The sequence below is a fragment of the Dama dama genome, chromosome 23, assembly GCF_033118175.1.
Source record: "Dama dama isolate Ldn47 chromosome 23, ASM3311817v1, whole genome shotgun sequence".
NCBI lineage: Eukaryota > Metazoa > Chordata > Mammalia > Artiodactyla > Cervidae > Dama > Dama dama.
Window position 1 is genome coordinate 48,595,133 of NC_083703.1, and position 60,948 is coordinate 48,656,080.

General features: G+C 42.5%; 2 protein-coding genes across 2 annotated transcripts; one reads left to right on the forward strand and one right to left on the reverse strand.

The window, feature by feature from the left end:
• The first annotated feature begins 11,494 nt into the window (after positions 1-11,494).
• Positions 11,495-34,121, forward strand: CRLS1 (cardiolipin synthase 1). Its single transcript, XM_061126658.1, has 7 exons — positions 11,495-11,934; positions 14,506-14,643; positions 19,134-19,263; positions 28,462-28,547; positions 29,475-29,543; positions 31,116-31,207; positions 33,126-34,121. The coding sequence occupies exons 1-7, from the start codon at positions 11,629-11,631 to the stop codon at positions 33,211-33,213; spliced, it is 909 nt and encodes a 302-aa protein (XP_060982641.1). The 5' UTR covers positions 11,495-11,628; the 3' UTR covers positions 33,214-34,121.
• A 3,302-nt stretch (positions 34,122-37,423) lies between these two features.
• On the reverse strand, positions 37,424-53,513 carry LRRN4 (leucine rich repeat neuronal 4). The gene is made up of 5 exons (XM_061125667.1): positions 53,390-53,513; positions 51,620-52,295; positions 50,241-50,445; positions 40,035-40,172; positions 37,424-38,660 (listed from the first exon to the last, which is right to left on the reverse strand). Exons 2-5 carry the CDS (start codon positions 52,284-52,286, stop codon positions 37,424-37,426), a joined length of 2,247 nt encoding a protein of 748 aa, XP_060981650.1. The 5' UTR covers positions 52,287-52,295; positions 53,390-53,513.
• Positions 53,514-60,948: the final 7,435 nt, after the last annotated feature.

A 60,948-nucleotide genomic window follows, 5' to 3' on the forward strand; every position in this document is an offset into this window, starting at 1 on the left:
TAATGGCAGAAAGCAAAGAGGAACTAAAAAGCCTCTCAATGAGGGTGAAATAGCAGAGTAAAAAAGCTGGCTTAAAATTCAACATTCAGACAACTAAGATCATGGCATCTGGTTCCATCACTTCATGACAAATAGAAGTGGAAAAAGTAGAAGCAGAGACAGATTTTATTTCCTTGGGCTCCAAAATCACTGCAGATGGTGACTGCAGCCATGAAATTCAAAGATGCTTGCTTCTTGGAAGGAAAGCTATGACCAACCTAGACAGAATATTAAAAAGCAGAGACACCACTTTGCCTACAAAGGTCCCTATAGTCTAAGCTATGGTTTTTCCACTAGTCATGTATGGATGTGAGATTTGGACCATGACGAGGGCTGAGCACCCAAGAATTGATGCTTTTGAATTGTGGTGCTGGAGAAGATTCTTGAGAGTCCCTTGGACTGCAAAGAGATCAAACCAGTCAATCCTAAAGGAAATCAACCCTGAATATTCATTGGAAGGACTGATGCTGAAGCTGCAATACTTGGCTACTGATGGGAAGAGCCAACTCACTGGAAAAGGCCCTGATTCTGGGAAAGATTGAGGGCAGAAGGAGAAGGGGGCAACAGAGGATGAAATGGATGGATAGCATCACACAAAGGACATGATTTTGAGCAAACTCCAACAGATAGTGAAGGACAAGGGAAGCCTAGTGTAATGCGGTCCATGAGGTTGTAGAGAGTCAGACACGGCTTAGTGACTGCACAGCAACAACAATTTTACAAATGGGCCTTCCCAGTGGCTCAGTGGTAAAGAATCCACCTGTCAATGCAGGAGACTCGGATTCCATCCCTGGGCCAGGAAGATCCCCTGGAAAAGGAAACCCACTCCAGTATTGTTGCCTGGAAAATCCCATGGATAGAGGAGCCCAACAGACTACATACAGTCCATGGGGTCACAAAAGAGTTGGACATGACTTAGCAAGTAAACAACAACAACAAATCTTACAAATACCTCCTGGAATGGCTAGCCTCGGGGAGGGTATGTATTAATTTCTTCTCTCCTGTAGCCACTCACATGTGAACAAGGTCCTGAATAAGGCATTTTGGTTTAACATTCAAGCAGAGGGCAGGGTTCCTCTTGGCCATTATGTGTGGACAGTATCCTTTTAGTAAACAAAAGCAATGAGGAGGAAAGATTAAAGTAAAAAAACAGATCCAACATAGGGTCAGTTCTTCTCTGTAACCATTTCCCACTGTCAACGTCCATTTCACAATCTTGTGGAAAAAGGAGCAATGACTGTTCTAATTGTTTCCTGTTGTGTCTTGTCATATGGATCTCTCTGGGCATGTCTGCCATCAGTGCCAATGTTCCAAATATTGCTTCTTGGAGTACCCTGGTGGTGCAGTGAAGAATAATCTGTCTGCCAGTAGAGGGGACATGGGTTCAATCCCTGGTCCAGGAAGATTCCACATGCTGTGAAGCAAGTAAGCCTGTGTACTACAACTACCGAGCCTTTGTGCCACAAGAGAAACCACCATGATGAGAAGCCCTTGCACTGCGATGAAGACCCAGAGCAGCCAAACAGGAAAAAAAAAAAAAAGCAAATGGTTGCTTGTTTTATTCCTATATGGGAAGTGTCTCATTTACACCTGCAGAGTTAAAAAATATTTACAACTTAAAAGTTAAGAGTTACATTTTATTTGGCAGGAATTTTAAGGACTTCAAACCTGGGAGGCAACACATCAATTTAAGCAATTTAGCACTTTTCTATGTATGGGAAGATGCAAGAATCTGGGCTCACTGAAATCATTTCCTCAACATGCACCCCAGCTATCTGGGAGCCTGTATCCCATATCTCAAGTTTTCTCAGGGCTCACCATAGGATGTAGCTGCAGTCTGATGGCTGCGAGATGTCAGGTATTTTTCTCCTTCTGGAGTTTCCTCAGGACTCACCAGCTTACACTGGAGGGCTATAAACACTGATTACATTTTTAAGGTCCTCCTCTCTTGGTAAGGAATTTGACCAATATTTGGGAGACATTTCATGATCAAAGCTTTTCCCAAAGAGCTGGAAGGTTCATCCCAGATTCTTGATATGTCACTCTAGGTGCTAAATTTTGGACCAGACCCCATTAATAAAGATTCTCTGGATTTTGTCTGCTTGTGATCCAGGAGACAGCTAGAATCACACTATTACGACTACTTCATATTATAAATGTGATCTATTTTCTAAAGGTGTTTAGCCATATAAGTTTTGTGGGAGGCCTGGTTACACTGAGTACTGTAAAAGATAACAGTCTTATAAATTAGACGGGATATAAGTAATGCAGCTAGTTACATTGACAATGACTCAGTGCAGCAAGGAGACACAAAACACAAACAATTTGAAAACAAAAACAAATTAAAAGAATGATTAGTATAATGAGTTAATGTATTAACTATTATTATAATCTAGTTTCAATAACTGAGCAACAAAGGCACCATCACTGATCTGATGAGCTATCAGCAGTTTTACTCTATCAGCCACACATCTCAAAGCTCAATCTTTGAGACAAGCATATGCTACTGGTAGGATCAACCAGGTAGAGATAAAAAGTTAAATGTTTCAATTCTGCTTCCCCAAATTACTGTAAGTCATAATTGGTTTAAGGAGAGGCTTTTCTTTATACCTGGAAAACACAGATTTAAATCAGTAGTTTTTTAAAGATAGAAACCATAAAAATTATAACCATATTTACCAGTTCACTTAGTGCCATGTAACTAATTCTGTTAACAGTTTTATGAAGCCTTCGGGTTTCCCATTGGAATTCTTCAATTTCTTACCCAGTTCAGCATCACAGTTGGAAAGCCAGAAACCTGTATTTATCCAACAGTCCTTTTTACAAATCTTCTTGAAGAGGAGGCATTTTTGCAAAAGCATAGGAATGAAACCGTAACTGTCTGATAAAAGACGTAAGGCCGTTTAAATCTGATTAAAATGCAACTAACAAAGTAACTTGGTTACTGCTATGACATACAACAAATTCAAGCTATTTCTGGAGCCACACTTCTGGTCCCCTAAAGACTGTAACAGTAAAACAAGCACTTTTTTTCTTTTTCCAAAAATTGTGTGACTATTTCAATGATATTGAGGGACTGAGATATCCATTTACCTATGTTGGAAAGTTTTACTCATTTAGCTTAGAGGAGAAGGCCTCTTCCAAAATTTTTATCAGGCTCTGAATGTTGCAGTGAAGAAGCAATTCTGACTCCGTTCTGACACCAATTCTGACTCCAGCCAAGTCTTTTTAACTTGTTTTTTTCACTGCCTTTGTTATTATAATCATACATAATGGCCTGCCTCAGAGGACCCTGCCCCTCTGCCTGACCCTTAAACTAAAGTACCTTTGTTCTGTTCTTTGAGAGACAATCTGACCCTGCCCACCTGTGAATGACTGCAAGCAAGAAGAGATTAACACATCCTTTTCCTGATTCTGGCCATTCCCAGATGCACTTTGTAAGACTGAAGGCCATTTTTACTTTACTTTCTCATTGCCTCTCTCTAATATTCCCCGATTGGCTGGCTAGCCAGGAGCAGCAAGGCTCCTGGCTGGCTAAGCCAAATTGATTACTGAGTCCAAGCTTTCTTGGACCACAAAACAGGCCAATTAACCAAGAGATGAGATTCCTTGCTGAGGCAAGGAATACGACTTTATTTGGAAAGCCAGCAGATACAGAAGATATTAGGCTAACATCTCAAAGTGAGTGAATGATAGTTGCTCAGTCTGTTCAACTCTTTTCGACCCCATGGACCATAGCTTGCCAGGCTCCTCTGTCCATGGGATTCTCCCAGGCAAGAATACCGGACTGAGTTGCCATTTCTTTCTCAAAATAACTATCTTATCAGAGTCTGGATGCCAGGTTCTTTTACAGAATGGGGTGGAAGTGGGGAGGAAAAGAAAAAGAGACCATTAATCTCACAAATATCTCTGGGAATGGGTAGCTTTGGGGAGGGAATGTCTTAATTTCTTCCCTCCTGTAGCTATACATAGGTAGACAGAGTCCTGAACAAAGGCATTTTGGTTTACCATTCAAGCAGAAGGGCAGCATTCCCAGGGGAAGACTACTATGTATGGATAGTATCCTTTTAGTAAACAAAAGCAACGGGGAGGCAAAGGTTAAAGTAAAAGAAACAGATCCAGTTAAAAGTTAAAGAAACAACATAGAGTCAGTTCTTCCCTGTAACAGAGATGTGGTTTCTAAAAATATGAGGACTAACAAACCATTAAGTTTTTAAGGAAATGAAGTATGTATGTTGTTTAGTTTCTAAGTCATATCTGACTCTTCTGTGACCCCAGAGGATGTAGTCTGCCAGGCTCCTCTGTCCATGGGATTTCTCAGGCAAGAATACTGGAATGACTTGCCATTTCCTTCTCCAGGGGATCTTCATGATCCAGGGATCAAACTCATCTCCTGCAATGCAGGCAGATTCTTTACTACTGAGCCACCTGGGAAGTCCCATGAGGTATGAAATTAGAAGGTGAAGAATATTTACCACTTTCAAAACACTTTAAAAAACAAAATTCTCACACTGTATTCAATTTGAAAGTATTATATAACCCTTTTAATATTAACTGAAGTGCTGAGTATTCTGTGGAGGAAAAATTATCTTGTGCTCACATCTGAAGGTTTCTCTCAGAAGTAGACCACTGAAGGAGCCTATAGCATTGGTTTAAATTTTTTCCACTGGAGAAGGGAGTATGAAGGAGGTGTTTATCATCTTTCAAAATTCAGTCACGGGCTTCCCTGGTGTGTGTGCTCAGTTGCTTCGTCATGTCCCACTCACTGCGACCCCAAGGACTGTGGCCCACCAGCCTCCTCTGTCCATGGAATTTTCCATGCAAGGACACTGGAGAGGGTAGCCATTCCCTTCTCCAGGAGATCTTCCTGACTCAGGGACAGAACTGAGGTCCCCTGAATTGCAGTCCAGAGGAGCCCTGGTGACTCAGTTGTAAAGAATCCACCTGCTAATGCAGGAGGCCTGGGTTTGATCCCTGGTCTAGCAAGATCTCACATGCTGTGGAGCCTGTGTTCACAACTATTGACACTATGCTTTAGAGCTTGGAACCTGCAACTATGAAACACACGTGCCACAACTACTGAAGCTAGCACACTGTGGAGCCCGTGCTCCACAACAAGACAAGCCACGGCAATGAGAAGCCCGTGCACCACAAGTAGAGAGTAGCCCCGGGTTACCACAGCTAAAGAAAAGAGCATATAGCAACAAAGACCCAGCACAGCCAAACATAAATAAATAAAATTATTAAAAAAAAATTCAGTCACTTGTCCTGAAATGGAGTGAATAGATGATAACATTAAAATAGGTCTCTCTATTCTACAGCAAAGAAAAACAAGATTCTTAAATATTTGACAAGGAGAAATGGAACAACAACAAAAAAATAAAGCAAGTCATACATTGCTACTGCTGCTGCTGCTAAGTCACTTCAGTCGTGTCCGACTCTGTGTGACCCCATAGACGGCAGCCCACCGGGCTCCCCCGTCCCTGGGATTCTCCAGGCAAGAACACTGGAGTGGGTTGCCATTTCCTTCTCCAATGCGTGCATTAAGTAATTTAAAAATCTCGCTATTACTTTAAAGATGTTTTACTACTGGCAGTTCCCAGGCAGTCCAGTGGTTAGGATTAGTGCATGTATGTAGTGAGAATACTTAAGGGCTACTCACCAAGCAACTTTGAAGTATATAATACAGTATTGCTTACTACAGTCACATGTTGCACTTTAGAGCCCCAGATTTACTCATCTTATAACTGGAAACTCGCCAGGCTGGTAGCCCCTGGAGAAGAGTGGAGAAATAACTCCAGGAAGAATGAAGAGGCTGAGCCAAAGCGAAAACAATGTACAGCTGTGGTGTGACTGGTGATGGAAGTAAAATCAGATGCTATAAAGAACAATATTGCATAGGAACCTGAAATGAATCGAGGTAAACTGGAAGTGATCAAATAGGAGATGGCAAGAGTGAACACAGACATTTTAGGAATCAGTGAAATAAAATGGACAAGAATGGGTGAATTTAATTCAGACATTGTGGGCAAGAATCCCTTAGAAGAAATGGAGTAGCCCTCATAGTCAACAAAAGAATCCGAAATGCAGTATTTGCGTGCAATTTCAAAAACGACAGAATGATCTCTGTTCGTTTCCAAGGCAAATTATTCAACATCACAGTAATCCAAGTCTAACGCCCAACCACTAAGGTTGAAGAAGCTGAAGTTGAATGGTTCTATGAGGACCTACAAGACCTTCTAGAACTAACACCAAAAAAAAGATGTCCTTTCTCATTAAAGGGGACTGGAATGCAAAAGTGGGAAGTCAAGAGATACCCGGAGTAACAGGCAAGTTTGGCCTTGGAGTACAAAATGAAGCAGGGCAAAGGCTAACAGAATTTTCTCAAGAGAACACATCTGTCATAGCAAACACCCTGCTGCAACAACACAAGAGACGACTCTACACATGGACATCACCAGATGGTCAATACCGAAATCAGATTGATTATAGTCTTTGCAGCCGAAGATGGAGAAGCTCTATACAGTCAGCAAAAACAAGACCGGGAGCTCATTATGGCTCAGATCATGAATTCCTTCTTGCAAAATTCAGACTTAAATTGAAGAAAGTAGGGAAAACCACTAGACCATTCAGATATGACCTAAATCAAATCCCTTATGATTCTATAGTGGAAGTGACAAATGGATTCAAGGGATTAGATCTGATAGAGTACCTGAAGAACTATGGACAGAGGTTTGTAACACTGTATAGGAGGCAGTGATCAAAACCATCCCCAAGAAAGAAAAATGCAAAAAGGCAGTATGGCTGTCTGAAGAGGCCTTACAGATAGCTGAGAAAAGAAGTGAAGCGAAAGGCTTAAAGGAGAAAAGGAAAAATATATCCATCTGAATGCAGAGTTCCAAAGAATACCAAGGAGAGATAAGAAAGCCTTCCTCAGTGATCAGTACAAAGAAGTAGAGGAAACCAATTGAATGGGAAAGACTAGAGATCTCCTCAAGAAAATTAGAGATACCAAGGGAACATTTCATGCAAAGATGGGTACAATAAAGGACAGAAATGGTATGGACCTAACAGAAGCAGAAGATATTAAGAAGAGGTGGCAAGAATACACAGAAGAATTATACAAAAAAGATCTTAATGACCCAGATAACCACGATGGTGTCATCATTCACCTGTAGCCAGACATCCTGGAGTGCGAAGTGGGCCTTAGGAAGCATCACTATGAACAAAACTAGTGGAGTTGATGGAATTCCAAGTGAGCTATTTCAAATCCTAAAAGATGATGCTGGTAAAGTGTAGCACTCAATATGTCAGCAAATTTGGAAAACTCAGCAGTAGCCACAGGACTGGAAAAGGTCAGTTTTCATTCCAATCCCAAAGAAGGGCAATGCCAAAGAATGTTCAAACTACTGCACAATTGCACTCATCTCACATGCTAGCAAAGTAATGCTCAAAATTCTCCAAGCTAGGCTTCAACAGTACATGAACTCAGAACTTCCAGATGTTCAAGCTGGATTTAGAAAAGGCAGATCAAATTGTCAACATTCATTGGATCGTAGGAAAAGCATGAGAATTCCAGAAAAACATCTACTTCTGCTTCATTGACTACACTGAAGCCTTTGACTGTATGGATCACAACAAACTGTGGAAAATTCTTACAGATGGGACTATCATACCACCTCCTTGTATCTTGAGAAATCTGTATGCAGGTGAAGAAGCAACAGTTATAACTGGACATGGAAAATGGGACTGGTTCCAAACTGGGAAAGGAGTACGTCAAGGCTATATATTATCATCTTGCTTATTTAACTTATATGCAGAGTACATCATGTGAAATGCTGGACTAGAGGAACCATAAGCTGGAATCACGATTCCCAGGAAAAATATCAATAACATCAGATATGCAGATGACACCACCCTTATGGTAGAAAGCAAAGAGGAACTAAAGAGCCTCTTGATCAAAGTGAAAGAGGAGAGTGAAAAAGCTGGCTTAAAACTCAACATTCAAAAACTAAGATCATGGCATCTAGTTCCATCACTTCACGGCAAGTAGACGGGGAAACAATGGAAACAGTGAGACACTTATTTTCTTGGGCTCCCAAGTCACTGCAGATGGTGACTGCAGCCATGAAATTAAAAGACGCTTGCTCCTTGGAAGAAAAGCTATGACCAACCTTGATAGCATATTAAAAAGCAGAGATATTACTTTACTGACAAAGATCCATATAGTCAAAAACATGGATTTTCCAGTAGTCATGTACGGATGTGATATTTGGACCATAAAGAAAGCTGAGCACTGAAGAATTGGTGCTTTTGAATTGTGCTGATGGGGAGGACTCTCAAGAGTCCCTTGGATAGCAAGGAGATCAAATCAGTTAATCCTAAAGGAAATCAGTCCTGAATATTCATTGAAAGAACTGATGCTGAAGCTGAAACTCCAATACTTTGGCCAACTGATGGGAAGAACTAACTCACTGAAAAAGACCCCGATACTGGCAAAGATAGAAGGCAGGAGAAGGGGATGACAGGTTGAGATGGTTAGATAGCATCACTGACTCAATGGACATGAATTTGAGCAAACTCCAGGAGATGGTGACGGACAGAGAAGCCTGGCGTGCTGCAGTCCATGTGGTTGAAAAGAGCTGGATATGACTGAGCAACTGAACTGAACTGTACCCTTTGACTGACACTTCCCCATTTCCTAGTTCGCTACATTTAATGTGTTAGTTTTATTTTATTTGGGTGCTAACTTTTTCTCTAATTTTATACTGAAGTGAAAAACAGAAGAACAATGAAATTACAGGGTTTCTGGTTGCTCACATCTTAGTGACTAAACAACAATGAAATCACTACACAGACAAAAGACAAAAGTTCTATTTTAAAAACTTACAATTCAGTATAAAGTAATTTCATACATGGAACTATATAAGAATACATACAAAGAAATTGTATTTTAACAATACAATAAAATACAAAACACAAGAAATTGGATTGTAAAGAAAACCATGAATAATTTCACAGTTTAATTTTTGTGACTATTTTTCCCTATTAAGCAAAAGGCTATATTTCCAAATAATAAGGCATTAAATGAAAAGCTCAGGTGTTATTCTTGATGGTATCATTCTTGATGGCCTGGAATAAAACCAGATAGCCATAAATTGATAGTACTGTACTGAAGTGGAATAAATAATTAAACATTAAACTAGAATTTAGAAAAATAAGAAAAGATTAGAGAAATACTGAAGATCAGAAAGATGTCTAAGGTTAGACGGGTGGCTCAGACAGTAAAGAATCTGCCTGCAATGCAGGAGATGCAAGAGATCTAGGTTCAATCCTTGGTTTGGGAAGATCCTCTGGAAGAGGAAATGCAACCCACTCCAGTATTCTTGCCTGGAGAACTCCATGGACAGAGGAGCCAGGTGGGCTACAGTTCATGGGGTAGCAAAGAGTGGGACATGACTGAGCAACTAACACTCTCACTTTAAGGAGAGTGTTTTACTTTATGGAAAAGGAAATGGCAACCCACTCCAGTATCCTTGCCTGGGAAATCCCATGGATAGAAGAGCCTAGTGGGGTCGAAAAGAGTTGGACATGACTTAGGGACTAAACAACAACAAACAAGATTAGATAAGAAAAGGATTAGATAAGATCAGATAGACTGACAGTACTGTATAGAGGTTGAATAATTAAACATTAAACTAGAATTCAGAAAAGTAAGATGAGATAAATACCAAAAGGAGTAGAAATAAAACCTATCACAGCAAGAAAGAGGAAAAAAATATGAAGAGAAAAGCAAGTAAAATCATGTTTGGGACTTCCTTGATGGTCCAGTGGTTAAGAATCCTCCTTGTAACGAAGTGGGTATGGATGGGTTAGAACCCTGGTAGGGGAACTAAGATCCCACATGCCACAGAGCAACTAAGTCCGCGCCTTCTGGAGCTTGTCACAGGACACAACTGGAGTTGCTGGGTGGCAATGAAAGATCCCACAAAACCAAAGAAGATCCCATGTGCCATAATTAAGACCCAACACACACACACACACACACACACACACACACACACACACACACACACACACACACACAGGAAAAGATCATGTTCTCATGGCAACTACTAGAGGCAGAAACAGTGGGACTGAACTTCATGGAGCATAGAGAAGAAAAAAATCTCCAGACAACTAGAAAGTCTCCTAAACAAGGACAAGGTGTAAAAAGTAAAGGCAATTCACCCACTGGAAAGGATAGGAGCCTGAAACACTGCCCACTCCCCCTTGACATGATTGTCCAGAAAGTCTATATATGGTATTTGATTCTAATTCTATTGTTTTTTAATAATCCTTTTTACATTTCTAGTAGGTACATTTTCATTTTTTCTCTCAATATCAGCATTTCAATACCCATGTAAGAAGCTGAAGATTTCTTTTTATAAATACACAGATCTACAATGATGTTCAAATTCCTAGAAGTGTTCGTCGCTCAGTCGTGCCCAACTCTTTGCGACCGGTGGACTGCAGCCCACCAGGCTCCTCTGTCCATGGGATTTTCCAGGCAAGGATACTGGAGTGGGTTGCCATTTCCTTCTCCAGGGGATCTTCCCGACCCAGGAATCGAACCCAGGTCTCCTGCACTGCAGGCAGATTCTTTACCCACTGAGCTATGAGGGAAGCCCCTCAAGTTCCTAAGCCACTCTGAACTAAGTTTAATATGAACTTCAATGTGGGTCTGTCATCACAGAGCGGAAGGGAATGGTTCAGAGGCCACAACAACCGTTCAAATTCACTTTGACATAGAACTCAATAAGAAGACAGTCCTGTAACACTGCAATATTAATAAATACCAATAATGTAATAATATATCAATAATCAGTATAATTTTTATATTAACTAGTAATTAATGCCATCCTAAAGTTGTTGAATTAAACAGGATGATGCACTCTAGCTTGGCTACAATAAATACTTTTTTTCAGGAAACGATCAATAATTGCTATTATTGACAGTTTCTAATACCCGTATCTTTGACATATGGAAAGCTCAAAAGAGGGAAAAGAATAGAGAGCTAGTATTAAATACTTCCTCCGTACTAAGTATTTCAGTAATACTTAAAACCTCTCACGAAGAGCACCCCCCGCCCCGCCCCGCCTCCTCCCAGAGCCGCGCACACCTTTGGTTTCGGGCCAGGACCGGAGACGACTTCTGCGCTATACCGGCCACAGCTGCTGCGCCGTCGTCCGGTTTGCGCGCTCCTCCCCTCGCCTTCCCACCGACCCAGAAGCCGGTGGGCGGGCAGACAGCGGCTGCACGAAAGAGCTCCTTTGCAGCCCGCGGAGCCTAACGGTGCGCGAGTGCCGCCGCCGCCGCCGGGGGCGCTGGTAAACCCAGCGGCAACGGTGTCGCAAAAGCGTCGCGAAGGCTTCCGTCCTTGGCGATCCGAGGCCACCTGTATAAGACAGCGTGTTGGGGTTTGAGAAGCAGTCATGGAGGCCGTCGAGCTTCCCCAATGCTGCGGGGAGTTGATGAGGAAGGGGTTCGCCAGTGCCCTGGATTGCTGAGCTCTCGCCGACTGCGTCTCCCTCTAGCGCCAGCGGGGTCATGCTGGCTTCGCGGATGGCGCGCGCCTCTTGGGGGGCCCTGCGCGTCGCCGCGTGGGCACCGGGAGCGCGGCCGGGAAAGGGGCGCGCCCGCGGGGCTCTGCTCCCGCCCGCGCCCGGCTGCCTAGGTTTCCTGGCTGAGCGCTGGTGGCTACGCCCGGCCGCGCTCGGCTTGCGGCTGCTTGGGGCTAGCCCGCGAGCCCACTGCTCGGGCGCGGAGAAGGCAGCCCCCGGGCCCGCGACCGGAGAGGACGCTGCTGTTGAGGCCCGACGCGGCCAGTGGGGCCCGACGAGCGCCTCCAACCTGGTACGTACCAAGGAGGCGGCGGAAGGGCGACGGCTGCGGCGGGCTCGGTCCCGGACGCGAATAACGTGCCCTGGCTGGTCAGGTCCGATGCTTCCATTTCAGAACTTTTAAACCGTTCCCTGAAGAGAAGTTACGGGTAGGTCATTCGGTCGGGACCAATGTCAGCGGTACCAGCCTGATCCTCTTTGCGTCTCGGTGGTCAAGTTAGAACCCTCTCCTCCCCCTCTATCCTCACCTGTAGCAGGACGCGCCTCTGGATATTGCATTGGTAAAAATAGCCTTCACTTATCTTTTTAAAAGCCCATTTTAAATTTTATGAAGCGAATCTCCAGTGTTTAGTGCAAGTCTGTGAGCGTCTTCAGAAATATATACAGGCCTTTCTGTTTGCTTCTGCAGGTTTGGTTAACTACCATTTGACCTTTGGTAACTTTACACATTGTATAGGATGAAGGGTAACTAATTTAGATCGTAATTAAAAGATCTTTTAACCTCTAATTATAGAAAAAGATGAAGACTTTCTGAGGTAACGGAGGAAAATGTTTGTCCGCTTACCTGTTGAAATACTGACCAAACAGAAGAAATCAGAGTATGAGTGTGGGAGAGCTTTTGATGTCATGTAGCAAGACTCATGCAATTATTACATCTTCAATTGTTATGTCTTCAGTGGGCCCCTGTGCCGCTTTCATCAATTGTACAGCATGGGTTGGGTTGGCCACATCCTGGCAGGGGTCTCAGCTCCATTAATAGCTAAAGCATGTTGGGGTTTGAATGCTGGATATTTTGAAGTTGCCATATCCTGGCTGAAGTCCTTCCCAGAACGGCGGTAGTTGGTCGAGTATGCCACAGGTTATCTGGTTGGGTAATCTGAGATTAGCTCTTTTAATTTTAGTTTAGAAACGTTTACAAATTTAATAATTAGAGATTAATGAGGTATTTTAACTGAAATATTTTGTGTAGAGCTCAAAAGAATGCTTTTCGTTGTTCCGGGAACATTCAGTCTGGTTTATTAATTCACCAAATGAAATGATGTGGTTGTTTACAGCTGTGTCTTGAATTTTGTCCCACGGGCATCTGTTATGAATTTTGGCCCTCTGTATTCTGACCTTTTGCTTTGCGTTTCCCTTTTCTCAATCATGAACTGTACCCTCCCCTTCCCGCCTCAGTGAGTTGCTGTTATACTGGATAAGTGTTTGATTTATCTGTACTGCAGTATGGTCAACAGACTTATTTTTTTTCTGGACTCTGACCACTTGTACCTTTGAACTTGAGTTTGGAGTGTTCCAAGAATGAGTCCATTTAATTACTATTGTGGTTTACCTTCAATAAAAGGTAGAGGTTTGTAGTGCTGATTGTTTCCCAGAAAATTTGAATTTTTCTGTAGCTTTAGTGACAGCATTCTGCTCCCTGACCCCCAAAACCCCATTATCCTTCCAGGCTGAGGTGAACATTTCTTGCCTGGTTCTGTTTATAAACACAAGCTTAGTATCTTTAGAGAATGGTTCAAGGTATTTTAAAAGAGGTCTCTAGAAATGGATGCTGTTACTTTTCTAAAAGATTAAGATTCAGACAAATTGGTTACTGATTGAGAAAGAGGTTAAATAGGGTTATCTTGTGAGGAGATAGTCCCATGAGGTAGAACTGGCAGTCTTGACTCAGTGGAGAAACTAGCCTTTAGGAAATGACATTTTCTCTGTATTATTTCTGTACCCAGTTTTGTGCAATGTGTCTTAGTTCTTTAAAGTTGAAATACCCTCTCGTGAAACAGATTTTGTTTTGGCAAGGAAGGAATGTTCTTCAGAGCAGCTGCCACGGTGCCCTTTTGTTGGTGCCAACTTCAGACACCTTGCCTCCCAATGAAGTTTAAAGGAATCATAAAGTTCCCATAGGGAAGCTGTGAAAGCCGTCAGCTTCTGGTTGGGGATCTTAACATTGCTGTGGCTATTTTGAACAGATTTCCCAAGGATTTAAATCACTATTCCTTGTTCCGTTTTCTTCCAGCAGTTCTCCAGTTTAGTGATGACGTTATGGAGTTAGGTGTTTTTAACCCCTCTTCATTCGTATCTGCAAACGCTGTGTATGGCATTTAGCATTCTTTTGATGGGTATGTATAGAAGAGTGAGGAGAGGTTATTTGCAATAAATGTTTTTTAGCCAGAATGCCCATTTGGCTTTTTTTCTGACACTTTCTAGACTGTTTGTCTACTTGAAGTATAAGATTTTCCTGAAGTTTCACTTCTAAACATTTTTTATTTTGTATAAATGGAAAGTAATTCTTTTTTAAAAATTTTTATTGAATATAGTTGGTTTGCAATGTTGAAGTTTCATTTTTAAAAGCAGTATGTTTTTAGTTTTGAATTCTAATTGTGAAGTTGTGTATTAGTCTTGACTTATATGGTAATACATCTTTATTTCTTCTCTCTAATAAGAAAATCTATATATAGTCAGTACTTTAGTCTGTGTTTGGGTACATGACATACCTATAAGTTGATAGAGTGTGTTTTCCAGTGTATATAGTTATTTAAAGTATGAATTTATAGTATTTAATTTAAATTTTGTTGTCTTTATGTTTCAGTATGAAAACCCATGGACAATCCCAAATATGTTGTCAATGACGAGAATTGGCTTGGCCCCAGTTTTGGGCTATTTGATTATTGAAGAAGATTTTAATATTGCATTAGGAGTTTTTGCTTTAGCTGGGCTAACTGACTTGGTAAGTTGTAAAGGCACTCCCCTTGCTCTGTTCCCTTTCTAAATCCCAGTCTCCACTACACTGAAATAATGCAGCTTCAGTTTGCTTTTCCTTGGAAGAAAATCCTCAAAGATGCATTTCACCTAGTACTTTTATAAAGGCTTGTCATTAGCATCTATGTGGGACTCTGTTATTCTTTGTATTATCTAAGGAAGGAAGCAGAGGTTGTAGGGAGGCATTGGAGAACTTCTTCATGAAAGAAAAAAGCCTTAGATATTCTCCAAGGGCAACTACTTGCTTTAGGGATAGAAATAAAGGAGAGAAGCTGAGACTTTTTTTCTGCTTATGTAGTAGAGAGAAATATCTGATCTGCAACAACAGTTGGTTTTACTGATGGAGAGGGAACTAGTGGGCCTGTTGTTGTGACCAGGAGCTTGTAGAGGCCAGATCTCTGCTCAGGTTTATGCTGGCAGGAGGCCATAGGCACCCTACAGGTTTGCTCCTTGATTCCTGCTCCATACCCCTCTGACCATCTTCCAAAAGACCCTGCCCTAGGTGGGCATTAGGCATCCTTCCTTCCACTCTCCCAGCAGATGGAGAGAGAAGAAGAGAATACCTTGACACCACTGTCTCAGTTTAGAGGGAGGGAAAGATTAATTCAGGTTATTTCAAATTAGAACTTGGGACATAATTTTAATAACAGAAAGCTGCACTATGTGTTATATAGGCTTTTATGGACTGGCCAGTCATTGGCATGTATGACGTTATTTGTATCTATCACCCACCCTGTTGCATAAAGAATTGAAATAGCTTATTAAAACTATATGTCCTTTAAACAAAATTGAAGGAAATGGGGAAATGGTAGAGGAAAAATTTTAAATCAGTACAAAAGCATGTAGAAACAGATATTGTGTATATGTATTATGTATTCTTGTACAAGGCTGGTCTGAGATCCAAGTAAGCACCCAGACAAGCAATAGTAATTTGGTGCCTCTTTAAACTGATGTATGTTTGAAAAGTTATGCTCAGTATTTAGTGAGAATAAAGAGAAACTTATTTTCTGTTAATGCAGTTTGTATAACATCTTCCTTTGTAACATCAGCTATTCCCTTTGAGATTCATAGAAACAAAATTCCACCTGCCCAGCACCATTGTTGAGCAGTGTAGAATTAGCTGAAGGTTTTTCAGGGTAAACAAAGGAGGGTGTTTGCATTGTTATATGACATTTCCAAATGTGCATCAAATACAGTCTCTCAAAGTGGCTACCTCCTCTCTTTTTCCAGAATTTAGCTCCTAATTGTCACAATTTCTCCCCATTCACACAACCTCTTCGTTTGTCCCTACTTTTATCTCTGAAGTGTGAAGTCCTCTACTTATTAAAATGGTCTCCAGGTCTGTCAAAGACCATTATACTGATAATGGATTTTTTTTTTTTTTTATAATAGACAAGATCTTTTTCGGTTACCATATTTGCTTTTTTTTTTTTTTTTTTTGGTTTGTAAGTTTTCTTTAGTTGCCACATGTGATAGAGATGTTCATTAAGTGGAAGAGGCCTCATTTACACTTTTCTAAATATAGAAGACAATGTGTGTGGAAATCTAAGTTAACTGGCGTTGTTTTACACTTATACTCCATGGAGGTTTTGATGCCTCTAGAGTGGCCACTGAGCAGATGGCTAGACTCATGGAGGGTTTAAGCAGGGTAGTGACAAAGCCTGATTTCTGTTGTGTATGGGAAGGGAATTACAGGAATGCAAGAGTAGAAACAGAGAGGCTGGTTAGAGGGCATATAATAATCTAGGGTAGTGGGTTGAGAGTATGTTTTGAAGATAGAATTGATAGATTAATGGATTGGATATGTGGGATGAAAGAAAGGAAACAAGTATGAGTGCTAGGCAGTTTCTTTTTTCTTTTCAACAAGCAGATGCATGGAGGTTTACATTTTCTATGATTAACACTCAAGAGTAGGACAGGGTTTGTGGGAAGAGTTGTTATGCCTGTTCAGATGGAGGTAACTGTTGGGTAACTCCAACAGTTTGAAGTTGGAGGAAGTCATGGTTAGAGACAGATTGAAGAGTTATTATGTAGATGGTCAGGTCTGGATGAAATCGTCTAAGCTGTGGTAAAAGAAGAGAATGGGTCAGAGAAAAAAGCAGTAAGTGGAGCAGCGGAGAAGGAGCTGGTAAAGGACACTGAAAAGGAAAAACTAGTTAGAAAGGAAGAAAATTGAGCAGTAAGTTGTCCCAGATATTAAGAAGGTGGTTCAGTGTGTTGAGGATAGGTTGGTGACCTTTATGAGTACAATCTCTAGAGGATGGGGCAGGCAGAGTGAGTTTGTGAGCATATGTGAGATAGTGATGGCAATAGATGTCACTTTGAGGAAGTTTTGCTTCACAGGGGAATAAAGTCAAGGAAGGGTACTTTATAAAGAAATATATACTGGGGAAATTTTTGTTGTTAGTTAACTAATTAATTAAATGACTGAGTAGGAAGAGAGAGATTGATGATGCTTGGGAGGTGGGGGAAACTCACAGAAGGTAAGAGGACCGGGGGTCAGGGATTAGGATAATAGAGATAAATGTGCCTGGATACTGGTGGGTGGTGGGATTCAGAGGTGAGAATATGAGGGGGTGCTGACAACCTGCTTTTACTTTTCGAGGAAATATAGACATGGTCATGAAGTAGAGAGAGGCTTTGGGAGGGATGGAGTTAGTCTGTGGCAAGAGCAGGCTGAAAAGAGAAGGTAAACGTAGTAAGCGGGTATAGGTTTACCAGGCAGTATTGAGTGCCCACAGGAGATTTGTGGTCATGTAAAAGTGAGACTGATTAGCTCATTTAGGTGTTTTCCAGTGTTCAGCTGTTTGGGTGTCGGTTTAGAGTACATGACAGATGTATTTAAGTAGTATTGAGAGAGGGTGGAATAGGGAGTTACAGAGATTTACAAAGAAAAAGTGGTGTTGATGACCTTGGAATCCAGTGTGGGTAGAGGAGCAATGAGGGTGAGAAGATGATGCTGAAAAAATGGGAGGTTGAGATCAGAAACTGAACTGACACCTGAATCTTCCGAGGCCCTAACTCCCAGTTCTAGGCACTTTCTGTTAGTATTACCTCTAGTATACTTAAGAAAATAGGTTTTTTTTCAGTTGAGGTAGTAATAGTAGATAACTGATGTTTTTGAGGATTTGCTGAGTGCTAAACAGATTTTAATCATATTGTGTACTGAGACAACCTACCCTTTGAGGTAGTAGCGTTATCTCTATTTTACAGGAAGGAAGGAAAGGAAAGGCCTAAGCCTCACTTTTGGTTTAGGCCAAATGTTGTGCCCAGAGTTACACAGTTAAGTGAGTAGGAGAGCAAATGCTTGAACTACCACTTACATTCTGCTTTGAAGACTTAAGTTCTTAACCATTATCCAGTATGACAACTGTCTCTAAGTTATTGGAATACTTGAGATATGGAGGACTTACTTATCCTTTAAAATGTACCATGTTAAATTGTGTCTAATTTGATCTTTTTCCTTGGAAATAGAACTAGAAAATTCAAACATTTGTTGAAACTTGAAGTTAAATAAAATGAATAAAAGCCAGGTAGGGACTTGGAAAATCAGAAAATATCTACGTTGTTTAATGAAAATAGGCAGTACTTGGTTTCAGTCAATTTTCTTCCCATTCCTTGAGTAAGCTTGGAGATGTGGATTTTTTGAGGTAAGACTTTGAATATTTAAATATTGGCAACTAATTTATATTTTAAAAACCTCTGGGCAGTTCAAACAAAACCAGCCTGCAGGCCCCTTGGCTCCCAGGAAACCAAGTATGACCTCTACTTTATTTATTTATTTATTTTTTTGACCTCTGCTTTAAAATATAATTTGTTTCCAAGAGTAGTGAAAATCAAATTTTAAGTAGGCCAAATACAAAGGATTGAATATTTTATTCAGGTCCAAGTCATGCAAATGTAGTCAGCCATGGAATTAACAGTGGCACTAGACAAAAAATATTGATGATAACAGTTAAAAATAATAACAGCTAAAGCTTAGAGAATTGGATACTGTTATAGAAGAGTAGGTAGGAATGTGAGTTAGGAAATCTTGCAGTTAAAGAGTAGCCCTTGCAAGTAAAAGCAGCTATTTTGGATGTTGTGAAATAGCCCAGGATTTGAGAGGAGGGGGTGCCTAGTCTATGCTCTGTCAGTCATGCTTCCTTTGAGTTTTATTTGGGTTCTTTACATCTCTAATTTGTGTCTGGGTTCATGCCTCAAAGGGGCATTGTGGAAACATTGACAAATAGCTGAAGGCCTTGAAAAAGAAAAGTACTGTAGGAAAGTGAAATTATTTTCTGACCAATTGGTAATTTAAAAGTTAAATGTATACCAGTAAAACAGGAGGTTTGGGAGTAAGAAACAGAAGTTTTATCTACATTTTATGAAAGTATAGTTATTCTGGTACCTTTTAATCTTCAGGATATCTACTCTGTACCCATTGTGACATTTATTAAAAAAAACTTCTATTTTCAGTTGGATGGATTTATTGCTCGAAACTGGGCCAGTCAGAAATCAGCTTTGGGAAGTGCTCTTGATCCACTTGCTGATAAAATACTTATCAGTATCTTATATATTAGCTTGACCTATGCAGATCTTATTCCAGGTAAGAGTGCCATCATGTGTGCTTTTAAATAGTACAGGGAAGAGTGACATTAGTCAGCTTAGGATTTCTCTTGATTGAGAGACAAATAATTTTTGTTCCACAAATATGTTTTTCAACTTTAAAGTGTTTCCCTAATTTTATTTTATTTTTTTGTTTCCCTAATTTTAAACTATTGAACTGTTTTGCTTGCTAAGCTGTTTGTTTTACTTTCAAATTTATTACTTTGTATATACTAATAGAATCTGTTTTCTTAGTAAAATTGTTTAAAATTGAGCACATATTTCACAGTGCTAAGTTAATTATCCTAGAATCTTTTGAAACTATTTTATTTTCTTAGTGCGTACCTTTTTAAAAGCAATTCAAAGTTTCCTGAGTCGTCTTATTTACTAAGTACAATTTAATAAATAAGAGCTCTGAAGGCCTAGAGATGTCTATAAAATTTCACTTTGTTATTATTACTTAGACACTATTATGCAATTTTAATTATCATGTAGTTTGTACATTGTCTGAATACTCTTTGTAACAAAATTTTATGATCTTTTGTATTTTGTACTGCTTTTTGAGTTGTTCATTTTCTACTTTAGCTGTGTTTCTCAGTTTTTATCCTTTGGTGCAGATTATTTCTGAGTTAGAAATAGAATTGAAAACAAAGAAACTGCCACTTGCTCCTTCAGTACCATGCTGTTACTGACATTTGATAGGAAGAAGTGAAGTGGTGTTTCAGTCTAGTACATTCTTCTCAATCTAGAGATTCTTTTTCTCCTCTATCTTTAGGGTTTTAAGTCTGCATAGTCAAATTTAAAAATGAATTAAACTACTTTGTGTGCTTCTTTGAAAGTCATGATTATGGTGTATATATGGTTGGGGGTATTGAATGGGCGGAAGTATGCTATACGTAATATAGATAACTTGCAGGAAAAAAGATCCTAAGGAGCATTCTGTTAACATTCACAATTAAGATTATTGTGTGGTGTGTACATTTTCATGCTTCTCTTGAAGCTTTTTCAGAGTTACTTTGTATTTTGTTGTATTGTTTTACACAAAGGTTAGCCAGGTATTTTCCTATTGAACATAGAAACTGTTTCTATGTTTTGGCATTATGGATAATGTTGATATTGGTGTAGGTTGCTTTTTAAGCCTTCATTATCACTCACTATCATTCTGGGCACTTCAGTTTTCTGTCTTGGGTCTGTTTTTCCCATGCCTTACATGTGGAGTGCAATCTCCAGTTGTTTCCTCTTCTCAGATGCAGCATGGCAGCAAGTTAGAGGTATACAGTGTCTATTCTACAGATGTCTACAATGTCTTTATTCTACCCTCCATACTTGATTGAGATTCAAAAGGGGCATAATTTTCAGTTGCAGATTGTTTTCACTCAGAAGTTTGAAGACCTTGTTCTATAGGTTTCCAGATTCCATCTTGCTGTTGAGAAGTCTCATGCCATTCTAATACCTTTTCCTTTATATGTGATTATGTTTTGTGTTAGAAAGCTTTTAAGATTTTTTTTTTACATTATTCTTAGTTGTTGGTTTAAAAAAATTCTCTCTCTTAGAGGTTAATTTTCTAACTGCTTCTTTGGACACTCAATTATCCATCCCAGCACTTTTTATTAAAAAACCATGTGCATATATACATGAGTCCTTTTCTGGGTTGTCTAGTTTATTCCCCATTGATTTGTCTGTCTATGTATCAGGACTGTCCCTAATTACTACTACTTTGCTAAAAGTCATGATATATGATAGAACAAGTTCTTCTATCTTGATATTCTTACCTCTTGGCATTTGTAGGTAGATTTAGAATCAACTTTCAAGTTTCCCAGAAAAAACTTGTTGGGATTTCATTGGGATACATTGAATTTACAGATTTACTTGGAAGAATTGACATTTTTATAATATTGTCTCCCAGTCCACAAACCTGTTGTATATACTCTATTTAGGTTTGTTAAAATGTCAAAATGTTAGTTATTTCTAGAGAGGTAATAAATAATTATTAGATTTATTCCTAGGTAACTGATAATTCTTGATTCTTTTGTAAATGAGGCTCTGTTAATATTTCATTTTGTCATAGCTGCTTATTGTTTATGAGATCCATTTCTAATGTTAATTTTTATGTCTAGCAAAACTTGCTGAACTCTTATTCTGATAATATAAATGTATATTCTCTTGGAGTTTCTGCATCCTCAATTATGTATTGTCTATAATTCATGACAGTGTGTTTCTTCATCATTACTTTTACCTTTTTATAATTTTGCCTCACTATAGTACACAGTGCAGTGTTGACTAAGAGTGGTGTTTGTGTCTTATTTTCAGTCTCAGAAGGAAAGATTTCAATATTTCAGTACTAAATATGACATTTCCTGTAGAGTTTAGTATCACCCCTTTGTAAGGGTAAAGTTCACTTCTACAGGGAGTTTGCTCAGAAGTTTTTTTACATTGGATATTGAATTTTATGAAATTTCTTTTTCTTCATGTATTATGGTAGTTATATTTGTTCCCTTTAAGCTTAATGTGTGGTGAATTACATTATTGATTTTCTAAATTAAATTAACCTGACGACATTCCTGTTATAAATCCAACTTGATCATGATATATTTTGAAGATATTGCTGTATTTGGTTTACTACTAATATTTTGTCAGTTCACATCTAGATTCACAAAATTGGCTTAAAATTCTTTTCTAAAAATGCCCTTGTTAGTTTTTAATATCAAGTTTTATACTAATCTCATAAAATGAATTTTAGGGAGTGTACTTCCTCCCTGACCCCCCATTCTTGGGAGATGTTTGTGTGAGATTTCAGTTATTTCTTTGAATGTTGGTAGAACTTGTTGAAGCTATTGATTCCTGGAGTTTTCTTTTGGAAAACGTTTTAAAATAATTGATTCACTTTTAAAACTATGTATATGTTCAGTTTTTTCTGGTTCATCTTTTGTCTGTTTTGTGAGTTACGATGTTTTTTCTAGGAACTTGATTTATTTCAGCTACATTAAAAAAAATTACCATAAGCTATTTATAAGCTAAAGTTATCCACATTTACTTTTTGATGTCTGTAGGGTATGTAGTGTCCCCCCTTTCATCCTAATTGTTAGTTATTTGTCTTTTTTTTTCTTTGACTTGTCTTGCCAGAGGTTTGTCAGTTTTGTGAATCTTTACAAAGAACCAACTTTGAGCTTTGTCAAACTTCTCTGATGTGTTTACTGTTTCATTAAATCTTGTCCTTTTATTTCTGTGTCATCCTTTGGCTTTTCTCCGATGTTCTTTTCTAAATCCTTTAGATCAGTCCTGTCTCATAGAGATATAATGGGAACCATAGATTTAATTTAAATTTTTTTAGTAGTCATATTCATAGTGAAGGGAAACAGGTGAAATGTGTGTGTGTGTGTGTGTGTGTGAGAGAGAGAGAGACATTGTTCTCCAGCTGCAGTGGAGACAGCATGTTCTGAGCATGCATTGCTGCCTGTGCTACCCCCTCCCCTTAATAACATTTTATTCAGTCCACTAGATCAAAAAGAGCCACTATATATAATCAATAAAAATCATTAATGAGATTTTTTTTTTTTGATACTCTGTCTTCAAAAGCCAGCATGCAGTTTGCATTTACAACATCTCAGTTCAGACTAGCCACATTTCAAGTGCTTTATCTTTACATGTAGCTGGTGGCTATTGTATTGAATAGTGCAGCTGTAGATGAATGTTTAACTCATTCCTTTTTTTGACCATGCTGTGTGGCTGATGGGATCTTTGTTCCCTAATTAGGGATCGAACTTGTGCCCCCTAAGTGGAAGCGTGGAGTGCTAACCACTGGACTACCAGGGAATTCTCTCAGCTTTACTTTTTTAATGTTTGCATTTAAGGCATTTTGCATTTTCCTTTTCACTGTTTCTCATATGTTGGTATTTGTGTTCTTATCATTATCTGAATTCAGAGTAATCTATTTCTATTATGATTTTTCTTTGGCCTATGGAGTTAATAAGAATTTATTTCTCAATTTGTGGGATTTCCTAACAATTTTTTTTGTTACTGATTTTGGGCATAATTACCTATATTCAAAGAACATGCTCTGTGATTTTCAGCCCTTCAGTACACAGTCAAATTTTATGAACAACATTTTTAGGCATTTTTCAAGTGAATTAGTATTCTGTGATCATTGGGTGTGATGGTCTATGTGTGTCCATTTCGTCAAAGTTTTAGTCCTAATAAATTACTTTTATGTACTTTTATTTCTTTTTTTTTTTACTTTCATTTCTTTACTGACTTATTTTTTACATTTAGTCTGCTTTTCTGTCAGTTACTGACAGAGTGAAGTTTCCTGCTGTGTCCCGTTTTCCATTACTTTTTCTTTTTCGCTCTGATTTTTGCTTTGTGTCTCTTGAAGTTATGCTGTTAAGTACATATAAAGTAAAATTGTTATGTCTTCTTGGTGAATTGAATATTTTATTTTGAAGTGACCTTCTGTATCTTTAGAAATGATTTTTGCTTTTGTCTGTTTTTTTTGAATATTACTTTATCTACACTAGCTTATCTCTGGCCAGTGTTTGCATGATAAATAAATCTTTCACTTTCAACTTGTCTACATCTATTTTAGGTATTGCTTGTAAATAACATATAATAGGTTTTTAATGTAGCCAGCCTAAAAATATTTTCTCTCTCAACTGGAACATTTAATCCATTTACTATGACTACTGATATTTGTGTAGCAGTTTTCCATTTTACTTTGTGTTTTATTTGACCCGTATGTTCTGTTCTACTTTTGCCCTTATAAAGTTTGAATATTTATTTATTTGGCTGTGTCACGTTAGTTGCGTCATGCGGGATCTCATGTTGCAGCACATGGACTCTCTAGTTCTGGTGTATGGGCTCAGTAGTTGTGGCATCTGGGCTTAGTTGCTCCATGACATGTGGGATCTTACTTTCCCCACAAAGAATACCATGCAATTGTCTACTCATTTCTGTTGTTGGCAATAAGAAATCAACTGTTAAAAAAAAAAAAAAAAGAAATCAACTGTTAACTCACTTCATTTTCTAAGGTATTTTTTTACTCTGGCTGCTTTTAAGATTTCTTCTTTCTCTTTGGTTTTCCATAGTTTCATAGTATTTGGTGTGATTTTTCTTTTTTATTTTCCTGCTTGTGATTTGTTGGGCTTTTTAATATATAGATTGATATCTTTAATCAGTTATAAAAACTTCTAAGCCACAATCTTCAGGTGTTGCCTGTTTTTCTCCTTTTGGGACTGCAATATATCTGTGTTAAATCTCACAGTATCCTTTAAGTGTCTTAGCCTCTTTTCTGCATGGTACCTACTAATTTTATCTTTCTGAACTCCGTTCTAGATGATGACTAATGAAGCTGAAGCGCACTCTTTCATTTCACTGCTTCTCTCTTCAGCTGAGCCAAATTCATTTAAATCTTCTATTGTATTTTTTTGTTATAGAATTTCTATTTTTATTCTTCAAACTTAGCACATCATCTTTTAGAGTTTTCAGTTTCCTGCTGAAATTTTCATGTATATCCCTTTAATTGTTATATATATAGTCCTTTGAACATAGTAAGCTTTAGTTTTATAAGCACTGATATTTCTGAAATATCTTTTGAGGCTCTCTTTCATGTGTCTATTTCTATTGATTTTTACTCATGGTATCTTATGTCTTTGGTGTGTTTTAACTGTTTAGACACTATTAATACATTAAAATAATTTGGAGAAATATTTTGATGTATAGGATGATGGCATCACTCTCTGGAAGAGATTTTTTGTTCAGTTCTGCCAGGTATCTAGGAATGCTGGTAGTCTGGGACTACCTGGATGGCCAGATAATACATTCTTTTAAGGTTTAGTTTACTTAGGGCCAACTCCTCTCTCAACCCTGTGGGAGTATTTGTTCAGATCCTAGCTTAAAGCTAGGAAGTGGTTTGTCACAGCCGAACCTGAGGACTCTGGGCTTTGACTATGGTTCTGCCGTCCCATAAGGCTGCCAAAACGCCTTTGTTTTATTTAGCTTTGTTGCTTACTTCTCTAGGGTCACGGACAGTGGCTCTGAGTGCCTAGGCTTATTTTCCCAAGTTCTCGTTCTGATACCTTCTTAGCATCTTATAAGCTTTTCACTTTCAAGTTTTTTTTTTTTTTTTTTAATGGTCTTTAATTGTGTTAGCAGGAGAATTATTACCTACTCAGATATTAACGGAAGCTGAACCTGATGATCTTTTTTTTAACCTTGTTGGCCTGAGAGTTTACAACAGTTTATGTTCTAGAGTCTGTTTCCATTGTGCTGGGTAATGAGAAGGCCCCTTCAGTCTGAAAACTTATCTTTAAGTTCTAAACATTTCTTTCTAGATTCTCTTCTTACTGGAAACTCTCTTTTGTTCTCTTTCTGGGAGATTTCCTCAACTTTGTCATTTATCCCTTTATTGACATTTTTATTGCTGTCATTTTTAATTTCCAAGAGCTCTTGTTCTATGTGTTCTTTTTTAAAAAAAAAAAAAAAGTCTTTTTCTTACATCATAGGTGAATATCATCATTTCAGGATATCTTCTGTTTATGTGTGTGTGTATGTGTGTGTACTCTTTCTTTTTTTCTGTTTGTTTTGGTCTCTCTTTCATGATGGAGACTTTGTTAAAATGCCTAGTGATCCTTGGCTACTCACTTTGTAATATGTTAACTGGGTGCTCTCTGAGCATTGGTGGAATTCACGGAGTGGTATCATTCCCTCTAGGGTGAACAGACAGGGAGGGAACAGACATGGCCCTGAATTTGCAGTACTTGTAAGTCTGTTCTGTAGATCAGAGCTCTCTATCTGCTCCTTAGAGGTTGTGGAGGTCCTGATTTAGAGGTTAGGATGTAGAACAAATGTTGGCAGTCTTTTTCAGTCAAGGCCAGAGAGTACATAAATATTTCCAATTTTGTGGGTCATGTGGTCTTTGTTGCAGCTGCTCAAGCCTGCTATTGTAGTGTGAAAATAGCCATAGAAAATACATAAACAAATGAGTGTGGCTGTGTGTTAAATTTTCAATGCAACAGTGTATGCTATTGATAGTGATCACTTTGTGTGTAAAAGTGACTTATTTTATTATTTCCCCTTTAACACTAATAAAATTTGCCCATGATATACTTCCTTGTTGCAGAAACTGTATTTCAGACAGAATTAGCAAATATAGAAGAAACCCTTGGAGCATTCCCTGACACATTTTACACTTCCACTAACACGCTGTTGTACTCTAATAGAAAGAAAGCTGCTTTAGCCCTGGAAGAAAAGGCAAGGGAAGACTGAGAGAGAAGGCAGGAACAGTTAGAAGATTCAAAATCCAGGGAACTGGACAAAGTTGCCCCTCAAATGAAAGTTAAGAGCCTGTATGTACAGTATACAGGCTGTCAGTTGGCAGAGGCCTTGCAGCCCTGGTCCCAGTCTGGCTGTATTGTGAACCCCCAGGGAGCTTTCATCTGTGCTTTTACAAAACTTTAATGAGGTAATTCTGTGATGAGTAGTTAGTTTGGGGGAACACTTGATTTTTTAAACAGTCCTTTCCTCTATCAAACAGATTGACAGTTGGTGAACTGAGTCCAGAGATGCATTTTGCAGTACCACTGACTAACTGGTGACCTTGGCCAGGATATATAATCTGCCTGAGGCTTGTTTTCCTATTGGTAAAATGGAGATAATGATGGTTCGCATTTCATGGTGATGATATGTAGATTAAATGACATTATATGTATATAATGCTTAAATTGTGCCAGATGCTCAATAAGTGGTAATTTTGGTAGTTAAGAGAACTAGAACCCACTGCTTTGCAGTATATTGAATCACCTCATCTGTTCTTCTGTAGAAACCTCTTATTTATATTCTTTTCCACCTGTGGTGATGAACTGCAATAAAAGATGTTTATTTTTCTGTAATGTTGTATTTACTGTATATAATTTGCACGAGTTGCTGCATTTTAAACTCTGATTGTTATTTGATTTTGCAGCTGATTTTTGCTATATAGAAAAGTTGGGTTTACAGGCACAAAAATCCTGCTAAAAATCATTACTGGATTGTTTTGTTATTTGGCTCATACAATGGAGTCTTTTATGCTCCAAATGCCGTGATTTGAGTGGATAAGCATTTTCTCTTTGGAATCATCCTGTCACGAAGTACTACGCCATAGATCAACACTTATATATGTATAACAGCCACAACCAGTAGAGATTTAAGTTTTAAATCTGTAATTAATTAGTGAGATTGTTCTTAAGTTGCTGAACCAATATAATGTCAAAATTGGAGCAGATCGTAAGGATAGCCTTAAAAGTAATTCAAGAAGAGCTGTTTGAAGGTATTATGGAAGGGCTATGCATGATCCTTTTATTTTAGTAACTGAAACAATTTGAACTGAGTGTTAGCCTTAAGATTTTTTCCTTTAAAAAATATTTCTTTCTAATAAAATGTGATTTATAGTCATGGTTAAAACTTCCTTAGATGTGGAAGACCTCTGCCCTCCCATTCTCACTGAACAAGGGCGCAGGAGTTCCTTGGGTGTCCATTTAAAATGTCCTTCTTCTGGCTCCGGGGCCATCCTGTAGGATCTTAGGAATAATGAGAAAACTATCAACAAGTTGAGTTCATCTTTAGTTAGGGCTCATTGACTGAATGAGCAGAAGGAAAAATGGAAATTGCTTGGATAGGAACTGGCCAGGCAAAATTGAAGATATTGTTTCTCCACAAGTGGCACATATAGCAAAATTTGCTGTTCATAAAATAATCTAGACTACAGAAGCAAGCAGTCAGTTCTTGAAAGTCAGAATGGCTTGAGTCATGACATCTTTTCCAGCCTCTTTACAATCTCATTCCATGCAATTATAGTGAGGTTATCTTTTTCCCAAACTTATAAAGCCAAGAAGTAACAAGGAAATAGTGGTGGCTGAGTAGAGCTGACACTGATAACTACAACTTAAAAACATATGCAAGGAAAAAAATTAAAAGAAGTGAGGGTCAACATTCTGAAATGTGCTTTTAAAAGCCATAGTCTGTCTTTCGCCTTGTTTTGAAGGCAGGTAAAAGAAGAATATAAAAATTACTGGTTCATGGTAAGGACCCTAGATAGGCATCGATAAATGTTTATTATAAAATTTTTACTTAGGTGAAACAGCAATTTATGGTAAGGCTTTATGTTATGTGTAATGTCATAAATAATTGTCAAAATTCCAATCAAAATTATCTTATATTTGATTTTCAGTTCCACTTACTTATATGATAATTTCAAGAGATGTAATGTTGATTGCTGCTGTTTTTTATGTCAGATATCGAACTCTTCCAACACCGGTGAGTTTGTTTTAAAAAAAAAAATGTTTTTTAGTAGTATTTGTAACTTAAGGCAAAAGGAAAAAAACACTATTGTGTACTGATTTTCACTTTATGGGAATAATTTATGACAATCATGTATTTAATCCATTTACTAGGAATTTAAAGAAAACAGACTATCATCTTGCTTTTGAATCACCATTATAGTAGCTGTTCAGTGAACATGTGAATAATGTTTTAAAAGCATGTTTTTATTTTAAGTCAAAATTGTTTTAGTTGATAGCCCATAAAACTCAGGCCAACTAGCCCTGTCCCTAGCAGCAGACTCTGTTAGGAATGTTTTTGTGTTTTAATATTTATTTGGTTGTGCTGCCTCTTAGTTGTGGTATGTAGGATCTTCAGTCTTCATTGCAGCTTGTGGGCTCTGCTAGTTGTGGCATGTGGGGTCTAGTTCCCTGACCAGGGATTGAATCCCGACCCCTTGCATTGGGAGCTCAGAGTCTCAGCCACTGGTCCACCAGGGAAGTCCCTTTCCTGTGTAACTTAGCTTCTACTATGGATTCTCTAGAACTGGTTTTTAAAAATTACAGTTTTATGAGCATAGGGTAATTTGTTTGCACTTTTGTTCACTGGTTCTACAAATATTTGAGCAGTTAAGCAAACTTAGCTAATAATCACTACATGAGCATAACAGCCTCATCTTTTGATTCCGAGTCCAGTGAAAATGTCAACATTTTATTCATTTTGATTTTTTAGCCTATTAAGGAAAAATAGTGATGAGGGAGATTAGTTAAAAAGATGTTGTCAGCCAGACTTTATGATAGATCTAGCATATAGCCAGGCATGTGGTATACACTCAGTAACTGTTACATATGTTAATAGCAAAATATTTATTTTAAACTTAATAAAATGAATAAAGTTTATCTTTTTTTTTTTGTCCTCTGCCAGCGAACACTTTCTAAGTATTTCAATCCTTGTTATGCCACTGCTAGGTTAAAACCAACCTTCATCAGTAAGGTAAGAGACACACAACATCCTTTTAAGTTATTATTCCCTTGTGGATTATTATAATGACAGTAAACCTCAGTCTGGAGCAGCTGAAAATAAGATAGATCTTAATGCATTGACCATAGTGGATAGAGTGGAGTCATCAACCCAGTTCTTTTGTCCTCCAGGCTCTCTGGAGCTCTAGTATGCATGTGTGTTTTGTGTTGGTGGTCTGGTGGTCTAAGAATTTAAGTCTCTGAATGAAGTATTAGGGCCATCACTTAGGGGAGGCAGACAAAGTAGAAGTATAATTGCATATTGATTGCAACACAAAGAGAGTATGAAGATTTCTTTCTGCTTTCACTACCCACCCCTCCCTGTTGTGAAAACACCATACAATAAGGTCTCTTTCAGGTGCAATAGCCATGCAATTACATGGAAAGAGTAGGAGAAAGTTTTATTCACTAATAAACAACTCCTGCTCTTAGTTATCCATCTGTTTTCTTGAGCCCTTTCCAGGGCAATACCTGCATGCTAGTCTTTGCGCACAGAGAGGACACTGTTAATGCCTATTGAGGCACATAAATTTGCTCCAGTTATTTTGCTCCATCCCTTGTGACAGGTTTAACAGGTTAGGAATGCCAATCATCTTTAGGACAAAAGGATTATTACTCTTAAACCAGAGACTCCCTGGGGTTAATTTTTACCTACAAATATGGATTGGTTGGTTGGTTATTTGTTTTTTTTTACCTATTTATTTCTGTGACTTTTATATGTATCAAGTATAGTAATTGGAGTATAGCACCATATGGAAAGTGGCTTAAAGAGGTGCTAGGAACAAATGCCTCAACTCCTTGGTCTTGCAAGAAGTTCTTCAGACAATTTTTATTACTTCTTTTTAAAAATGGAGTGGAATCCTTGTAATCTGGCTGCAGAATGGATGAGAGAACATTGGTGCTTCCTTCAACATATCACCTATTTTCCCAGAATGCTTATCTAGATGAGTAGAGAAAATCTCCAGTGGTTTTGTCATCTTCCTTTTCTCCACCATACTGTCTTTTAGGGTAGGGAAACCTACTCATTTCCTCCTGAGAGCCTTTCTCATGGAGATGAATGCATTTCAACTTTCTAACTTGCGTATCTAACCTAATGCTAGTGAAAGGAGCATTAAATGAAGTGCCAGGAAATCTGGGTTCTCAGTTTGGATCTGTAACCTGCTAGACTGTAGACAAGTCACTTAACTCATTACCTTTTCACCTGTGAAGAGTCTCACTGTCCATATTCGGAGGTCTGTTTTAATGGGTAGCTGAGAAAAAGGCAAAGAACTTTGCAATATTACTGAATTGCTATGAAAATTCAAGATAATGGTGTTTTCTGATAGTTGCCCTTCTCCACCTTTTGTAAAGGGCAGCTGTGCAGACAGATGAGCCAGTTAGTGAAGTTCAGCCTTTTGTGTGAATGCCAGCTTTTTTAGCAGAGATGTTACAACATCAGGCATGCTGAGGGTCTGTTGTGTTACACTGTGATGGGTTATGCCTTTTTCTCCTGAGCTTGAAACATGACTGGGTTCACACTGTTCATTTGTGACTTCTCTTTTTAAAGGTAAACACAGCAGTTCAGTTAATCTTGGTGGCAGCTTCTTTGGCAGCTCCAGTTTTCAATTATGCTGACAGCATTTACCTTCAGATCCTGTGGTAAGCTTAACTTAGAATTACTCTGTGAGGACGGCAACAAAATGGCTTATTGTGACAATCCTAGAATTACTTTGTCCTTAGTCATGTTTATTAAACACTGGGTAAAGCTGTAGGGGCTATATTTTTTTATTGATACCATTTTTAAGAAGCTTACTATCAATTATAGGATGTAGAAGTTATAGGGGCTTTCATGCAAGTTATAAGGATGAGAGATATTGTATTGGGGTTTTGGAGGAGAGAAAAATATTCCAAGTAGGAAGAAGGGGAAAAGCTTCAGGGAGGAGTGGCATTTGAGCCATGAAGTCTAGATGGAGAGAGACTGAGGGGAAGCCTTTCTGGTCAAGGACAGACCCTGAGCAAACTGAGATGTGTAGGAGAGTGGGTAAAAGGAGGTGCACCCAGCCTAATGAAGGAGGCAGAGTGGGGAAGAAACTTGGAGAAAGGAGTTTGAATTTTATTTTGTTAAGATTATGTGTAGCCTTGAAAATGTGTCAGGTTCATACTTTGAGTCCACATACATCACACCGATACTAAAGCTCTATATTTTACTATATTTTTAACTTGATAATTAAAGCATTGCTTGATGCAGTCTGAGCCAGAAAATGGTTAACTAAAGTCAGCTAAGAATCTTTAAAAATGATACACATGCTGAACATTTTATTTCCTAAAATATAAATTGTATACTCATTTGTCCTATATCTTCTGGTATAAGCCCAACTCATTTTCTTTGATTATAGGCTCATCGGTAGGATATTTTTTCTTTCTTGAAAAAAACTGCATCCATAATACAAACTCTGATTTTCGTTTTCTTTTCTTTTAAAATGATATAAGAATGTAAGACATTTATGAAGCAGAGTATAGACACTTTGTAGATTTTTATTATTTTCTCCAGTATTTTAGCAATTATATTGTCTACTTGTTGTTTAGTCACTAAGTTGCATTGAACTCCTTTGCCATCCCGTGGACTGTAGTAGTCTGCTAGGTTCCTTCTGTCCATGGGATTTCCCAGGCAAGAGCACTAGAGTGGGTTGCCATTTCCTTCGCCGGGGGATCTTCCCGACCCAGGGATCAAACCTGTGTCTCCTGCATTGGTAGGCAGATTCTTTACACTGAGCCACCAGGGAAGCCCATATTGTCTACGTACTTCAACAGTAGTGTTTAGCAGATTGTCTTGCCTTTCCAAGGTTCTAGCTTAATTCTCAGAAATAGCAATTCTTCCCACATGTATATTTCATTAAATTTATGTGTGAATTTAGGATATTAAGCTGGCATAAACAGGTTTGGGGTCAAATAAAAATGGTCTTGATGAGCCTGCACCTCCCCTGATAGAAGCAGAAGCTCATGTGTGCACAAAAATGAACCTGTTAGCTGCATACAATCAGTGAGCCCTGAGCGTCACACATGTCATTTCAAAGAGAATATGATTAATTTTAAGTAAAGAAAGCTGAATTGTATTTAAAATGACTCAGATTATTAGAATTCCCCAAATCTGCAAGAAATAACTTCTAATACTAATACTCTAAGCAGCATGGAACAGTGGGAGGAGCACAAGGGCTCTAGAATTGGAACCAGGCCAGACTCATAGTTCTGTGGCCCTGAGCAAGCTCTCTGGGGCAATGTTTCCTCAGTAAGGTGAGGCTGTGAAAATAAAATTACCTATCATAGAATAATGTCTGGGTAAAAATGACAATTGCTATTTTTTTCAGATTTGTTAACTAGATTAATTATGTTTGACATTATTGATTCAAATGAAGTCTTAAGGAAAAGCGATATATTTAGATTCTTGTTAAATTACACTAACAGGCTTTTTTACTTTTAAACAACTCTTTTAAATGTATTCTTTAGTATATATTATGTGTATTCTTTATGTATATTTATAGTTACCATTTAAACTAAATTTTCTTTTCTTCCATAAAAGGTGTTTTACAGCTTTTACCACAGCTGCATCAGCTTACAGTTATTATCATTATGGCCGGAAAACTGTCCAGGTGATAAAAGGCAGATGAAAAGTCATCCATTATCATTAACAAGGAAGCAGTACACATCAACAATGGCAGGGCCAATGGAAGTCTACAGGAGTTCCCTTATTTTGGTGTTCAGCTTGAAGGAGGACTTGTCAGAACAAACCATGTCATCAAAATTTTAAGTAATGTGCATTGACAATAAGCTTGATCATGGGCATATGCAGAATTTCCAACATATTTTTAAATACAAATAAAACTATAATTTAGGTTTTTTTAATCTTAGGTTTCTTGATTAATTTGTAAGTAGCAATTATTCTAATTATTGTCAGTCTTTTTTTTTTTTAAGCCATTTTTAAAAATACATTCAAAAAGCCAGTTGAGAGCATGGAAACTGAAGAGTTGGCACTTTAATAAATTTGGATTCCTCACGGAGCACTAGGGAGTGTCCTGGGGTTAAATATAAAATCCTGTATAACTTAGCTGCACAGTTGTATGTTTGACTTTTAGATCTGTGTACATATTAACAGTACATGTGATTAATATTTGATTATTTAGGATGACTATAAAGGTAGCTTAGTTTTGGATAAAGTAAACTTGTAAAGAGATTTAAAATGTAGTCAGTTTTGAAATCAATAAGATCAAAATAGAAGCTATTGAAGTTCACATTCAGAAGTCTTCCAACATCTCAGGTGCCTTGCATCAGGATAATAAGTGATAAAGGTAGTTGGAAAATGCAAACATGTCTGTTACCCTAGCCATTCAGGAGGCAGTGAGTTATAGCATACCTTCCCACTATATCTAACACGTTTGTATGATACTGGGACCTGTACTTGTATGTTATGTAAATAATATGAAACTGTATATTTTTCAAAGTTTTTTTTTTTTTTTTTAAACTTGAGGAATGTTCTTTTGTTAAGATGTTAAAGGAATAAAAGCTGGGAAGAAATGACCTTCAACTTGGGTTGTTTGTACAGCATTCTATGGTCATCTGCTGTTGTGGAAGTTTTATGATTCATAAAGTCCATTTAGCTGTGTCACTTGCACTTACATTGTAAAAATAATTGATTTAGGATCATCTGACTTAAAAGTCCTTTTCTTACTACACTGTCATGTTTAAGAGAATGGAAGGTACAAGGAGAGGAAGACATGTGGCTGGCGCTGGCTGCTTCCTCTTCAGAGTGGAGGCCTGTTGTTGCTCATTGTCCCAGGTTCTAACCCGAGTGTAATATAGCCTCATACCGTGAGGTTATCTAAATGTAGCCTGTTAAGCTGTGTTAAAAATTATAAGGAGTTATAAGCAAGATCCATGCCTCTCAGTTGTGACATGCTTGGACCAGTGTGTCCTTTGTTGCCTGCTGGCCCGGGCTTCCTTGTTCCCAAAGTAGCTACTGAGTCACCCCTGGCTTGAAAAGTACTGAATCCTGCAGCCAGGGACACTGCGATGGACTCCAGTGGAAGTGGGTGAGAGAAGGGCTGTGTGAGGCTAGTCATTTTCCCCTCCTGGAACCTCCTCTAATGTCTCATAATGGCCTGGATCGCAGTGAGAGGTGAAAGTCACATTGCTGGACTACCCAAGAGGCACATTGAACACGTCTCAGTACTAGCAAAGTATGAGCACAAGAAAATGTTTTTAAAAGGGAGAACTTGAAATAAAGTAGGGGGAAAATTAGAATTTTGTGTTTCGTTATGCTCACTTGTGGTCTAGCGTTGGTACTATATGGAGTGACTTATAGTTGGATCCATAGTCTCTTTAGCAGTCAAGTGTTAATCTGATTCTTGTTAATATACTTCCCCCCTCCCCAACCTGTAGGTTTTTGGATACTGAATTGCTATAAAACAAATTCTGGTTTAAAAAACATTGGAATTGTATTAGGTATATTTGAGTCATGCATACAGACTCCAAGCATGACATTCATTTTGGTGCCTCTATATAACAGATTCAATCTTGATATTAAACTTAAAAGGGCACTGGGATAATTTAATTACATGCCTGAGGGCTTTTATATTAGTCACATTTTGGGCTTTTGCCTGGCAGCTTTAAATTTGGAGCTGGTAGATCTTTTAAATCAGTCCATTTTTCTTGGTTATATGTGATAAAACTAGGGATCCACCTTAGATTTTGGGGAAGCTTTTTCAAAACTTCAAACATCTAGAAATATGTAGCACAGTCCCATCATCCAGATCAAACTTGGATAGGCTTAGTTTCTACAGCATGGTTTCTGTCCTGCAGCATGTTGTAGAAACAAAAGATACCATGAGAATCAAATCTAATTTTTTTTTCTTAGAAGTAAATGCTGTTTTGGGTTGAACTGTGCCTCAGAAAGACATTTTTCAGGTTCTAACCCCCAGTACCTGTGAAAGTGACTTTATTTGAGTATAGGGTCTTTGCAGATGTAATCAAAATTAGGATGGTCATACTGGATTTGGGTGGGCCTTAAGCAAGTGCCTGGTGTTCTTACAAGAAGAAGGAAATTTGACTTCTGGGTACATATCCAAAGGAAATAAGATCATTATCTCAAGATATCTTCACTCCCCATGTTCACTGTAGTGTTATTTACAGTAATCAAGACATGGTAATAACCTAAATGTCAATGGATGAGTGGCTAAAGGAAAAAAAAAAAAATATGTATATATATAATGGAACATTATTCAACCATAAAAAGAGGGAAGTCCTGCAATTTGGAACAAAATGAATGGATCCTGAGGCCATTATATCAACTGAAATAAGACAAAGGCAAATTCAGCATGATCTCATGTGAAATCTAACAAAACCAATTCAAGAGTTAGATCATTGGTTCCTAGAGGTGGGAGGTGGGATGGGGAATGGGTTGAAGGTGGTCAAATGGTACAAGAAAGTCCATGATGACTACAGTTAATGATACTGTATATTGGAAAGTAGCTAAGATCTTAAAAGTTCTTATCGCGCATGTACACAAAGATAACTGTATGAAGTGGCAGATGTATTCACTAACCTCATTGTAATTATATCTCAATATATAGGAGTCTCAAATCATTGCATGGTACACCTTAATGTTATATGTCTGTTATATCTCAAGACTGGAGAAAAGATAATGGAAAAAAGAGGGGGGGGGGGGCAGGATTTAGAGACTGTCAGAAGACAAGGAGGCATGGAGAAGGAACCTGCAAGCCCAGGAACCCAAGGATTGCTGGCTCCCTGCCACCCCTCCCCACCCCCTCCCAGGGCGGAGGTGGGGAATGGAATAGTTTTCCCTTAGTCTCTAGAAGGAACCAACCTTGTTGATACCTTGACTGTGGACTTCTAGCCTAACCTGTAAGAGAATAAACTTAAGTTGTTTGAAGCAACCAAGTTTGTGGTAGTCTGTTACGGCTGCCACAGAACTTACATAAATGATAATGTAGAAAACTAAAATCTAGAAATATGACCCCATTTTAATTTAATAAAATCACTTTCCTTCCTAAGTTTGTATAGAAGTAAAATAAGAGAAAGTTTGATGCAATTTGAGCAGAGAAGTGCTTTGGCGTTTAACTAGAGCCTTGAGGGTTTCCTTTTGTTCATTTCTTTCTCTCAGAAAAGTTCTTGAATGTGAGCTCATCAATTATTATGCTTCCTTCAAAAAACAGTTCACGGTTCCTTTACCCATCTGGTCTTAAGTGAAATGCATTAAGCGAGTTTGAAAGGACAGCCTTCCCCCTGCCTGTGTTTCACAGATGTTCTGGGAAGACTGCAGTTTAAAGCTAGAAGTACACATGCTGCCATACCCTGAAATGAAGAGGCGGCTTCAGGGAGCATAACTGGTTCTCAGGTTAAGAATCCACTGGCAGGGGCCCAGGGGGAGGGGGAGTATTGTTGGGGCGGGGGTGGGGGGGTGGGGGGACTCAGGGTGTGTGAAACAGGGAGCCGGGGAGAGAATCCGCTGGAGAGAATCCGCTGGAGTCTCTTAGCCAGAGCTTGACCTTGAGGGAACTTTACTGAAATGACTTGAAGATGTCGCTTCCAGCAGGACAATAGCGGCTGACACAATTCTATTCTACTGGATGCTGAGGGACACCGGCTTCGGAAAAACCAAACACAGGGTGCCGGGCAAGGTGACCCATAACTTTTCTGGGAACGGAGAGAAGCAGCAAGAAGGGAAGGCAGAGGCTCCGGGGGCTGAGGATCCCAGCTCGGTCAGGGCCACATGTGCCCAAGGAGCGCAAGCCTCGAGGAAGCAGTAGGCAGACGGGTCTTTCCAGACCCCCGGACCGCCTTCTCCGCACTGGCGGTGGGTTCTCAGTCAACACCCGCCTGTGAGAGCGGGGTCGCGGGCACAGGGATGAATGCGGGGTTGCGGTAGGCCAGCAGCTGCGCGTGGCAGGGCGGGGTGCGTGGCGTCCGGCCCCGGCGGCAGAGGCCGGTGGCCAGCAGCGCTGTACTGACCAGCAGCAGGCCGCCAGCGGAGCCCAGCCCCGCGGCGACGAGCCCGGGGCTGCGCCCGGTGGTGAAGGCGGCGCACGCCCCGCGCTGGCTCAGCCCCGCGCCATTGGCCGCCAGGACGCACACCCGGTAGGCGGTGGCCGGGGACAGCCCATGCAGGGCGTGCTGGCGCGCGGTGGCACACACGTCCCCCACCACCGACTGGTTCCCTGGCCAGCCCTCCGGCGCGTAGCGGATTTGGTAGGCGCGCACCACTGAGTTGGGGGCGCACCAGCGCACGAGTGCCGACGTGTCGGTGGTCTCCGCCACCGCCTGCAGCTTGGGAGGGTCTGGCAGGGTGTCTTCTCCGCTGAGGCCGGGGCACCGGCACCGCCAGCGCCGCTGAAGCTCTGCGCACGGTGTCTGGAGGTGCCTGCAGGGGTGGTAATCGCAGGGTACATCCCAGGCGGGCGCCCCTACCTCCTCCTTTCCGCTCTCCTCTTCCTCCTCCTCCCTGGAGTCGTCCAGCAGCAGGACAGGAATCCCGCGCTCGGAAGGAGGCGGGTGGCGAGCCTGCGGGGTGGCTCGAGTCTCCCAGGCGGGCTGGGGCAGGCTCACTGAGTCCCGGGAGGCAGGGGAGAGACCAGGGTGTCTGCTGGCCCATGGGATGGAGGCCGCTGAGATGTTAGGCTCCAGGATAAGCCCGGGAGCATATTCTTGGTGCTCTGTCCAGGCCGTGCTCACAGCCTTAGGTGGGTTGCCAGAGTTGCTCGAACCTGTTGGAGAGACAGTAGTGGAGGGAGCGGCCCCATCCTTCGCAAGGCGGTGCCGCAGCCCTGCAGCGGCTCGTGTCGGGGAATCCACAGGGAGGAAGGGAAACTTGGTGATGCTCTGTTGGCCTCCCGCAGGTGTGGTGGAGGGTGTTGTGTTCCGCAAAGTGGAGGAACCCTGAGCAGATGGTGTGTGGGTGGAGATGACCAAGGAGGGTGGGTTGGAATCAAGGAGGGTGGTGTTTTGGTCCGAATGGCACACACTTGGCAGCTGGGACAGCAAAAGAGGGGCTGAGAAGGTGCCACTGGATCTTGCAGCTGGTTTGCACACAATGTCTGCCTCCCTAGAGGAGAGAGGTTGGTCAGTTAGAGGGTCTGCTTCTGTGCTGGGCTTTGAGTCCTTAGGGCAGATAATCCCTCTCCCAAGCCTTGTAACACATCTGCCGGGTACCACATGGTACACACTCAACATGGGTCACCTCGGTGACCTTCAGGACAACCCATCAAGGAGGCTCCCCTTGTAAGTCCCATTGGACAGAAAAGGAAATGGGAATTCAGAAAGAGGAGCTAACTGCCCAAGATAGCATGGCTAGCAAATGCAGAGCCTAAACCCAGGGTGAGCATGGTGAAGGGCAGTCCAGATGCTCTAAGGGTGGTCTGTCATTTTATTCTCACCTCTCTGCTTCCTGGTGGTGAGTACTAGTAACAGCACTCATACTAGCTAACATTTTTTGAGTACTTTGCCACATGCTAGGGACTATTGCTAACACTTTTCTGTATAAACCAATTTAATCTCCACTACTTCATGAGATAGGCACCATTATACCCATTTTACAGATGAGAAGGTAGAGGCACAAAGAGTTTAAGTAACAGCCAAAATCAATAGTAGTAAGTGGTGTGAAGAGCTTGAACTCTCAACCTTTTCATTCACTGCAAAGAGCCTGGTGCTATAGGCAAGATGAAGGGGTGAGGGGTGGCAGACTGAGCCCCACTGACATTCAGGCTCCTGTCCCATGGGAGCTCTATAAGGCCACAGTCACTGGACTGAATGCCACAGAAGGTCAGGCTCTGTTCTGGGGACTCAGTGGAACACGTTTTTGTGTCCTTTTTTTTTGGCCACACATGGGATCTTGGTTCCCCAACAAGGGATGGAACCGGGGTCCCCTGCATTGGAAGCAGCAGAGTCTTAATGACCAGACAGCCAGGGAAGTCCCAAGAGCAGAATTTTGGAAGACAGTAGATCCTGCTTCCTCCACCCAGTGGCTGCATGAATCTAAGCAAGTACCTTCCTCTTTTTGCCCCAGTTTGCTCATTTCTAAAATGAGCAATGATAACACCACTTTAGCAGAAAGAGCTGTTTACTTAGCCCATTTTCTTTTCCTAGTGGGCACACAGCTACACTACATTTCCCAGCCTCCAATGCAGTAGGCATGCCCTGCTAAGTTAATCTGACCAATGGGATATGGGTGAAAGTGATGGCCTGGCCCTTAAAACCTCCTGAGTGGGCTCCTCCAACTCTTTGCTCCTCAGGCTTGCTGGGATGGAGGCAGAGTCTTCATCTCCTGGGTCCCTGACTGTGACTACATGGGGAACAGTTGCCACACCCAGCACTGCCAACCTGCCCAGCATTGTTACATGAGCAAGATACAAACTGTGAGAACTTCAGCTCCAGAGGTTTGATCCTCACCCCTCAGTCATCTGCTTTTTTAACGTGTTACCTGCTTAGGACAATCCTCTTTGCATCCATGAGGAGCCAGGACAACTCACAACTGCAAGTGAGGGGGTTGCCAAAGAGGTTGATGGACAGGACCTGAGAGGAATGCAAGTTCCAAGGATGGAAGGAACTCAAGTTGCAGCTGAAACACACAAAAATTAATTAACTCAGGCTTGTACAGTTAGGTCAACACTAAACCCAGAGAGCCACAGTGGTGTCATGGGAAAACCATTCTGCTAGGTGCTAGTTTGCTTTGAGAAAACTATTAATGACCTTGGATTTTTTTTTTTTTTAAACTGTGGAGATACTCACCTAACCTAGTCAGTATCACCTCTCATAACAAATGGAGACAATTCTCCCTGCTGGCTATATAAAAAAGAGCCTGCAATTATAAAAGTTCTTCTAAATGTAGATCTCTACATAAAAGTATGATATTGTTATTATAGACCAGTGAAGAAAGGGCAGATTTTTAAAATTGATTTTTTAATTGAAGGATAATTGCTTTACAGTATTTTGTTGTTTTCTGTCAAACATCAACAGGAATCAGCCATAGGTATACATATGTTCTTAATGAGAACACTCTATACTGCAGCAGTTGGACTGTAGCTGATGGCATTACACACCAGTCCTTTGGAAGATGCCTCACTGAAGTATATCAGTTAGCTCTTACTAGCTTAACTTAAAACAATAAATATTTATCCTTTTTCATGATTCTGTGGGATGACTCAGTGGTTCTTATGGTCTGGGCTGGCTCACCCGGGCTAGAAAGATCTAGGATTGCCTCACTTATATGGAGTCTCAGCTGGTTTGTCAGGGCCTCTTTCTGTGTGTCTTTCATCACCCAGGAGGCTTGCGCACATGGTGGTGCGCCAGTCTCTACCAGCAAGAGAGGGTGAGCCCCAATTTGCTTAACTACTTCCAAGTTTCTGCTTACATCACATTTGCTAATGTCCCTCTTGCCTAAACATGTCACATGGCTATGCCCAGCTTTAAGAGGTGGAGAATAGACTCTACTTCTTAGTGGGAAGAGCTGCAAAGTCACATTTGCAAAGGGCTGTGTATACAGGGATGATGGGAGGAATTACTGGGGCCATTTTTGCCAACAATGTACCACGCCTAGCAATGGCAGGCTCCCTCCTGGTTTTCTGCTCTTTCTGCCCAAAGTCTTTGGCCTCAATTGTCTCAACTCCTAGAGTCTCCCAGCCTCTTGTACACATTCTAGTTACAATCCGAGAATCGTGAGCAACAGGAACTGCACTGTATCCATAGGCCTCTTCCAACTGAAGACTGGCTTTTCTCCATCTACCTGGGAACCTTCTTCTGTTGCTCTGGGGGAGATGTAGATGTTCTGGGCAAGGAAGGACCCACCACCCAGATCTGTTCTAACACTCCTGGCTGGTGGGCACCTGACAGATGTCCCCTGGGGAGCACTGAACATATGTGTGTGCCATTATACTGAAACTTAAGCATAACCCACATATATGTGTATGCATGAGTGCATACTAAGTCACTTCAGTCGTGTCTGACTCTTTGCAAACCTATAGACTCCCCACCAGCCTCCTCTGTCCATGGGATTCTCCAGGCAAGAACACTGCAGTGGTTTGCCAGGCCCTTCTCCAGGGTATCTTCTGAACTCAGGGATTAAAGTTACATCTTTTACGTCTCTTGCATTGACAGGTGGGTTCTTTATCTAGTGCCACCTGGGAAGCCCCATATATGTGTGTGTATGAATGTATGTATGTGTATACACACACACACACACACACACATATATGCAAATGCTTGCTTTTAGCAGATTTCACAGAGCTAGAGTGGAAATCTTAGAAAGGAGTGTACTTAGCACTTCATTTTGCAAAGGAATTTCTTTTTTTTTCGCCTGAAGTGGGAGAAGAAAAGGATAACCATATTTTGGGGTAAGTAATATTGCTTAGGAGAAGGAAATATTAACCTAGTCCAATAGTGTTTCCTGGAAAATCCCATGGACAGAGGAGCCTGGTGGGTTACAGTCCAGAGGGTTGCAAAGAGTTGGACACAACTGAGTGACTGAACACACACAACATTGCTTAGTATTTCAGATAATAACATTATCTCATTGATATCATTATGTCAGATCATGAGGTAGGTAATATTTCACTCACTTATTTTTTATTTATTTATTGTTTTTGGCCAAACCGGCAGCTTATGGGATTTTAGTTTCCTGACCAGGGACTTAACCTGGGCCCCTGGGAGTGAAACTGCTGAGTAACTACTGGAATTTCCAATATTTCATTCATTTTTATAGATAAGGAAAAGGAGCCTATTCCTTCTCTGGTGGCCCTTTCTGCCACACATTGCAACTTGCACATGATAAAGACAAGTTTCATTCCCATCACATGCCAAGGATGGAAGAGCCTGCTTCATGTCCTGAGGTGTGTCTGCCTCTGGGTATTCTCTGCATCTGAACTGACAGGGCCTTAACATGGAAGAAGTTTCTACTTATCTTTTAAATAATCCTTGTTTTCTTTTTTTGCTGAAATATTGCCAAAGGCCTCTCCCTCCCATATGTAGCATTGTCAGAGAGGATGGTGGAGGACATTGGGCATGGCAGGTTGGCAGAGAAGCCAGGAGGGTGCTACCCCCTCTCCAGAGAGTGCTGGCTGTACCAAGGAACCCACATGTTGCCAGCATCTATCACAGATAATGTCCCAGGGGAGGCTTTGGGTGAGGGAAGGAGAGTCAAGAGCAAGGCGGGCTTGAGAAAAAGGGAAGAGGGTGCCACAGGGGAGATGACATCTAATGAGCTTCAGAGGCTTGAGAGCTCCCAAAGAGGAAGTGGCTCCTTCCCCAGCTGGAGCACGGGGTTGGGGTGGGGTTGATGGTGCAGTAGAGTCCAGGGATGAGCCAGCCAAAGAGGTAAACCTTCTCCTCCAGCCATGCAAGAGTTTTCATTTGTCTTAAAACTCAATCAGATTATAATTTAGACAGATCTCCTGGCTGAATATGGTGACTGGATTACAAGGGTTCTCAACCAGAGGTCCTTGGAGACAGGGTATATGAACTTGGATGGAGGTTTCTTTCACAAATTTCTAACTGAAATTCACCATTTGTTTCAGTGACGAATGAAGGCAACAAACCACAGGTGAATCACCAACAAAACACAGATATTTCCAAACCACTTTTCATAGTTTTCTGTCATTTATGATCATCAAAGGGCTTCCCTGATAGCTCAGTTAGTAAAGAATCTGCCTGCCATGCAGGAGATCCTGGTTCGATCCCTGGGTTGGGAAGATTCCCTGGAGAAGGGAAAGGCTACCTACTCCAGTATTCTGCCTTGGAGAATACCATAGACTGTATAGTTCATGGGGTCACAAACAGTAGGACACAACTAAGTGACTTTCACTTTAATCACTTTAATGATCTGTGGCTCAGATCATGAACTCCTTATCGCAAAATTGAGACTTAAATTGAAGAAAGTAGGGAAAACCACTAAACAATTCAGTTATGACCTAAATCAAATACCTTACAGTTATACAGTGGAAGTGACAAACAGATTCAAGGGATTAGATCTGATAGAGTGCCTGAAAAACTATGGACCGAGGTTCATGACATTGTATAGGAGGCAGTGATCAAGACCACTCCCAAGAAAAAGAAATGCAAAAAGGTTGTCTGAGGAGGCCTTACAAATAACTGAGAAGAGAAGAGAAGCTAAAGGCAAAGAAGAAAAGGAAAGATATACTCATTTGAATGCAGATTTCCAAAGAATAGCAAAGAGATATAAGAAAGTCTTCCTCAGTGATCAATGCAAAGAAATAGAAGAAACCAATAGAATGGGAAATACTAGAGATCTTTTCAAGAAAATTAGAGATACCAAGGGAACATTTCATGCAAAGAAGGCCACAATAAAGCACAGAAATAGTATGAACCTAACAGAAGCAGAAGCTATTAAGAAGAGGTGGCAACAACACACAGAAGAACTATGGAAAAAAGATCTTCATGACCCAGATAACCACAATGGTGTGATTACTCACCTAAAGCCAGACCTCCTGGAATGTGAAGTCGAGTGCTAGTGGAGGCGATGGAATTCCAATTGAGCTATTTCAAATCCTAAAAGATGATGCTGGTAAAGTGTAGCACTCAATATGTCAGCAAATTTTGAAAACTCAGCAGTGGCCACAGGACTGGAAAAGGTCAGTTTTCATTTCACTCCCAAAGAAAGCAAACCCAAAGAATGTTCAAACTATCTCACAATTGCCCTCATCTTACACACTAGCAAAGTAATGCTGAAAATTCTCCAAGCCAGGCTTCAACAGTACATAAACCATGAGCTTCCAGATATTCAAGCTAGATTCAGAAAAGGAAGAGGAACCAGAGATCAAATTGCCAACATCCACTGGACCATAGAAAAAGCAAGAGAGTTCCAGAAAAACATCTACTTCTGCTATATTGACTATGTCAGTTATTGCATGGATCACAACAAACTGGGGAAAATTCTTAAAGAGATGAGAATACCAGACCACCTGACCTACTTCTTGAGAAATCTGTATGCTGGTCAAGAAGCAACAGTTAGAACTGGACATGGGGGAAAAAAAAAGAACTGGACATGGAACAACAGACTGGTTCCAAATTGGGAGAGGAATACATCAAGGCTGTATATTGTCACCTTGTTCATTTAACTTACATACAGATTACATCATGCAAAATGCTGGGCTGGATGAAGCACAAGCTGGAATCAAGATTGCCAGGAGAAATATCAATAACATCAGATATGCAGATGACACCACCCTCATGGCAGAAAGTGAAGAAGAACTGAAGAGCCTCTTGATGAAAGTGAAAGAGGAGAGTGAAAGGTGGCTTAAAGCTCAACATTCAGAAAACTAAGATCATGGCATCTGGTCCCATCATTTAATGGCAAATAGATGAGGAAATAATGAAAACAGTGGCAGACTTTATTTTGGGGGGCTCCAAAATCAGTGCAGATGGTGACTGCAGCCATGAAATTAAAAGAAGCTTGCTCCTTGGAAGAAAAGCTATGACCAACCTAGACAGCATATTAAAAAGCAGAGACATTACTTTGCCAACAAAGGTCTGTCTAGTCGAGGCTATAGTTTTCCCAGTAGTCATGTATGGATGTGAGAGTTGGACTATAAAGAAATCTGAGTGCTGAAGATTTGATGATTTTGAACTGTGGTGTTGGAAGAGACTCTAGAGAGCCCTTTGGACTGCAAGGAGATCCAACCAGTCCATCCTAAAGGAAATCAGTCCTGAATATTCATTGGAAAGACTGATGCTGAAGCTGAAACTCCAATACTTTGGCCACTTGATGTGAAGAACTGACTCATTGGAAAAGACCCTGATGCTGGGAAAGATTGAAGGCAGGAGGAGAAGGGGATGACTGAGGATGAGATGGTTGGATAACATCACTGACTCAATGGACAGGAGTTTGAGTAAGCCCCAGAAGCTGGTGATGGACAGGGAAGCCTGGCATGCTGCAGTCCATGGGGTCACAAAGAGTTGGTCACGACTGAGTGACTGAACTGAACTTATTGATCATCAAAATTATTGAAGTTGTTGGACCGCCTGCTGGATTTTTTAAATTTAAGGAGTGGCTGCAGGACTGGAAAAGGTCAGTTTTTATTCCAATCCCAAAGAAGGGCAATGCCAAAGAATGTGCAAATTACCTCACAATTGCACTCATTTTGCATGCTAGCAAGGTTATGCTCAAAATCCTTCAAGCTAGGCTTCAACAGTACGGGAACCCAGAACTTCCACATATACAAGCAATGTTTAGAAAAGGCAGAGGAATCAAAGAGCAAATTGTCAACATCCATTGGATCATAGAAAAAGCAAGTAAATTCCAGGAAAACATGTACTTCTTCTTCATTGACTATGCTAAATCCTGTGACTGTGTGGATCACAACAAACTGTGGAAAATTCTTAAAGATATGGAATTAGCAGACCACCTTACCTGTCTCCTAAGAAATTTGTATGCAGATCAAGAAGCAACAGTTAGAACTGGATGTGGAATAATGAATTGGTTCAAATTGGGAAAGGAGTCCATCAAGGCTGTATATTGTCACTTTGCTTATTTAATTTATATGCAGAGTACATCATGAGAAATATCAGCCTGAATGAAGCTCAAGCCAGAATCAAGATTGCCAGGAGAAATATCAATAACCTCAGATATGCAGATAACACCACCCTTACGGCAGAAAGCATAGAGGAACTGAAGAGTCTCTTGATGAAGGTAAAAGAAGAGAGTGAAAAACTGACTTAAAACTCAACATTCAAAAAATGAAGATCATAGCATCTGGTCCTATCACTTCAAATAGATGGCAAATAGATGGGGAAAGTGTGGAAACAGGGAGAGACTCTATTTTACTGGGCTCCAAAATCACTGCAGATGGTGACTGCAGCCATGAAATTAAAAGATGGTTGCTCCTAGGAAGAAAAGCTATGACAAACCTAGATAGTGTATTAAAAAGCAAAGACATCACTTTGCCGACAAAGGTCAGCATAGTCACAGCTATGGTTTTTTCAGTAGTCACGTATGGATGTGAGAGTTGGACCATAAAGAAGGTTGAGCACCCAACAATTGATGTTTTTGAACTGTGGTGCTTCTTGTGGTCAAGAAGACTCTTGAGAGCCCCTTGGACAGCAAGAAGATAAAACCAGTCAATCCTAAAGGAAGGAAATCAACCCTGAATTGCTAAAACTTGAGCTCCAATTCTTTGGCCACTTGATGCAAAGAGCCAGCTCATTGGAAAAGACCCTGATGCTTGGAAAGATTGAAGGCAGGAGAAGGGGGCCACAGAGGATGAGATGGTTGGATGGCATCTCTGACTCAATGGACATAAGTTTGAGCAAACTCTGGGAGATAATAAAGGACAGGGAAACCATGGGGTCTCTAAGATTCAGACATGACTGAGCGACTGAACAACAACAACAAAATAAAGAAGCACACCACACATACGTAGTCCTGAAACACACACTTAAAAATATTTTGATAACTATAATTGGTTTCTTTGGGATCCTACATTTGTTGCTCAGTCACCCACTCACATCCAACTCTTTTCGACCCCATGGACTGCAGCACACCAGGCTTTCCTGTCCTTCACCATCTCCCAGAGCTTGCTCAAACTCACATCCACTGAGTCAGTGAAAAGTGTTAGTCAGTCAGTCATGTCCAACTCTTTGCGACCCCATGGACTATTGCCCATCAGGCTCTTCTGTCTATGGGATTCTCCAGGCAACAATACTGGAGTGGGTTGTCATTCCCTTCTCCAGGGGATATTCCCAATCCAGGGATCAAACGCAAATCTCCTGCACTGCAGGCAGATTGTTTACCACCTGAGCCAAGGAACTTCTCTGAGTCAGTGATGCCATACAACCATCTCATCCTCTGTCGTCCCCTTCTCCTCCTGTCCTCAATCTTTCCCACCAGTAGGGTCTTATCTAATGAGTTGGCTCTTTGCATCAGGTGGCCAAAGCACTGGAGCATCAGCTTCAGCATCAGCCCTTTAAATGAATATTCAGGATTGATTTCCTCTAGGATTGACTGGTTTGATCTCCTTGCTGTCCAAGGGACTCTCAAGAGTCTTCTCCAACACCACAGTTGAAAAGCATCAGTTCTTTGGCACGCAGCCTTCTTTATGGTCAAACTCTCACATCCATACATGACTACTGGAAAAACTGTAACTTTGACTATATGGACCTTTGTCAGCAAAGTAAATGCCTCTGCTTTTTAATGCTTTGTCTAGGTTTGTCACAGCTTTTCTTCCAAGGAACATCTTTTAATTTCATGACTGCAGTCACCATCTGCAGTGATTTTTGAGCCTCAAAAAGTAAAATCTGTCACTGTTTCCACATTTTCCCCATCTATTTGCCATGAAGTGATGGGACTGGATATTATGTATATAAGAACGTTCTTCTGAGGAAGGCCCATAGGCTTCACAGACTGCCACAGAAGTTCATGGCACAAAAGTGTTTAAGACTCCCTGCACTAACCTGTGCACTCCTGAAGGTCAAGGGTTAGAAGGCTTTTGGTTAGCTGGGTAGGGAATGATGAGAACTTGACCTCAAACTGCCCTGCAGGGTGTGTGGGAAGGGCTGGCGCAGAGTCATTGGGAATGAAGACCAGGATGGACCTGGTGACCAGGGAGCCAATCTTCAGAGCTATCTGCACCTACACTGACTCTTCATCCCACTCCATTCTGGCTCCATTGGGAATGAACATCACCAACACCCCACATTTTGCCAAATCCTATGGCATTGGAAAAGTGGGTGGAAACAGTGCTAGAGGAAGCCTGTAGGGTGAGTAATGACATGCAGAAAAGTTTGAAGAAGAGGAAATAGTCAAGGGCCTTAAGAAGGCCTATCCAGAAAATCTGGAGAAGCATCAGAGCAGCATCCTAAGGATGAGAAGAGAAAGTGTCAAGATGGAGGAAGGACTCAAGAAGGTGCTCAGGGGATAGAGAAGTGTCTATTGGACATAGCAGCTGAAATGCCACTGGTTCCATTCAATCATGAAGTTGAAGTGGGTGGTCAGATCGCAGCAAACTGAGAAGTGTAGGGATAAGAGGAAGCAGCCCCCACTTCTGATCCAGGGATGCCTGCTTTTCTTGGAGTCTAGGTTGCCTTTCTCCACCTGGGGAGTTTAGATTCACCTTTGAAGATATGGAACAATTATGTTCTTCTTCCAGCCTGCTAAAGCTGATCACTGACCCCACTTGCCTATGACATGGTACATGGCATGTGCCTCTGTTACTGATCCCAATACATCATGACAGATGTTGTCTCCCTACAGAACTGTGCGCTCCCTGAAAGCAGAGGCCATGCTTTCATCATCACCATCACCATCTCATGGCCATCAACACCACCACTGTTACTGGTGTCTTCACTACTATCCCCATCAGCATCATCACTGTCATCACCTCATGCTTTCTCAACTACCTCTGTGCTGAGGATGCTCATTTAGGAATCTCCAGCCCACAGTTTCCATGAGCTCCAGGCTCATGTATCTAGGTATGTCCTAGATGCTGAAAGACCTGTGAGACATCCAGCGGAGATGCCCAGTAGTGATTACACAAACCTCCTGTTCTGTGCCAGGCACTGTTCTAGACACATATCAAAGCATTTCCTTTCACAACAGTGCAGTAGGGGAGGATCTTATCATTATTCCCATTTTACAGATGAGGAAACTGAGCCGCAAAAGCATAGGGTAACTTGCCCTAACTCACATAGCCAGAAAGTGGTGAGTGGAGTCAGGACTGAGTCCAAGCAGTTTGGTTCCACATCTGATAAACAATGCTTCATCAGTCTGAAACTTGAAAGAGGAGTCTAAGCCAGAGATGATATCCCTCTCATTCACATCATCACCACCATCATCATCATCACTATGACCATCCTGTCACCATTCATTACCACCACCACCACCATCATCATGAGACACCATTATCACCATCTCCATCAACATAATATCACCATCATCATAACCACCATGATCTTCATTAATGTTACAGAGTACACACGCAATGTGCCAGGCACTGAGCTAAGTGCTCTGTGTTCTATCTCCTTTCCCCTCATGATAAGCCCCAAAGTGAGTAGTCTGGAGCTAGTCCAGAAAAAGGAGAAGTGGCTACATTGAGTGACGGCAGGGCAATGGTGCTTGCTTCCCAGGGCCTAGCTGTGGGCTCCCAGGAAAGCAGGTGGCTCAGGATCATCTTCAAAGGTATGGTGCCCTTCCTGCTAGAAGTCAGGATAGTAGTTGCTCTTGGGAAGGAGGGTGGATATGGCGAGACTCAGGATAACCCATGGCCCAGAGGGAACCACCCCTGGGTCCCAGTGCAAGTAGGAGCTGCTCAAGCCCTGGAAGGGGCTGCTGACTTGCGTAACTACATAGGGAAGCAGGTGGATGGAGAAATAGAGAAGACCCTGATGCCCTCTTCCCACTGCAGATTTCTCATCCTGGACTTGAAGGAAACTTGACATGTGTGAGAGTTTGAAGTTTTAACATTACTCTGGACAGCACTGTGTTGGTTGGTTTTTAGGCCGGATGGACTCTCTGGGATGTGCTCACCATATCACCCCAAGGATAAGGAAGAACAAGACTCCAGCAAGGACTTGAAAGAGCAATGGGAGGAAAAGGAAGGTCTAGTTTATTCTATAAAATAGTTATGACTATGCAATTTAGTGTAATGGGCAAAAATCAGTCATGCGTTTTAGTAACACTTACTTCTGGAAATGAAGGACCCGTAGGTGAGGCGTGTCTTGAAAGATGTATGTATGGACAGAGGTAAGTGCTGGTGAATCTTGACAATCCAGATGCTGTAGGTCAGGGGTCATCTTGAAAATGTCCCCCTCTAGGCTCTTCAGCCTTGGCATCTTCCTCAGGTAGAGGGATGTGAGCCGCGGCAGGTTTCTGATCCATCCCGACTGAACTGAAATACAGATGGGACACTGCCCACTATCCTGGAAGGCATGAACCCATGAGGCTGGCACAGCATTAAGAAAACAATGAGAGTGACAAGGTGAGTGGTGAAGGTCACTGCTGAGCATGGGGACAGCGGGCAGCTTCAGGAATCTCAGAAGCATGGGCCATTTCAGCTGGAAGGGCCCTCAGAGAAGACCAGTCCTTCCTGTTCCAGCCCCAGACAGCTGAGGTCCCAGAGGACAATGACTGGCTAAAGGCCACACAACAAGGAAGGAACAAGGCTGAGCATGACTCTAGGACACTGTCTCCACGTATGCTGTTGTCCCACCCTCTTGTTAAACCCCACACAGAAGTACCCCAGCCTTCAGTGTGATGGCTACCAGGAGCAGGGGAAATCTTTGAGGAATGTAAGGAAGGAGGCTCAGAGGAGGAGTGGGACAGGAGGAGGCCGGGAAATCTCATTTCATCTCTCCTAGTAAATGGACAACGTGCCCCTTCTCCTCTGTTTCCCATTCTCGCTCTTTGTTTTCTTGTTGGTGGTGGAACAGGTGATTATCAATATGTGAAGTGTTTTTAAACAATAAAACCAACCTTGGAAATCAGAGTCAGAATACCCAAGTACAGCAGAACAGGTATTCTCACCTCCCTCCTGTGTCTTGTTTGAAGGATTTAACATTCACAGAAAGAATTTTAGCCAACTAAGTATTAATAGAAATCAATGACAGCATCCTCTGAACATCAGCTGCTTCATGTTAAAATGTGTGACACCAGGTTTGTCCATTCATCAGCCCCAGAGCAATGCATCCACTCCCCATTCTCTATTCTGCTGGGGAGCAGAACAGAGGCTAAACCTGTGGGCTCCGGACCTAGAACGTCACATTTCAGACGTGGAGGCAACCGCTAAGGAGTTTTGGAGGCTGCAGGCCGGCCATTCTCCTTTCTGTGCCCCGAGTTTCCGCACAAGCAGAGTGGAGGTAATAGTCCTCAGCTCTTGGGACTCAAGGAGTGCAGACCAGTGAGGCGCTTCGAACAGCGTGCCCTAGACTCAGGGAATCTCTGGGGTCTCTTTGAGCCTTCCTGCAAAAGAAGGCGCCCAGGGCAGCGCCCCTCGAGGAAGTTCACAGCCCTCCCTCCCGGGATCGTCCAGCCCGCCGGCTTAGACACCCCGCGCCCGCACTCACCGCGGGGGAGGAATGTGCCACTGAGATCCAGCACCCGGAGGGCGGCCAGGGGCGCGCCGCCCACCCCCGCGAAGGTCGCGTCGGCGAGGTCCTCGTGGTCACCGCGGCCCAGCTCGGTGTAGGACAGGTTGAGCAGGCGCAGCTCGGGGAAACAGGCGAAGGCCCCGGGCTGCAGGGCCCGCAGCGGGTTCCCGGCCAGGGCCAGAGCGCGGAGACCCGGCAGCGCGGGCCCGGTGCACGGCGGCAGGGTGGCCAGCAGGTTGTAGCTGAGGTCGAGGGAGTGCAGCCCCGCGGGCGCCCCGGGGCCCCAGCGCAGCGCCGCGATGCGGTTGTGGCGCAGTGTCAGCACCTGTAACTGCGGCAGGTGGCCCAACTCCGGAGTGCTCAAGGCGCGCAGCAGGTTGTGGCTGCCGTCGAGGCTGCGCAGCGCGCGGGGCAGGCAGCCGGGCAGGCGCTCTAGGCCACGGTTCACGAAAGTCAGGGTCGTGACTCCCGCCACTGGGAGCCACTCGCAGGGCGAGACCGTGGAGTTACCGGCCCCGCTCCCCCAGGGGCCCTGCTGAGTGAGCCGGAAAACAAGGGTCTTCTGGAGCGGCCCCGCCTGGCTGGGTCGCGGCGCTACCGGGAAAGGCAGCAGCAGCAGCAGCAGCAGCAGGGCCCACCGCATGGCGAGTGGCTGGAGAGAACAGCGGGACAGCCCATTAAATGCAGCGGAAACCCCGAAAGAAGGGGCAATGTCCCCACCTCGCTGCCCATTTCCCAGGAGAACCTAGCCCTGGATGTTCCCTGAAGGGCGGGGGTTGATCCCTGCGTCGGGGATGTGTAGTGACTTGGCTCCTGCCTGCTTCCCCCATCATTTCCCGCATGTACACCCGGGCACCGCCTGCCCTTCCTTCCCCAATCTTTGCCCTTCCCTCTAATTCACTCAAGGGTTACTACCCATAGGTGATCTTTTGCTGAAGGCCGCCGTCATCTGTCCCTGAACCCAGTAAGCCTCTCCCTTTGCTTGTCTTCATCCCATGAGCTTCTGGAGAGAATGGAAAGTGGCCTTTTTGTAAATTCTCCCCAGGTGCCCAGATGTTGCTGCATAAACATATATTAATAACACTCTAGTGGGAGGCTTCCTAGGGAGGAAACTCCACTGGGGTAAAAACATGGGACTTGAGGGAGATTTTGTTAGTTTCAAAGACATTGGTTGTCCCAGTTTTTATCCTTAGGCCTGCCCAGCCACAGGTGAGTCTGGCTTGCCTCTGATCTGGTTTGTAGGTCACACTTCAGGTTCTGGGATCGCTTTCTTGGGAAGGCTCAGGGTCGCCTTCAGGGAAGAAAGGAGCCTCCAGACAGTTGTAGGGCTGGGGAGCCTGGAGTCAAGCATTTCCTCATGCCATGTTGGTCCCAGCAAAAACTCCTGAAGTCAGCCCTGCCAGCAAGGGATGGCCGAGAGCTGCTCAGTGTGGAGTTTCTGGAGTAGCCAGGATTACACAGGCAGCAGGGAGATCAACTTGGGGTAGATAAGGCAGCAATGGGCTGGTGTGGGAGTGGCAAAGCTATTTCCAACTAGGTCCTGGCCTTGAGGTCACTGCTTGACATCCCCTCATTTCTGCAGGTGTGTGTTTCTGCTCTGCTGTCTCTGTTGACTGCTAAGTCCCTGAGCAACCACCCTGGATCCAGGGAAAGGCCCTCCTCTTGCTAGTTGGGGGTCTAGGCAATGAGAAAAATCCTGGAAACTGAGGCTAGGAGTCCATGTGTCCAGCAGTATGTCATACTCACCCAGAAGCTGTCCTTTTGGAGTGTGGCAGCCCTGGGTGCCCCTGTCTGCAGTCTTCAATTTTGTCTTGTAGATTCCAGGAGCCAGTGGCTAGCAGCTCAACTTTGAATTTCAGGAGGTCTGTTTCCCAGATGCCCCTGGCCCTGGCCCCACCCACCAGGGAGCCTCAGATACCCCAGCTCCTACAGCCCCCCTTCCCTACTGAGACATTGTGGTCTTCAGCTAACACCCTCACTGCCTATCTCCTTCTCCTACTCTGGACCTGGGCCGGCCCCTGCCTCTTTCTAAGCATGGCACCTCCTTTCAGCCCTCCCCCATCTTCACCTGGCCTCATGCCAGCCAGTTAGCTACCAAGCCAACCACCTTTCTGGGGCCTGAGCTGGAGGGAGTTGGCTCTTCCGGGCCAAAGTGAGCGCTGAGGGCTGACAGCTGCAGAGGGGCAGAGGCAGCCCCGTCACCTCCCAGGAATCTGATCCTCCTGCCAGGTGGTTCCCATTTCCTGGAGGCTGCATGGTGAGCTGGTATGAGGAGGAAGCCCCCTTTCCAGAAGAGGAAAGTACCCCAGTCCACAGGAAAGAAAAAGCGGCAGGAGGGGCATCCCCAGAGGAATGTGAGAGCAGGGGCAGGCATGGGGCAAATCAAGAAGGACTGGTTTCGTTTCCTTTTTTAAAAAAAATAATTTTATTTATTTATTTTTGGATGTGCTGGGGCTTTGTTGGGCTTTTCTCTAGTTGTGGTAAGTGGGGGCTACTCTTCGTTGAGGTGCGTGGGCTTCTCATTGCGGTGACTTCTCTTGTTACTGAGCACAGGCTCTAGGGCACGCAGGCTTCCGTAACTGTTGACTCCCGAGCTCTAGACCACAGGCTCAATAGTTATGGCTCAGGGGCTTAGTTGCTCCTCAGCATGTGGGATCTTCCTGGCTCAGGGATCAAACCCGCATCTCCTGCATTGGCGGGGAGATTCTTTACCACTGAGCCACCAGGGAAGCTCCAAGGCTCGGTTCCTCTGGGACCCAGTTTGGTGCAAGTACGAATATTTGTCTCTCATAAGGGGTGGGAATCAATAAAGAGGGCAGAAGTGCAGAAAGATCATTCCCACCCCATGGTTGGGGTGATCAGTCCTGGTTACCACAAGCCCAGGTCTCCCTGAAGCTGTGGGGATGTTAAGTGTGCGTTCCTTCGAACATATTTGTTTAGAGCAGTCAGTGCCTTTCTTCTCCAGAATTCCAAGATTGTTCGTTCATCTGGGATCTCTGATCCGCACACCCCTGCTACCCCTGGCCAGGGGTTAATCATTCCCAGTGTTGTGTACACAGACTTCTGAGACCAGAACTTCATCCTTCCTCCTGTCAGTCCTTATCTGAACAGCCCTGAGGAACTCCAGAAACTCTGGGGATTGGCATGTTTAATTGGATAATTGCAAATTCCTGGACATCTCTTTTGAGGCCTTCTCTACCTAAAGCCTCAAAAACATCCTTTCGGCTAAGTGCTAGCCCGGAGCCTTGCTGCTCAGAAGTGTACCTCCATCAGCCACACGAGAGGGCAGGGAGATGCCTGTTCTGTGCGGCACTGTTTGGGGTATTTCATTCACTACCCAAGGAGCCTGAGGCTCAGGCCCCAGAGGTAGAAATGCTGTGTCATAAGTGACATGAGGTCGAGAGGGAGGAGGGGTCAGGGAGAGATGGGAAGAGTGAAAGGACCAGTGTGGGGGCTGTGGGCAGCCTGAGGTGAGGCCCTTACCTCTGCCTTTGCTTGGTTCTCATGCCAGAGAGCAACCAGCAGGTCAACCATAACCTCAGCTTCTTTCAGAGAATAACCAGCTGGGTCTGCTCTCAAGTGACCAACAACCTGAGGGCAGCAGAGGTTTGGGGCGTTCGGGCTGGGGTGTCCAGATGAGAGGGAGCTGAATCCACTGAACAGATTTGAACAGAGACCCTGAGGAGGAAGTGGCTGTCCATGGAGGCCTATAAAGAGGACCCCAGAGAGTGACATTGGCCTGCTCCTCTGGACACCAGTGGGGCAAGAGGTCGGGACAGGCCCTGTTCGAGGAGTCCCCTGAGGTCATCGTCTGGCACTTGCTGGAGCCCCAGGCCCTCTGAGCCACCTTCTCTTTCCTGCTCTTGCTGGGTAGCCCACAAGGGGCAGCAAGGGCCTGGCCAGGTGAGGTGGACCCGATGCCTGAGCTCGGCCCTCTGACTGCTCTGTTGCTTTGGTCACACCCAACCCAAGCAGACACGCTCTTGCTGGGCTGCCCAGTTGGGCCTTTAAGCCAGGGAGTCTGGAGGCAGATCCTTCATGGCAGCATTTGTTCAGGGGTCTCACCCAGGTGGGTAGGTTGGCCTTGCCTCAGTGGGTGCACTCTGCTTGTTACCAGCATCCTGGGCCCCTCCCTCCGCCTTTTAAAATTGAGCACTTAACTATACTCAGAGCCCAATGCTGTATGTGTTATCTTTTTGAATCCTCACTGGGTAAGATTTTCCCCATGCTACAGGTAAGGAAACTGAGGCTCTCAGAGGCTTTCTAGGCTTTGGAGCACACTCCTAGTTTCTGCCTGGCTTACCCACTGCTTTATATTGCCTTCCACAAGCTTCAGGATTTCACACTGTAATATCCTTTGTAAGCACAAGAGAAACTCTTCCAAATACTTGGACCCAAATCACTCTAGAAGCCAGGACAGATGGGGTATTTTCTTTCATAGTTGAGCAGCTCATTCTCCAAAGAAACAAAACTGACTTTCTGGGCCCTTGTGGTCCCAGGACTGAGGCAGATGGCTGGGCAGGGTCACTGGGCACCTCTCAGGAAGACCCTGGTCATCTTCTCCTGCCCCTTCTCCTCCCCCAGCACCACATCTGGAAAAGATGACTCAAGTGTTTGCCCTCTTTGGACAAGGGTGCTAAGGTCCAACGACAAAGTCCTGGAGCCAACAAGTGTGCCAGGCTGCATGTAACCCCCAGGGGATCTTCCCAAGTGGGCTTTCTGTCTGGGTGCCCTCCTCTGGACCACCTTACTCTCCAATCCAGCTCACTCTTCCAGACCTCCCGTGGCTTCCCTCAGAAGTTGGCCTTTAGGTAAGGACTTGCATGCAGGTAGTTTAGTCGAGAGATCATCCTGAGAGGCATGAGAGGGAGTAAGGAAGTGAGACCCGGAAGGGCAGGTACTACAGCTGTGTTATCTACAAGCAGGTCACTCAGCCCTCCTGGGATCCCCTAGGAGCCTGTGTCCAGCTGCCTTGGGATGATTTCATCCCGTGGCGAGGAGGTGGGGTGTTTACCCCCCAGCCTCTGCTACTTGTTGGCTCAAGGGTTCTTCCTACGGCTCTAACTGCCCAGAATGTCTGCTTTGCCCTGAGAACTGCAAGGAGGGCTATGGGGATGGGTGGGCACTGACAGCATCTGCCTAGCACCTTCAGGGTTTTGCCCAGGCAGGCTTTCACTTGATGTTCTCTCCCAGGTGGGCCTGGGGTTAACTGCTGTCACGTGGACTGATGTGGCTCCTCCCTAATGTAAGAGTCAACTCCCTGAGTATGGGTCACATCATTCTTCTTTTGAGCCAGGGGTGCTCAGGATATAGGCTGGCACACAGGATAAGAAATGAGTTAGAATTCACTCCAAGGGGCCCAGGAGTGGATGGGGCAGGACTCAAAACAGCGAATGTTAAATGCAGGTGCCTGGGACTTCCCTAGTGGTCTAGTGGCTGAGACTCTGCACTCACAATGCAGGAACCCTGGTCATGGGACTGTATCTCAAACGCTGCAACTAAGAGTTCACATGCTACAAATAAAAAATCCCATATGCTGCAACTAAGACCCAGCACAGCCAAATAAATAATATTTTAAAAAATGCAAGTGTCTGAGATTTACATCCCTGGTCTGCCAGCATTCCAGCCTTGAGAAGAGCTCAGGTGAAAGTTGAAGTGGGCATTATGGGTACAGGTGGAGGTGAGAATGGAAGGAGAGAACTGAGTCCCAAAGAAGTTTCCAATCCTTTTCCCCAGTACAGCTAGGGATATTTGGGGGAAAGTTCTCTTGGAAGAAGATTACAAGGTTAGATGTTAGTAAACCCAGAGCCTTCAGAAGAAAAACATTAAATCAGTAATTACACACCTGGCTACACGTTTTTCTGGATTTAGATTGAAATCAGAGTCATAAGTCCTTGGCCTTAGATGTGACTTGTCTGGTTCCTCCCCTCCCTGTCTTTTTAGAGAGAGAGAACTGAGCCCTTTTGAGGAACACTGGCTTGTCTGGGGTCACATAGTTGAGTCCCAATAGTCCAGTGAGAAGGAAGGGTTGACCTAATTCTCACTGTTCTGTTTTGGGCTCTGGGCTCGTTTGCATAGCCAGCCAGGTCTCACCTGCCCTGGCATTAGCACGGTGGGCCTTTCTCCATAGGCGTGACTGCTGGAACACACCTGATGAGAGTCAGGTGACTGGCAGAGTTTCTAGGGGTGCTGACCCCTGTGGTCCTGATACCACTCCCAGGACCCCAGAGATAAATACCCCGAGACTATATGGGGCTGCCCCAGAGACTCAGATTTGGTGCTTTCCAAAGGGACCCCGTCTAGCTCTGTGCACGGTTCTGCCAGCCTGGGTGCAGTGAAGGGGCCAGTCACGGGTGACTGGGCAGCCGATTGCCCCATCCTGCCTCCAGATGCCAAATGGCTGTGCCAAGGGTTCTTCCCCCAAGGGCTGGAGTTGGAATGTACAAGTTTGAGGCTCATTCTTCTCTGACACCAGAGATAAGCTGGAGGAATGGAAGGGTGGTTGTGGGAGGAGATGGTACCAGGTCGTCAAGTCTCCAGGCAGCAGCTCTCATGGAATGGTATGTAGAGCAGAGGTGGGGGCTCCGCTCACGCGGCCGATCTGAACTTGACGGAATGAAATAGTAACGGGTTGAGACTCACGTTTATTTTTCTTTTGACACATCACTCAGTGACAGTGAAATTTTAACGTGAGGATTTGTAGAATGTTTAGAATGAAAAAAAAAATTACCATTTGAGATCCCGTTAAAACTTGTAGTGGAAGAGAAAAAATTGAAAAGTGAGACTCTAATCTGCCACTTTACTTTGTGTGTGGCTGTAGGAAGTGGGATAAGGTAGTACATAGGCTCTTTGTTTTTTAAATTCATTTATTTGTCTGCACTAGGGTCTTTGTTGCAGCACATGGATGTTCATTGCAGCGCATAGACTCTAGTTGTGATGTGTGGGCTTGGTTGCTCCAAGGCATGTGTGATGTTAGTTTCCCCTTCAGGGATTGAACCTGTGTCCTCTGCATTGCAAGGTGAATTCTTGACCACTGGACCACCAGGGAAGTCCTTAGGCTGTTTTGATAAAACACATTCTGGAACTTACCACAGCCCAGAGGCATGAGCTTCCCTGGTAACTCAGATGGTAAAGAATCTGCCTGCAATACAGGAGACCTGGGTTCGATCCCTGGGCAGGAAGATCCCCTGGAGAAGGAAATGGTTACCCACTCCAGTATTCTTGCCTGGAGAATTCCATGGATAGAAGAGCCTGACAGGCTACAGTCCTTGAGAATGCAAAGAGTTGGACATGACTGAGTGACTAACATTTTCACTTTTTTCTCTTTCAGAGGCAGTACACAAGTAAAAAGTTCTTTAAAGTGGGACAGGATACTGGGTTTGCATCATAACAGTTCTAATCTTTGATTGGGTACAATCAAAGCATCCTTAAGCTTCTACTTGTCTCATATATTTTCTTTCTACTCCCAATGCTGAATTTTATTTACTTATTTTTGGTTGTGCTGGCTCTTTGTTGCTGCATAGGCTTTCTCTGGTTGCTGGGGCTACTCTTCATTACAGTGCACAGGCTTCTTATTGCAGTGGTTTCTCTTGCTGCGGAGCATAGGCTGTAGGGCATATGGGCTCAGTTGCGGCTCCCAGGCTCTAGGGCACGTGCTCAATAGTTGCAGTACACAGGATTAGTTGCTCTGTGGCGTGTGGGATCTTCTGGGATCAGGGATCAAACCCATGTCCCATGCATTGGCAGGAGGATTCTTTACCAGGGTCACCAGGGAAGACCCTGTCTCATATTTTTAAGTAAATTAATTTGTTCAGGCTTAGCAATTCAACACATGTTTGAGATAGTGAAGGACAGGGAAGCCTGGTACGCTGCAGTCCATGGGGTCACAAAGAGTCAGACTCCACTTAGTGACTGAACAACAAAACCATCCTCAGAACATGGCAGCACTTGCCCGAGGTGCTCAGGATATAAAATGGTGACTCAGAGATTAACAGGACATGGGACTCTGTCTTCACGCAGTTGCCAGACTAGAAAAGGCAGAGGACAGAATACAATCCTTCATAGTGTGAGTGCACCACCCCGTCACAAAGGGCTGAATTGCAAGCTCTGTTAGCTCTGGAGGTGTCCAGTCTGTTCCTTGCTGTTTTCAGGGTCTGGCAGTACCTGTGCACATATATGCTTAAGAAATATTTGCTGAATGAATAAGGATTTATTAACTGCATCTCCTTCTGTTTCTGATCAGTTATATTTCCTAATTTAGGATTTTCCATAGAAGGACTGTCAGAGTTTACCTGTTTACTTATTTAGATTTTTAATATGTTGAATAAAATTCTTCCAGAAGCAACAATGTTCAAGTTGCACAAACAAGGCAATGATATAGGATTTCATGGAGCCGGAATGTTATTTATTCCCACTGCTATAGCCACATACACATGCAATGTGGATGTTCAGTACCATTTTGTGGAATGAAGTAATGTATGCTATCAAATAAGTATATGAGTGTATGCTCAACATCATTAGTCACCGTGGAAACACAAATTTAAGCTACAATGAAATACTAGTAGTCACCCACCAGGATGGCCAAAATGAAAAAGATTGATGGTACCAAGTTTTGGGGAAGATGTGGAGCAGCTAGAACTCTGCAGATGAGAGTGTAAAGTGGTATAGCTATTTTCTAAAACTGGCACTATCGATCTGTGAATGTCAAGTGTATGTCTACCTGGTGACTCAGCAGTTGCAATCTTGGGTTAATATTAAAGAGAAATAAGTATATATATCCACCAAAAGAATGTATAGAACAGCTTTATTCAAAAGCCCTGAACTGAAAACAGCCCAAATGATACAAATAGGGAAGTTCAGTTCAGTTCAGTCGCTCAGTCATGTCCAACTCTTTGTGACCCCATGGACTGCGACATGCCAGGCTTCCCTGTCCATCACCAACTCCCAGAGCTTGCTCAAACTCATGCCCATTGAATCGGTGATGCCATTCAACCATCTCATCCTCTCTCGTCCCCTTCTCCTCCCGCCTTCAATCTTTCCCAGCATCAGGGTCTTTTCCAATGAGTCAGTTCTTCACATCAAGTGGCCAAAGTATTGGAGTTTCAGCTTCAGCATCAGTCTTTCCAATGAATATTCAGGACTGATTTCCTTTAGGATGGACTGGTTGGATCTCCTTGCAGTCCAAGGGACTCTCAAGAGTCTTCTCCAACACCACAGTTCAAAAGCATCAATTCTTCAGCGCTCAGCTTTCTTTATAGTCCAACTCTCACATCCATACTAGACTACTGGGAAAACCATAGTTTTGA

What these genes read in the sequence shown, in the direction of transcription:
- CRLS1 (XM_061126658.1), top strand. Translation starts at nt 11,629, where the DNA reads ATGCTGGCTTCGCGGATGGCGCGCGCCTCTTGGGGGGCCCTGCGCGTC. An exon ending in CGACGAGCGCCTCCAACCTG is followed by an intron (nt 11,935 to 14,505) that starts GTACGTACCAAG and finishes TTTATGTTTCAG; the next exon opens with TATGAAAACCCATGGACAAT. An exon ending in TAGCTGGGCTAACTGACTTG is followed by an intron (nt 14,644 to 19,133) that starts GTAAGTTGTAAA and finishes TTCTATTTTCAG; the next exon opens with TTGGATGGATTTATTGCTCG.
- LRRN4 (XM_061125667.1), bottom strand. Translation starts at nt 52,286, where the DNA reads ATGCGGTGGGCCCTGCTGCTGCTGCTGCTGCTGCTGCCTTTCCCGGTA. An exon ending in TGGCACATTCCTCCCCCGCG is followed by an intron (nt 50,446 to 51,619) that starts GTGAGTGCGGGC and finishes TCTGTATTTCAG; the next exon opens with TTCAGTCGGGATGGATCAGA. An exon ending in CGGGTCCTTCATTTCCAGAA is followed by an intron (nt 40,173 to 50,240) that starts GTAAGTGTTACT and finishes TGTGTGTTTCAG; the next exon opens with CTGCAACTTGAGTTCCTTCC.